Source organism: Pongo pygmaeus, chromosome 1, assembly GCF_028885625.2.
Source record: "Pongo pygmaeus isolate AG05252 chromosome 1, NHGRI_mPonPyg2-v2.0_pri, whole genome shotgun sequence".
NCBI classification, from domain to species: Eukaryota; Metazoa; Chordata; class Mammalia; order Primates; family Hominidae; genus Pongo; species Pongo pygmaeus.
In genome coordinates, this window is record NC_072373.2 from 17,863,307 (window position 1) to 17,930,775 (window position 67,469).

The window sequence follows — 67,469 nt, forward strand, 5'->3', positions numbered from 1 at the left end:
ATTCATTTGTTTGTCAAGGATAGTCTAGCACATGGTATACTCTCAATACATTTGTTGAACAGCCTAATTAGTAATGGCTGCAACAATGACATTTTACTGTATTTAATAAAGCTCTGGGAAAGTAGGATACACATAAGACTGGTCCAGGTCTAAATTCTTTACAGAAACTTGGATTTTTAGTTCGGTTTGAAATTTGAAGATGTGAGTATATTTATCTCAGTTTCCCAAAGGACAAGCTAATTGGAATTATCATCCTCTTTCACTTGATTGGATCCCCAGAATGCCATTTACGCACGCAGCAGAATTTTATAACAGTTTTAAATTCTGTATATTTGATGAAGAGGTTTTATATTTTTGGATTCAAGCCTCTTTTTAAACTTCTACAATGTGGTTTACAATAATTCCTTATATCCTGCTTTTGAAATACATATTGCAGCTTTTTAAGTTTGGAAGGCTATATTTCAAGGACTGAAGTTACAGTATACTCAAGTGATACACAAGCCTAGCACCGCACTTTCCACAGAGTGTTCGATAAAGATTGTTAAACTCTAAATCACAGGCCTTTTAATGCTTAAGACAAATAGCAGCAGAAAGAAACATCTTTGGCTTATTTCTAGTAAAGTTTTTATGCTCTGTAAAACAAAAAATTGTATTCATCCGCGCAGCACAGATTCTATTAAAAATAAATGTGAGAGTCGTTAATGTAGTACTGCTCATTTACCACCAAAATTCACTTTTCAGGAATCATCCCATCAGTTTAAATTGGATATTGGAATGAGCATTGATTACATTTAACTTGGTAGCCCAAAATTTCTTCATGGGGTTTTGAACTCGGCGGGATTTCAAAGGTTTTAAAAATGAGTTTTTGATTTTTTTTAAAACCCTCTAATTTCATTACCTTTAAATTAGGTCGAAACGGGGCGCAAGAGATTGGATTAAGGCCATAGTAATACTTATTTTGTTCTTAACCATTTCAGGGCTTCTTGAAATAGAGGCTGTGTATGGTGTAATGGAGAAAACAGCCTTGGAATCTGGGAGCCTGATTCCTGGATTCAGTCCCAGTTCTGCGTGACCTTGGGCAAGTTACTTTACTTCTCTGAATTTCCGTTTCCTCCTCTGCAAAATGAGGATCGCAATAGCCACCTTGCAACCTTGACTGGAGCGAGCCTCGCACACCCTGCGCCGGCCTGGAGGAAGAGCAGCCATGATTACACCGCCTTCGCTCCGCTACCCGCTTACGGCTGGCGCCCTCCCCCAGCAGGTGTAGGCGCTGCCGCGCTGCCCCACGCTTTTCCGCCGCTCGCGGGCCTGCGCCTCGGCGTCCCCGAGGAGGCCGCTGCGGGCTGAGGTAGCGCACCGGCCTCTCGGCGTCCCAGTCCCGTCCCGGGCGGAGGGAGGGCGGGCGACCCAGCTCCGAGGCCGAGGCCCGGCCCTGCCGAGTGCGGAGGAGCGCCGGCGGCCCCCGCCCCTCGGCCCTCCCCCCGCCCCCTCCGCCCTCCCCCCGGCCCTCCCTCCGCCCCCTCCGCCCTCCCCCCGGCCCTCCCTCCGCCCCCTCCGCCCCCTCCGCCCTCGCGCGCCGCCCGCCCGGGTCGCCGCGGGGCCGTGGTGTACGTGCAGAGCGCGCAGAGAGAGTGGCGCCCGCATGCCCTGCGCTCCTCCACAGCCTGGGCCGGGCCGCCCGGGACGCTGAGGCGGCGGCGGCGGCCGAGGGGGCCGGTCTTGCGCTCCCCAGGCCCGCGCGCCTGAGCCCAGGTTGTCATTCGCCGCACAGGCCGCGTTCTCTCAGCCCTCGGCGGCGATGAGGCGCTGAGGCGGCCGCCGGCGCTGCGCCGGAGCTTAGGACTCGGAAGCTGCCGGGCCGAGGGCGCGGGGTGCCGGCCTCCCTGAGGCGAGGGTAGCGGGTGCATGGCGCAGTAACGGCCCCTATCTCTCTCCCCGCTCCCCAGCCTCGGGCGAGGCCGTCCGACCGCCACCCCTCCTGCTCGGCCGCCTCCGTCGCCGTCGCCGCCGCCATGGCCAATGACAGCGGCGGGCCCGGCGGGCCGAGCCCGAGCGAGCGAGACCGGCAGTACTGCGAGCTGTGCGGGAAGATGGAGAACCTGCTGCGCTGCAGCCGCTGCCGCAGCTCCTTCTACTGCTGCAAGGAGCACCAGCGTCAGGACTGGAAGAAGCACAAGCTCGTGTGTCAGGGCAGCGAGGGCGCCCTCGGCCACGGAGTGGGCCCGCACCAGCACTCCGGCCCCGCGCCGCCGGCTGCAGCGCCGCCGTCCAGGGCCGGGGCCCGGGAGCCCAGGAAGGCAGCGGCGCGCCGGGACAACGCCTCCAGCGACGCGGCCAAGGGAAAAGCAAAGGCCAAGCCCCCGGCCGACCCAGCGGCGGCCGCGTCGCCGTCTCATGCGGCCGCTGGCGGCCAGGGCTCGGCGGTGGCTGCCGAAGCCGAGCCCGGGAAGGAGGAGCCGCCGGCCCGCTCATCGCTGTTCCAGGAGAAGGCGAACCTGTACCCCCCGAGCAACACGCCCGGGGATGCGCTGAGCCCCAGCGGCGGCCTGCGGCCCAATGGGCAGACGAAGCCCCTGCCGGCGCTGAAGCTGGCGCTCGAGTACATCGTGCCGTGCATGAACAAGCACGGCATCTGTGTGGTGGACGACTTCCTCGGCAAGGAGACCGGACAGCAGATCGGCGACGAGGTTCGCGCCCTGCACGACACCGGGAAGTTCACGGACGGGCAGCTGGTCAGCCAGAAGAGTGACTCGTCCAAGGACATCCGAGGCGATAAGATCACCTGGATCGAGGGCAAAGAGCCCGGCTGCGAAACCATTGGGCTGCTCATGAGCAGCATGGACGACCTGATCCGCCACTGTAACGGGAAGCTGGGCAGCTACAAAATCAATGGCCGGACGAAAGTAAGTGTGTGCTGCGGGTTTGTGCTGGACAGGCCCTTCTCGGCGGGCAGCCCTTGCCTGCGACTGTAACTGCCTAGGCTGAGAAGCAGCATTCCTCTGTATAGAAGGGACTCACTCCTTGTGTAGCTCCCCGTAAGGAAGACAGACAGAATTTGTAGTAGCTGTTTATCTAGTTAGCCCCTTTGTATCCACTGTTTTCCACTTACTGCTCGTTCACAAACTTCTCCGGCTAATTGCATGGTTTTTTTTGACTAAACGTAGGCGCTTTAACTTTTCTATTTTCTTTCTTCCATTCCACTATTGGTCACAATTCAAACCTTAATGGCGTTTTAGCCACCCAGTGAAGGGGTGTTAGAGTACCACCCAAAGCAAGTCCTCGTTCTGCATCTGCCTTGTGTATGCATAAGCTCTTAAATTTCCTATGGTGTCTGAACCACTCATCACATTTTGATTGAGAGTCAAACGCTGTGTTCAGTTAAGAATTTGCCGGCTGACCACAAAAAGGTAAATTTAAAATAAGCATTTAGTCGAAAGACTATATTCAGGAAGAGCTTGGCTACTCCCCTCACCCTCTTATAGCTCTTATCCCTCACCCTGTTCCTACTGTTTTGAAACCCATTACAAAAAGGGGAAAGAAGTATTTCCGTTTTCAGACCTCTCAGTGTAGGTAGGCTACATTTTTAGCATAAGTTTCCTTTATTTGCTTTGTTAATGTAATCCTGTTGAAAACTGTTTTGTAACTTCCTGGAAACAACAACAACAACAACAACACGGAATTGGAGCAGGAGGGCTCGTTTTATCCTCCCAATTTGGTGAGATCTTTTTGTTTTCTCTTTACTGTTGCGGTTTTTCCTCCACAGATTCTTCACTTCCTACCTAGTCTATTCCCTCTTTCCTCCCTCATGTTAAACAGTAGACTCTTTCGTCCTTAACCAACTCTCTTGCAGCTCTTTTTCATTTTACTTCTCAGATCTTGATCTTTTCTTTGTGGCTGCTCCCAGGCCACCCTCCTCCACCATCAGTCTCTGATTTTGTGGATTTTGAGAGATTCACCTGGGAGAGCATCACAGTTGCATGTTTGTACACACACGCTGACTCTAACCAGTGGTTCTTCTGTATGTGTGTGTCAGATCATCTACTTTGACAGTCATTACATGTGATTCTCAGGCTGCCCGAAAGACTGAACATAGGCAGTGAGAAAGTTATAAACATGAAAATTTTGTGGGGAAGCATACAATGTGGAGTCTAATTTACGTATTGCCACTTCACTGCTGGATGAAGGCACAAGTCTTAATTTCTTGTAGTCTTAAAAAGGAACAGTTAAATAATATTAAACTGGAAGGAAAAGGGGGATCTGATGAAATCTCAGCCTTGGTCTTTCACTAGATTTTCATTGATATTTTTAAGAAAGTTGTCAGGGATCACATCTGAACATAAAGTCCTGAGCTCCAGAGCAGGAAAGAAATTAGTTTGAGAGAATAGGGCTATGAAGACTGACCAAAGTATATAGTTGGGACATAAGCTTAAATTGGATTCTTGAAGAAGATGATGTCCCAAATCTTTCTTGATCTGCTTTCCTTAGTTAATTTAGCTTTCCAAGTTCAGCTGAGACCTCTTTTCTCTTCTGTCTTCCTGCTTTCACCTGAGAAGGGACAGCAGACAGCCTGGCTCTTAGAGCAAATGCTTCTCATAAGGATGCTATTAGGAAATAGCTACCTCCTTCCTCAAGAGTTCTAGTTGTTGGGGTTTTAAGTCACCTATCAGTACGTATTAGCAGGTAATAAGGAACAGGATGAAGGAGGGATGACCTTTAAACTCTTTGGATTTGATCTGCTTATATTAATTTTAGGGACACAACTTCAGGATCTATAAATGATATTCAGGAATTCCTTTCATTGTACTTCTTGGCTGAAAGAGGTTTTGGTAATCGTGTTTGAACATGTAATTTAAGTATTCCTGAAAAACAAGGGTGTTTGCTTTGTGGAAATGAGAAGGCAATCAAAATAACCACCCACCGTAGATTGAGCAACCACAGTGTGTTAGGCGTCATATTAGGGTCAATACAGATACAATCAGAGTATTTTTTTTTTTTTTTTTTTTTGAGACAGGGTCTTCCTTTGTCGCCCTGGCTGGAGTACAAGGGTGTAAGCATGGCCCACTGCAGCTTTCACCTCCTGGACTCAAGCTATCCTGCCATCTCAGCTTCCGAGTAGCTGAGACTGTAGGCACACACCACCATGCTTGGCCAAATGAAAAAAAAAATTTTTTTTTGTAGAGTCAGGGTCTTGCTGGTCATTTGATCTCGAACTCCTGGGCTCAGGTGATCCTCCTGCCTTGTCCTCCCAAAGTACTGTGGTTACAGACTTGAGCCACCTCACCTGGCCACAATAATCTTAATTCTGTGAAGCAAGTAGTGTTATTCCTAATTTACATTTGAGGGATTTTCAGCTCAGACTTGGCAAAGGTCTACCACTTACTATAACCCTAGCTGGTGTTCAAACTTAAGTCATTCAGATATCAAACCCATGCTCTTTTTTAACTACGCTAGTTATAGGTAGAACATTAAATGAGATGTAGATTATTTAGCACACTGCTGGAACTGCAATTTGATACATGCATTTTGTTGAACGTGGGTGAATAGCACTAGCTTTATATGTGAGTAATCATACTCTATGGTTGGGCTGTGTAAAACTTTTTATTAGGTGACTGTACAGTGTTTATTTCAGATAGTGGCTTAAAAGCCACTTTTGTATTTATCCACCTGAATTATGCGCCTGTCAGTATACTGTTAAGAGATGTCAGAATATGGTTTTTTTTATGTGATTGCAGAGGGAGACTTCAATTCAGAATTTTATCCTTCATAACATTATAGTGATTTTAAAAGTTATATGCAGCAAATGTGTAGTATTTTTCTTATTTCAACTTTCACAGCAGTAGACAGGTGGTTGTATCCCTTTTTTTATAGATTAGAAAAGTGGGACTCAGGAAAAGTTCACTTGTTGGAAATTCTGCAGCATATTAGGACTTAAATTCAGGTTTTCTGACTAAGAATCTGATGTTCTTTTTTATTTACATCATGTATATTGCATGCTTTTTATGTCAGGGCGTGGTAATCAGATGATACATGATTGTCTGTGGCCCATTCAATGTAGGCTTTGTTTTCCCCTGAATTTCTACTTCAAACATGCTTATCTGGCTGCTGTTTATGCAACTACTTTAAAAAAGGAACCACAAGGGAAAAATGAAGTCATACAGGAGAAAAACAGAAATGTAATTGTAGCCACTGATATAACCAAGCTCCTGTTTCCACTTTCTCTGGTCTTTTTAGGATTTTCCCTTTTTTGCCGTTACCCTGCCCTTTGATCCTATATCCTTGCTTATGCTTGTTTTCATCAAGAAGAGTCTCAATGATATCCAGTAGAAAGAAACTATGGTCTGCTGTTTTGTGGAGAGTAGTGTGCCTTGACTTGGGGGTACAGGAGGAAGAGGGAGGATCATGGGAAAATGTTGAACTTTGCTGTTGGAGTTTCTTAGCCACTATGAAGGAAAACATTTTCCCATTAACATAGAAATACTAGAATCATATACATAACATTTTTGGAATTTAATCCAAAACTTCATCTGTTCCGTTAAAATATACATAAAGAAAAGGAGTAATAAAATAGGTTGGGACTAATAAGCAGCAGATTATATTACTAAGATTTTTCACTATTACTGTAGTTAATTAGTTAGGTCTGGCTGATTATGGCTTTTAGAGCAAGAATAGGATGAGGAAAATGCGGCTGTTTTATTGTCACTAACAGAGATGTGGTGACAATCCTCTTAGATGTTAAAAACGAAACTGACCCAGGAAGAGAGCCCTCATCAGTACCAGACCATGCTGGCATTCTGATCTCAGACTTTCAGCTTCTAGAACTGTGAGAAAATAGACTTATGTTATTTAAACCTAAATACATAAGTACACCTTTATCTACTTTTTCCATTCTCTTTATACGCTTGGGATCCAGGATACACAAATTGAAGTTACTTGTTTAATGATTTTATAACTATGTCAGAATTTAAGTTAAAAGTGAGTTACTCTGTATGTAGAAAGGCTGAAAATAGTACAACTGCAGTAATTCTGTCAGCTATAAGGGACATGTGGACTGAGAGGGGTAGTCTTAATAGATTGTGATCAACTATGCGAAAACATTTTGTATAGTGAGTTGATGTGTAGTTTACATGTAAACTAACTCCTTTAGTTCTAAAGGAGTTTTATTTTATGTTAAAAGATTGTTTTAGGCTGGGCTTAGTGGCTCATGCCTATAATCCCAGCATTTTGAGGGGCTGAGGCAGGAGGATCGCTTGAGACTGGCTTGGGCAAATGGTGAGACCTTGTCTCTAAAAAAATTAAAAAATTAGCCAGGCATGGTGGTGCGAGCCTGTGGTCTCAGGTGGGAGGATTGCTTGAGCCTAGGTGATAGAACAAAACCCTGTCTCAAAAAAAAAAAAAATTTTTTTTTTTTGTATTTATGTAACTCTTTACTTATCTATTACCTAATAATCCACAAAAATACCCACAAATCCTTAATTATGTGGAGGAGGAGGAGATGGTAATAGAGATCATTTTAACTTTGAAAGATAATGGATTCCGGGCCAGATGTGGTAACTCACGCCTGTAATTCCCAACACTCTGGGAGGCTGAGGTGGAAAGATAGCTTGAGTCCAGGAATTTAAGACCAGCCTGGGCAACATAGCAAGACCTTATCTCTATTAAAAAAAAAATTATGAAGAAAGAAAGGGGCCAGGTGCGGTGGCTCACGCCTGTTACCCCAGCACTTTGGGAGGCCGAGGTGGGCGGATCACAAGGTCGAGAGATCGAGACCATCCTGGCCAACCAACATGGTGAAACCCTGTCTCTACTAAAAATACAAAAATAAGCTGGGCGTAGCATTGCATGCCTTTAGTCCCAGCTACTTGGGAGGCTGAGGTAGGAGAATCGCTTGAACCCGGGAAGCAGAGGTTACAGTGAGCTGAGGTTGTGCCACTGCACTCCAGCCCGGGCAACAGAGCGAGACTCCATCTCAAAAAAAAAAAAAAAGATAATGGATTTGATTCTGCCATTAGATCTGGGTTGGATCCTGGGTCTGCTATGGTTTCTGTGTCCTTAGTCCAGTTTCTTAATCTCTTGAGTCATCAGTTGCTCCGTTTATAAAATGGTGTCCGGTGATACCTGTCTTTTTAGCTTCTCAGGCTTGTTGTGAGGTGAACATATAATGCTTCATGTAAAGCATCTTTTAGATGGTAAAGCGCTATGCAGAACTGTTCTTAACTATCACTTCTCCCATTTTAAAAATTTGCCGTCTTTCTGATTCTTTCTTTTAAGAGTTCTGTGCTTTCCCTGTCTCATTCCCCTCCCATAAACTGGAGAAAAAAGGGCTTAGAATGATCACCCATTTTTTTTACCTAACCACTTTTCCTGCATTTACACATATTTTTTTTTTAAAGAGTAGAAATAGCATTTTTTTTTAAGAGGAAAATGTCCCAGAGAGATTAACTTGTTCAAGGTCATAGAGCTGGTGACAAAATCAACAGATCTTTGATTCAGTTCATTCATATCTGTAACTTTATGCATATTTCTACTTAACTAATTTTGGCATATTTTATGCTTTTTTTTTTTTTTTAAAGGACAGGGTCTAACTTGCCTAGGCTGGAGTGCAGTGGTGCAATTATGGCTCACTGCAGCCTCCAGCTCCTGGGCTCAAGCAATCCTCCCACTTGAGTCTCCGTAGTAGCTGGGACTACAGGCATGTGCCACCACACCTGGATAATTTCTTAAATTTTTTTGTAGAGACAGGGTCTCGTTATGTTGTCTAGGCTGGTCTAGAACTGTTGGCCTCAAATGATCCTCCTGCCTTGGTTTCCCAAAGTGCTGGCTCATGCCTGTAATCCTAGCACTTTGGGAAGCCAGGGTAGACGGATTTGCTTGAGCCCAGGAGTTCCAGACCAGGGGGCAACTTGGTGAAACCCATGTCTAAAAACAATACAAAAATTAACCAGGCATGGTGGCACATGTCTGTAGTCCCAGCTTCTTGAGGGGCTGAGGTGGGAGGATCACTTGAGCCTGGGAGGTAGAGGTTGCAGTGAGCTGTGATTGCACCACTGCACTTCATCCAGCCTGGGTAACAGCGAGACCCTGTCTCAAAAAAAAAAAGTGCTGGGATTACAGGTATGAGCCATCGCACTAAGCCTCTGCCATTTTTGAGAATATGCTTGAACATTCGAGACTTTCTTCTCCCTTTTGCTTCTATCATTCTACATGTTGGCTTATCTGACATTCTAGTTTAAATTTTTCTCCTACCTAATTTCCTTAAATGTTCTTTATCCATCTGTCTTTCCTCTGATACTCTTTAAAGCCGTTTGCCCTGAAGTAGGCCTACCCTCTCTTGTTTCTTTAGTAGGAGCTGTCTTCCCACTCCGTGTTTCTGATTTACAGTTTACTCCTGTTTTCCTTTCCCTTTTTTCCCCCATCTTTGTTCTTCCATGTTTTCTGAAGCCTGTGCCTTTCTGGTATGCCTTTGGATTGATGTTATCAGCTTAGTTGTTTTTGTTTAATTTTTCACTTTAGTCCTTTAAAGCTACCCCAACTATTTCAGTCTCCCTTTTATTCTAGCACATTCTTGGGCAGTTTCTATTTCTTAGATTTTACTTCTGTGCTTACATTCCACCTTCTTTTCCACTATGCCCTCGTTTCCACACTTGGAACATTGTCTGTGACTACATGATGGCATTCAGATAATTTACTAAACCCATTTTCAGAGCTTGTCTTTGCCTTTTATTTCAGCTAAATCTCTTCTAAAAAAAATTGATATAGATGGTTAACCAAAATCTTCTCTTACAACATTTTGTTTCATGCCTTATTTCCTAGTCAAAACTTGACTTTTCTGCCACTTTTGTACTTCATAATCACATTTTTCCGTAACCAATTCACAATTAGTTTCATTTCTGAAGAGCTTGGACAGTATCTGTTGACTTGAGATCACCATAAAGTTTTCATGAGTTTGGAATTCTCATTTTTCTTATTCAGTGTCCCAGGTCCCATTTCTTTACCAAAGCAAAATACGTGTACTCTTTACCCTTTGTTGTATTTTCTGAGTCCTGTTTTATACTATTTTCACTCATTTGTTCATTCAACAAATGTTGAGTACTCTCCACATACAGGCCCTGTTCTAGGAGCTAGGGTGTCCTGAACAACAACAAAAAGCCCCCCTTCTCATGGACCTTATCTTCTAGTTGGAGGAAGTGAGGGGTGGGGAGGGACAGTCAACAAACAGATGTACAGGTAATACATGGCATGTTAGGTGGTAAATATTGAGATGGAGAATAAGATAAGGACAGAGGGACTAGGGAGTACTCTTTTAGATAAGATTGATAACATAAGGTGACATTTAAATAGTGACTTGAATGAAGTGGGAAATTAGTTATGTGGATATGTGGAAGAGGAGCATTCTGAGGAATGGTATTAAATAGCAAATATAGAGGCCCTAACTTGAAATGTGTTTGGTGTGTTCAGCAAACAGCAAGCACGGCACTTTGGGAGGTCGAGGTGGGCGGATCACTTGAGGTCAGGAGTTCAAGACCAGCCTGGCCAATATGGCGAAACCCCACCTCTACTAAAAATACAAAAATTAGCCAGGTGTGATGGCATCTGCCTGTAGTCCCAGCTACTCTGGAGGCTGAGGCAGGAGAATTACTTGAACCCAGGAGGTGGAGGTTGCAGTGAGCCAAGATCATGCCACCGCACTCCAACCTGGGCAGCAGAAAAACAAAACAAACAGAACAAACAGAAAAACAAACAGAAAACAGCAAAGGAAACAGAAAACAGCAAAGAAACAGAAAACAGCAAGGAAACCACTGTGGTTATAGTGGAAGGAGTAAAGGATATGTGATTGATGTAGTGGGATAGGAAATGAAATCAGTTTGTGTAGGATATATTCTGGATATATTTTGGAAGTAGAATCAAATGAGATTTGCTGATACATTAGATGTGGGGTATGAAAGAAAGGAAGAGTCATGAATGACTTAAAGGGTTTTGGTTTGAGCGATTGGAGGGAAATTATTGTTTTATTCTGACCTAACTCTTCTGCTTTTCTTCTCTTGCCCCCAGTTTTTCAGTGTTGCCATTTGTGATAGCTTGCTGACACTTGTTTCCCAACCAAGCAACAAGAAAAAAGTTATATGCTCTAAATTTTCACATTCCTTCAAATTGGCTGTGCTAGCTACTACTACTGTTGACCTTCTAGCCCCATCCTTTCTTCTCTAGAGGTTTTAAGGTTTCTTTGTGCAGTATGCTCTTATCAGCTCTACCAGTGGAACCGCCTACAGGAATTATTGCAGGAAACCTTGCAACACTTTTAGTGTTGTCCATAAGTATGTCTGTGCTTCCTTGCATGAATCATTCATTCAAGACGGCTTGTGAATCCACGTAAAAAGAAATATACAAAGTTTGAACTTTAGGGAAACATTAGAGAAAATTGAATGGTTCACCATAAGGGAAGCATAGATTTAGATTCAATGTCAAAATGAAGTCAGAAATAAAACATCTTCATTTAAACCTACTGTTGAAAATAAAACATCTTCATTTAAACCTACTGTTGAAAATAAAACTTTACAGAAAATTGGGAAGAATGGAATGACCGTAAAATATCAAAAATAGTTCCACTGACTTATCAATACATGACTGTACGATACACATGACTATATGATAGCTTCCTAAAATAGTGAAGAAGAAGAAAGTTACTAATAGCTTAGGGACTGTATTGGATCATCTGTGAAGATATGAGTGTTGTATGAGCCTTTCATCTCCTTGATGTGGAGCCTGGCATTGGAATTGCAAATAAAAGTACCAAATATAAAATAATACTGATACTATTAAAATTAGAATATACTATCCAGGCCTTTTTGTTTTTTTTTTTTTGAGGTGGAGTCTCACTCTGTCACCCAGGCTGAAGTGCAATGGTGTGGTCTTAGTTCACTGCAACCTCTGCCTTCCGGGTTCAAGTGATTCTCCTCCCTCAGCCTCTTAAGTAGCTGGGACTACAGGTGCCCACCACCACACCTGGCTAATTTTTTTGTATTTTTAGTAAAGACAGGGTTTCACTATGTTGGCCAGGCTGATCTTGAACTCCTGACCTCGTGATCCGCCTGCCTCGGCCTCCCAAAGTGCTGGGATTACAGGCATGAGCCACCATGCCCGGCCTACTATCCAGGACTTTTAAGCATAGGAAGCCTTGCTTTTGATTCTAAAGTGAGAGAGGGTCACAAAAGTATGGGTAAACGTTAGATTGTCAGGTATGAAATAATTTTTAAAAATTAAAACCAGAAACCTGAAACATGAACTCCGGAACCCAGGAACCTGTAATCTCATCTCAATTCAATTTAAGGCTAATTTTTATGTAATAACACCTTAATAGGAAATGTCAAATCTAAGAAGTAAATTGAAAAGGACTAATCATGAGTTTGGGGAATAAAAAGATTGACCATTATATTTGTCTGTTTTCACACTGCCAAAAAGACCTGAGACTGGGTAATTCATAAAGAAAAGCGGTTTAATTGACTCACAGTTCCACATGGCTGGGGAGGACTCAGGAAACTTACAATTATGATGGAAGGCAAAAGGGAAGCAAGGCGTGTCTTACATGGCAGAAGGAGGTGGGGAGAATTGTCAAACACTTTTCACATCAGATCTCATGAGAACTCACTATCATGAGAACAGCATGGGGGAAACTGTCACCATGATCCAGTCACCTCCCACCAGGTCCCTCCCCTGACAGTGGGGATTATAATTCAAGATGAGATTTGGGTGAGGACACAGAGCCAAACCATATTAACCATCTCTCTGAATTTTTTCTTATAAATATTGATATTTCCAATTTTCCTCTATAAATGGTGACTAGGAGCTTGGCTTCTATAGTTTTGTTATATAATTACCTTTTATTCTATCTCAAGGTATATTTTACCTGTGTGATGTCTTCTACCGATTTCTGTTAGGACTACTCTGAAATGGATGCCTTGAAAATTGCTTTTTAGCTAAAAAATTTAGTGATTTCCCACCCGCCACCGCTTAGACCAGGTATTTTTACTGCTTCAATAGCTCTGTTAACCACCCCACCTTTAAAATCTTTGACTACCCATTTACTAGCCTGGGTCTTACCCTTTCGGTTGTTTTTCCTCATATTTTTCAGTTTTCTTTTTTTCCTCAACTTACAATGGTAGTTTTTTTTTCCTAAAGCTCAGTTCACTTTCTGCTCATGACTGTCAGAAGATGTGTGTGTAGAAGGAACTTGAACATCGATATTTCTAGATTTTTCTTTTTAGTTTGTATTAGTCATCTATTGCTACATAACAGATTACTCCAAAGTTTAGCAGCTTGAAACAACACACATTTCTTATGTCATACTTTCTGTAGTCAAGGAATTGGGCACAGTCTAGCTGCATCTTCTGCCTCACTATTTCTTACAGGCTGCAGTCAGGACATTGGTCAGGGTCTGTGGTCTCCTTCTAAGGCTTGAATGGGGAAGGATCTGCTTCTAGCCTCACTCAGTGGTTATTGGCAGCATTAAGTTCTTGACAGGTTGTTGGACTGGGCTTCAGTTTCTTGCCACGTGGGCTTCCCTAACATGGCAGCTTTCTTCAATAAAGTATGCAAGCCAAAAAGGCAATAGTGTCTGCTGGCAAGACTGAAGTCCCAGTCTTGTAATCTGATGATGGAAGTGACATCCCATCACCTGTGCTGTATTCTTTTGCAAGAAGCAAGTCACTAGGTGACTTTCCATTCCATATGTATAAGGAATCATACAAGAGTATAAATACCAGTTCTTACGTCTGTTCTTCCTTGGCAGTGACTGCCCCTTAAATGTTACTATTCTTTATGATCTGTGGTTTGTCGTCTTTTTTTTTTCCCACTAGTCTACACTTTTTTCCCCCTGGGTTATCTTGTGCGCTCAAGGAAGCACAAGTTCTTAAACTAGTTTGCCTGTTTTGAAACTCTTCTTCTGCTACTTAATTGCTCTCTGATTTTAGACACATTTTCTAACAACTATAGCGTTAATTTCCTCATCAGTATGATAGGAGTTAATAATAGTACCTAATCCAGTAGGTCTATTTGAGGACAGATGAGAAAATAAGAAATACTCAACAGATAATCAGTGCTCAATTAGTATTAGCTGTAACTGTAACAAATAACACAATAGTAATAGTAACAATCATGACTTCAGCTATTAGGATTTGTTAAAGATTCCTTGGTCTGTCTCTTACTTTGGCATCTGTAGAGGACTGATAGACATTTCCACCTGAATTTTCTGGAAGTATTGCAAACTCAGTGTGATTGAGACTGAAGTTTCCTCTTGTTGGAAGGAATGAGGATTGGTAAGCATGTCTGATGGGGGAGATGGAGGAACAGATTTAAAATTGATCCTGTGAACTTCATTTAGTTATTCAACAGCTATTTACTGAGTGTCTGTTCTGTGTTAGGCACTGAGGGTACCACAGTGCCCAGGTCAAAGTAATTCTCTCTGCCTTTCTGGAGTCTTAACTGTGTGAGGGAAATACAACGTTGAACCTGTAATTCCCAGTGCTATGTTTATGAGATGGAAGTACAGGATCCTATTGGGATCACACAAGAGGAGACCTAACTTGGTCTGCAGGCCAGGAGAGGTTTTTTTTTGTTGTTGTTGTTGAAGAAATTAGGCTAAGACTTCTAAAGGTTAAGTTGGAGTTAAGTCTATTGAAAGTCTCCAAGTCTGGAAACAGCATGATGTTTTAGAAGAACATACTTTCCTTTATCAGTTTGAAAATTTTGCTTATTTAAAACTAATTTCCTGTTAACTCTTCATCTCTGTCCTGGATTATTACAAAAGCCTGTTTTTTTTTTTTTTTTCTTTCTGTATCTTTCTAGTTCATTCTGTCCATTTCTACTTTTTTATAAAGAACATTTTATTACCATGTACTTTCTGTTCCAGCCACAGGAACCTGTTTGCAGGTCCCTGAACCTACCTTCATTTTCTAGTGCTGTGCATTTCCTCATCTCTTTCATTTGGAAAGTGGTGAGAAGGTTCTCTAACTTGCTTCTTGCCCTCATTTGAAGCAGAGCTACAGCTTTGTCCTGTCTGTTCCTCTGGCACTTCCCATCACCGTGATAGGATACTTCACTGTGGCTGGTTTCCATTCCCATTTCCTCTACTATTGTGAGCCACTTGAGGCAAGAACCCTTGTATTTCCAACATTGGTGTACTCAACATCTTGCATCGAGGACTCAGTAAGAATTATATTTGAATTCCCACTGCACCGCTCTAATTAGAATTTTAAAAATCACTTTCTATCTGGATTGTTACATAATTTTTCCCCCTTAATTCATTTTTCTCCATGTACTACCCATATGCATCCTATATAAATTTACCAACACTCATAAAAATCTTACTGAGAAATCTTCAGAGGTTTGCTAAGGATACAATTTGGTTCTTACACATTTAATGCTCACCAGCTGCTTAGGCCCACACCATTTATCCACCCTGATTAGCTACTGCTCTTTGAAATACAACCACTGTTTCAGCCACACTGTTTTCCTTCTTCTGCTCCCCTTCTCCTCCTCCCAGCACATCTGTGAATTCTTTGACTGGTTTACCACTCCCACACTCCTCCCCAGCAATTCAGATCTTCTGCACCCTTTAGGATCTAAGCTAAGTCCGCTTCCCAGATATCCTCCCGTACTCTGAATGTCCTTTGATCTCTCTTTTCTCAAAAACCTTATATACTTTTTATTCCCAAAATATCTTCTCTAGAAATCTGTAAGGGCAGGGGAAGGAATGGTTTTATACTGTTCTGTCTTATGCAGAGGACTTTTATTATTGCTCGTTATGTACAGTGTTAGTCATGTCTTGCTAACACTCAGTGAATTGCCCTCAGCTGATCCTCTGCCCCGTACCTCACCTCTGCTTTACCACCTTTCCATCCGATTTCTAAAACTGTAGTGAGACACTTTAAAAAGTCTGTGAGAGTTTTAATCCTGTTGTGGTCAACTCGCCTTTCTTTGCTTGGTATGCTGTTTCTAGTCCCTATTTTCCAGATAAAAATAACCCAGGTCAGCATGGCTTAAACTATTTTTAACTCCAAGTACTAGGAGAAAGGTTTGCTCTAAAGGTGAAATGAAGTTTTATGATGTTGCTTAGGCCAAAAGTCAGTTGATCAGGTTATGAACTGCAATAGAACTTTACACATCCATGAATCTAATGGAGAGAAGGCCTGCATATCCTATGTCCCTCACCCCTACCAATGGTGTGTGAATCCTTCAAAACAAAACAGCATAATAGACATAATGTTGAAAGTGACTTCTTTATATACCCTTCTTACAAGACCTAGAAGAAAAAAGCTTGTAGCTAGAAAGCAGATTTAAAGTTCAACATTGATACCACGTTGATGTGCAGAGTAAAATTTTCAAGAGCAAAATTTTAGGCTTCTAAAATTATCATGGATTTGATTTGGTTTTCGAACTGTAATTTACTCAAAATGTCAAATATGTGGAAGGAGGTTTAAGAGTTGTATTTAACAAAAGAGGGCATGAGTTAAACAAGTTGAGAAATATTTCTTTTATGATTAGAAAACCTTTTGGCCTTAACCACATTTCTAGATTCAAGGATTTAATCAACGTGGGAGAAGCAGTTGCTTTAACTAGATTAAAAGAGGGCCATGGTGGAGTGTAGATAATAGAAATCTGGCAGTGTAAAGGTCATTTGAATCTGGTTTTCTCACACATTCAAACATTTTTATCCTTAAAACAAAAATGACAGTTTGACCTGCCAGTTTTGCTTAGTTTTGATGCTTAAAGTGTGTTTTTATTCTCTGATTACAGAGTTGGTAAGGAAAGTAGCCTAAGAAATATTTACCACATATGATTTATGTGCAAAGAGTGGTTGTAGTTTTGGGTGGTTACAACCCAAAGTATTTTGGAATAAAATGTCTTGAATAAAGAAATTTTGGGCTAAAAGTCATGTGTGATAATAAAATAACACCCTTTTCCAATAGCTTACAAGTTTTTTCCAAGGCAGTCATATAAGCTAGCGTCTCACAACTTTGTTTTGCTGGTGGAACCCTTTCAGAATCTAGTGGGAGCTGTGCACTTTCTCACACTCAAAATGAACATACTACACACAATGTTCTGCTTGTAATAAAGCCCATCCATAGACCCTATGTTAAAAACCCAGTTAGATTCCAAAAAACCAAACCCAAACAAAACATTTTTAAGCATTTCATATCACGTTATGGTAGAATAAGGTTTCTGTGTGTGTTCAGTTCTTGCTTCCTCCCTGCCTTTAGAACTATAGTTTGAGTTTCTTTTCCCCCATAAATAATGGTATGTATATCCTATGGACTTGTGGAAGATATATGCCTTATACAGTCTGGCTATAGAACAAAACAAAGTTAACCTGTATATATCAGGATGGAAACTACAATATAGTGATAATGTCTTCTCTGGAGGGCATACCTCTCCAGACACATTTGCTATGTTAATTCTTGCTTTAGAATTCTAGATGTGCAGTTGTACCATAAAGGACTGAGAGTCTTTATCACTAATAATTAACACTGGCTTATGATTCTCTTTTTCCTCTTGTCCTTTTACGCTGTCCTGTCCCCTGCTCCCACTGCCTATGTGCATGTTTGTTTTGCATTTTTGTTTTTCCTTGTAACTGGCATTTCAGTAATATTAACCTGAATTTTTTTTTTTTTTTTTGAGACGGAGTCTGGCTCTGTCGCCCAGGCTGGAGTGCAGTGGCGCAATCTCGGCTCACTGCAAGCTCCGCCTCCCGGGTTCCTGCCATTCTCCTGCCTCAGCCTATCTGAATTAAAAAAAAAAAAAAAAAGCCTTAGTAATAGTAGTGCTCCGCAGCTGGGGAGTTGGGCGGGGGCGGGGGTTGGGGGGTGCTTACTAACTAAAATGAAACTGGAATTCATACTAGTTTTTTTATATTAAAATAGTTTCTATAATGGTTAGATCTGAAACATCTCTGGATAGTTTTGGTAGAAAGTATCTGCAAAATATGGAAGAATAATTTGTTCATATTGACAATTTTCAGGAACTATGCTTTGATGTTGCATAGTAACTGTAAGCTTTTTCTTTAATGTGTGCCTACTCTAGAGATTCTTGGTGTTTCTTCCTCTTAGAATTGTCTGGGGAAAGGGAGAACAGTAGTGTGGGGTGGGGAAGATGTTCGTGGACTAATGGGAATAGGACCTGCTAGTATTGCCTGGGATTCTTGTCATCTGGCCCTCCACTACTGAGCAAGGCACTCAACAACTCTGCCAGTCTCTCCATCTATGAAATGGGAATAATGCTGACCTAATTAACAGAAGAGTTGTTGAATAGATGATTATTTGTAAAAGACTTTTTTAAAAAGTAGTTATATTGGCTGGGTGTGGTGGGTCACACCTGTAATCCCAGCACTTTGGGAGGCAGAGGCGGGCGGATCACGAGGTCAGGAGATCGAGACCATCCTGGCTAACATGGTAAAACCCTGTCTCTACTAAAAATACAAAAAAAGTTAGCCGGGCATGGTGGCGGGCACCTGTAGCCTGTAGTCCCAGCTACTTGAGAGACTGAGGCAGGAGAATGGCGTGAACCCGGGAGGCGGAGCTTGCAGTGAGCCTAGATAGCGCCACTGCACTCCAGCCTGGGTGACAGAACAAGACTCCATCTCAAAAAATAATAATTATAAATAAAATAAAAAGTAGTTATATTTCTCAGCAGTGCCTTTTCAGATTAGGACTTGGTCTTGGTTGCCCTTAACTCTGTTCTTGGTGTGGGTTAACACTGTCATCAGAAGTTCAGATTCAATTTTAGATTCAGAATTCTTGACTTGCTTTTATTGGGATGTCAGAACCTTATTTTTAATTAAAACAAATCTATTGTTGCTTAGGCAGCTGGCACATAGATTTGGTACTGTGAGAAAGGAAATAGTGTTCAGTTGATAAGGGCATCTTGAACTGAATTTCAGATAGTTGTGTTACTTAATGGGTAATGAAATAACTCCAGCTGAGGAACACCTTGATTAAAAAATCTTTCTCTCCTCATGCCTTCTCCGTTAGCAGAATGAAGTCAAGTGGCAATGAATATTTTATTTATAATCATGAATTTAATTATTTAAGCTGTATTTTAAAAATTGAAACCCTTAGATGTTAATTAATTTTAAAAGCTAGTGATGGATGCAGGTAAGCTAGAATGATTGGATCAAATCTCACACACAAATGAGTTTATTCTTTAAAAAAAAATTTTTTTTTTTTTAGAGACAGGGTCTTGCTATGTTGCCCAGGATGGTCTTGAACTCATGGCTTCAAGCAATCCTCCTGCCTCAGCCTCCTGAATAGCTGGGATTACAGGCATGAGCCACTATGCCTGGCCTTATTTCACAGGTCTTACTGACGTAAGCCCATATTTGATTTGTTTTACAGTTTGTTGATATTGCTTAGTATTTCTTTTATTTACTGTATAGTCTATAACTTAATAGCAGTAAAAACAAAATAATAAAAGTTATTTATATTCCTCCTAAAATAATGGGGGGTCTTTGGCCTCTTGCCTATTTTTCAGTCATGCTTTATGGCTTATTTACCCTTAATAATGTCTTTTAAGTGGCCATTATAAAATATGTAGAATTACTTTGGAGTCTGTGCTGTCAAATTTGGCTCATGTAGTAATTGTGCTCGTAGTAAAAAGTGTATTTTAAGCAGCCTGTGTTGCCCTTAAGAAATTTCATGTAGGTTCCACACTTTTTTCTAAAATTAATTATTCTTAACATTTTTAACAGTCAAAACATGAAACCATTAAGATGTGACCTGCTGTATGTATTATAATAGGGAGTAGCTTTTTTAGTGTTGACATTGTATAAAATTAGTTATTTACAAAGATAGTAAAGCTTATTTGAAAATAAGGAATTGAGGAAATGAAGTTAAACAACATGTGTTCATACCTATGTTTTTCTTACAGAAATATATACTATCTAGGTATATAGAAATGTAAACACTTTGAATTATACAATACTTTGAATAATTTAATAACAATATAGCTTTAAATACTTGTAATTGTAGTGTTATCTTTTCAGTTTGGGAATTGCATATATATTTTAACTGTAAAAATCTTTTTTTTTTTTTTTTTGAGACGGAGTCTGGCTCTGTTGACCAGGCTGGAGTGCAGTGGCTCACTGCAACCTCCACCTCCTCCCAGGTTCAAGCGATTCTCCTGCGTCAGCCTCCCAAGTAGCTGAGACTACAGGCACACACCACTGGGCCCGGCTAATTTTTGTATTTTTAGTAGAGACGAGGTTTCGCCATGTTAGCCAGGCTGGTCTCGAACTCCCAACCTCAGGTGATCCACTTCCCTTGGCCTCTGAATGTTCTGGGATAACAAGCTTCAGCCACTGCACCCAGCCTGTAAAAATCTTACATGTCATGGGAAAGAGGTTGCTGCTTTATGACTTTATATATTTTCTGATTATAAAAATAATACAGTGCTCCCAAGTAGATGAAGCAAAATCTGATAGAAATGAAAGGCACAATCAACAAATTACAATTATAGCTGGAAATTTCAATACTTCTTTCTCAGTAATTCTTAAATAGGAAATCAACAAGGATATAAAAGATTCTAACATTATCAACCAATTTGACCTGATTGACATCCGTAGAATATTCCTTGCATTAACAGCATAAAATACGTTATTTGCAAGTACATATGAGACATTTACCAGAGTACAACAGGTGCTAGGCCATAAAGCAGGTCTTAATAACTTAAGGATTGAAATCATACAGAGTATATTCTCTAATCACTGTGGAATTAAATTAGAAATCAGTAATAGAATGAAATTTTGAAAATCTCGTATGTGGAAATTAAACGACGAATTTCTAAATAACCTATGGGTCAAAGAAGAAATAGATATAGAGCAATGGTACAGGATAAAGAGTTCAGAAATAGACCTACACTAACAATATTAATTGATTTTTTTTTTTTTTTTAATAAAGATACTAAGGAAATTCAGTACTGGCTAGGTTTTTGTTCTTTTTTTTTTTTCTATAAATTATTTTGGAATACATGGATATCTATGTGGAAAAAATAAACCTTGACCCTTATATCCCACCATTTATAAAAATTAATTCAAAATGGATCACTGACCTAAATGTAAGACCTAGGCTATGTGCAGTGGCTCATGCTTGTTATCCCAGAACTTTGGGCGGCCGAGGCAGGCAGATCACTTGAGGTCAGGAGTTCGAGACCAGCCTGGCCAACATGGTGAAACCCTGTCTCTACTAAAAATACAAAAATTAGTTGGACATGGTGGCGTGCACCTGTAATCCCAGCTACTTGGGAGGGTGAAGCAGGAGAATGGCTTGAACCTGGGAGGCGGAGGTTGCAATGAGCTGAGATCGCACCACTGCACTCCAGTCTCAGTGACAGAGTGAGACTCCATCTCAAAAAAAAAAAAAAAAAAGTAAGACCTAAATCCATAAAACTTTAAAAGAAAACATAAGAGAAAAATCTTTGTGACCTCAAGATAAGTAAGTATTTTTTAGGACATAAAAAAGATGAACCATAAAAGAAAAACACTGATAAATTAGACCGTGTCAACATTAAAACGTTTTGCTTATCCAAAGACATCATTAAGAAAATGAAAAGACAAACCCTTTTGAGAGAAAATATTTACAAGCATATTCAACAAAAGACTTGTATCAGAATGTCTAAAGAATGTATTAATAATAAGAAGAGAAAGAACCCAAAAGAAGAATAGGCAGAAAAATTGAACAGCTTTTTCACAAAAGAAGATACAGGAATGGCCAAGTGCATGAAAAGAGTCTCAGCATCACTGGTTACCAGAAAAATAAAAATTAAAACCACAATGAGATGCCACTATACATACACTAGAATGGCTAAAATTAAATATATTGATAATACCAAGTTTTGGCAAGGACATGGAACATGTGGAATCCTCATACATTCATTACTTGTGGAAATACAAAATGGTATAGCCACTTTGGAAAACAGGTTAGCCATTTCTCATAAAGTTAAGTGTAAATTTATCATATGACCCAGGAATTCCACTCCTAAGTATCTATCAAGAGAAGTGAAAACACGTTCATACAAAGACTTGAATATTTTTATTCATTATCACCAAAAATAGGAAACAACCCAAATGTCCATCATCTGGTGAATAAACAGAATGTGCTTCATCATACAATGAGATACTATTTCGCAGTAAAATGAAGTGAACTAGTCTTTTATGCAGCAACTTTGGATGAATCTCAGAAACATCATGCTGAGTTAAAAATTGTATCATAAATTATTTAATTAGCTCTTCATGGTTGAAGTTTGTACTATTTGTAATTTTTTTCTGTCACAAATAATCTAATGCCAACAATGAATTAGATATTCTTGAAGATATATCTCTGTACATTTTAACAAGGTTTTTGTAAGAAAAATTTCTAGATTATAATTGCTGGGCTAGTGAACATTTTTATATGCTTATATTACCAGCATTTATTGAATGCTTATTGTGTACCAAGCACTATTAGGTGCTCTTTCTACCCAGATTACCTCATTTAATTCTCATAGCAACCATATGAGGTGCAGGTCATTACTATTTTCCTCATTCTATAATTGAGGTAACTGAGGCACAGAGAGATTTAAAAACTTGTTCCAAATCACACAGCTAGAAAGTTATGTAAACCAGGATAGTTCGATTCTAGAGCTTAACTTCCTAGCTAAGACATGTGAAGTTAAGTTTCTATGCATCTTTTGAGGGGTGTTGTATTTATTTTCAGGTCTCCTACTTGATCTCGCTGTATGCATTACAGAAATTTCTTATTTATTTATTTGTTTATTTTGAGATAGGGTCTCACTCTGTTGCCCAGGCTGGAGTGCAGAGGCTCGATCTCTTAGCTCATTGCAACTTCCGCCTTCTGGGCTGAAATGATCCTCCCATCTCAGCTCCTGAGTAGCTGTGAATCCAGATGTGCACCAGCATGCCTGGCTAATATTGTGTATTATTTGTAGAGACGGGGTTTCACCATGTTGCCCAGGCTGATCTTGAACTCCTGACCTCAAGCAGTCCACCCACCTCAGCCTCCCAAAGTGCTGGGATTACAGGCGTGAGCCACCACACATGGCCTCTCAATTTTAAAAGGTTAGGATGAGCCAAATATTTATTAAATGAGTCTTTCCCTTATTGAAGTAATTTCAGAAATACACCATTGGAATGTTGTTTAATTTCAACAGGTACAAACTCACACTCAAGGAAGAACCCAGCCATTCATTCAAAGGAACATTATTTTGGTAGTATTCAGATATCGTATACAAATCTTTGAGCAGGTTAGTTTTTTCATGTAAATCATAACATATGGTATTGGTGAAGTAGTAAAGTTCATATTAACCTTAAACATTTACTAAGATACTGTTTTCAAGTAACTCAGGCAGTGTATGCAGAGGGTGTCATAGTTTCTGTAAGTATATAAGTTTTGCATCAAGATCACATTAATGCCAGGGCCCCACTACAGATCTTCTGAATCAGAGATTCTAAATCTGAGATGAAGACTCACAGCTCCTTAAAATTCGATGGAGAAAATAGATATACCTACTATTTTCCCACAAAAATAAAAAATTTAAAGACAATTTCATGGAGGTTCTAATTCACATTTGGGTCTGAGAATTCTTGTGTAGGGCATATTCTTCATTGTTAAAGGATGTTAAAAAGTTACATCCTATATCTCAGATACCCAGAGGACATTTATTAAGTCTTCTAAACACCTCTTACAACCAATAAGCTTGCAAAGCAAAAAGGCCTTCTAATACCCCAAATAATTGGTTTATATTTTCTTGATTGTTTTAACCCTATAAATTAATATTCTCTTACCTTTTTCCCCAAGGCTTCTAAAAGTAGATGATACTATCTGTCTTTATGTGATAGTTGCTTGCTTGTTAACTTCTTTATGACATGTGCCTTCAAGTGATGTTCTAAAACAACTTTCGAAAGTTGTTATTCCTCTTATAAAAGTGTCTGCCCTTTTCCCTCTCCTGTCTTTTTCTCCTTAACCATTTTGTAGTGCCCACAGGTAGCGTGTATATATTGGTCAAGAATGTAGGATTCAAAGGGGGGTTGCCTAGATTCAAAACCCAGCTCTGCCATTGGCTGGTTGTATGATGCTAGCAAGTTATCTGCCTTATCATATTTATTTCATGGGATAGTAGTAGTACTTATGTCATGATTATTGAGAGGACTAAATGAGCTAATATATGTAAAGCACTGTACCTGGCACATAGCCGTTAAAATTACCACCTGCTTCTACTCGCCTCTCCCCTGTTGGCTTTATTCTCCTCTGTTAGCTTACATGATACTGTACTGCCATGGCTTTCTGTGATCTCTTGAACCATTCCTTCTTTGCTGGTTTCCTTTCTTCTCACTAACTATAAATAGTATTTTAGTATTTCTCTCTGGTTTTGGTGTCAACATTCTTCTCTTTTTATGTAATAAGGATTATAGGCCTGTCAGGTAGACTAGGGTTTGAATTCTACCCCTGCCATATATTAGCTGTATGACCTTGGAATTTTAAATTTCCTCAATCCTTTCCAAACTTAGATTTCTAATCTGTAAAATAGGGGTAATTCCTTTATAGCAGGATTGTTGGGAGGATTAGAGATAATATAAAGTGCCCAGTATAGGGTCTGACACACTGTAGTTGCTGAGTAATGGGATCTACTGTTCCCGCTGTCTTTTCTAGCTTATTGATCTCATCCACTTCTGTATCTTCAGATACCGTCACTGAACTGTTGATGCCTAACTCTGTTTCTCTAGTTAGATTTCCTTCTTGCACTGTTAAGGTGTATTTCAAACTGCCATTAAATGTTTTCTGTATGTCTTATTGGCATTTTAGAGTTTTCACACCTAATATCAGACTAATCCTATCCTATTATCTTCCTTCTGAAACCTGCTGTTTATCATGTGTTCCATATTTTTACTCATGTTCTTGATCTCCTTTTAGGCATGGTACCTTAGCATTGAATGATTCATTCATTGTCTTTGAGTCTGTCTCTGGTTCCTCTCTGTGTTCTCATACCGAGGCTGAAATATCCATCTTTTGCTTCAGTTCTCACTACTATAGTTAGACCCGCCTTACTTTATCGTGTGTGTATTTTTTCCTGAGTAGCCATGAATGTCATCTCCCTGCCTCCATTATTCTTTGTTTTCCCTAATCTGTTCTTTACATTCATCTTTCTCTCTTAATCAGATCCATGTTCCCAGAGTGGAGATCAGCAGATTCTTTATCCCAAAGAGTCAAATAGTAAATAGTTTGGGCTCTGTGAGCCTTGCCGTCCTTGTTGCCACTGTTTAACTCTGCTGTTGTAACAGGAAAGCAGCCATAGAAATACGTGACCACGTAAGTGTGACTGTGTTCCAATAACACTTCATTTACAAAAATGGGTGGTGGTCTGGGCATGGTGGCATGCACCTGTAGTCCCAGCTACTTGGGAGGCTGAGGCAGAAGAATTGCTTTATCCCAGGAGCTCAAGGCCACCCTGGACAACATAATGTGACCCCCATCTCTTTAAAAAAAAAAAAAAAAAGAAAAAGGTGTTGGACTAGATTTGGCCCACAGGCCATAGTTTGCTGACCCTTCCCTTCCTACCTTTCTTCCTTTCCTTTTAAATTACCGTTCCTTATAGTAGCTCTTGAAATAATTACCTTTTGAAATATTGACTGCAAGGTAGGATGAACTTTTAGCTCCCTATTTTCCTACTGCCATCTAAAATATTCGGTTTTAAGTGTTTTGGTTCTCATCATTTGGAGAAGTACAAATTATGCAATTACAAAGATTCCAGAAATAATTCTCATAGCATTTTCCCTGAATAGTAGTTCCTGACTCTTTCTTAGATGCTACTAGGTGCATGTGTTATCAATACAGTCCTATATAGTGTGGTTCTTTGGGGAGGTAGCTTTAGGTCTGATGGGCTTATCAGTTTCTTCAGAACCTGCTTTGACCTCTGTGTAGTAGTATTCCATTTCATCTATCTTATCTCAGCCTTTCAGATTTCACTGACTGATGAAGGAACATTTCTATTTGGCACCCATATATTTCTCCTTAGGGTTTAGGTGCATTCTGTATCAGCTTTGTGGACACTTTCCTTATGTGCCCTTGGAGATCTTCCTGCAACATTCTGATTTATTAAGTTAAATATTTTTGAATACCTTCTCTAGAACTGTGCTGAAGACAGAAAGACAAAACACAGTTCTAGCCTTAACAATCCTCATGTTTTGATGCAGGGGGTCAGGTGACTCCCAAAGGGCCAGATCATAAATATTTTAGGCTGTGGGCTACATGGTCTCTGTTGCAACTACTCAACTCTGCTATTGTAATTTGAAAGTAGCCATAGACAGTAGATTGAGCTTGACTGTGTTCCAGTAAAATTTTATTTACAAAAATCAGTGGTAGGCCAGATTTGGCCTAAAGGCTATAGTTTGTCAGTCCCCGGTCTAGTGGCATTGTGCCAAGGGATATTTGAAGCCACAAGGTAACCAGTGTGTCTTCCTTGAACATAATTTTACTCAGTTATTGTGGAGAAAAAGTTAAGTAGTTTGATTTATATTGATTTAAAACATTCTTTTAATAACATAAGTGGCCATCCAAGGAATAGAATATAAAATCAAGATGACTATTTAAAATGAAACAGCCTTGCAAGAAATGTCTTGTTTGTAGCGAACCTCTTAGATCTGTAACTACAAACTCTTCTGCCATTTATTTGTTGGATAAGTTTGAGAAGCACTGCTAGGCATTGGGAGCTATGGAAGGATTTAGAGGAGGGCAGTGACATCAGATTTTAATTTTAGAAAACTAACTTGAATGGAGTGTGGAGAATAGTTTGGAGAAGGGCATGGCAATTCTGGAGGGAGGGAGATAGATAAGAAGACTGTTAACAGGATTCGAAGCAAAAGATAAGAGCTTCTTTTAAGATGTAGGTAATGGAGGTAGAGAGATTTATACAGATTAGAGACATAGCAAGAAGGTTTGATTTGACTGATTGTGTAGGGCAAGGGAAATGGAGAAGGATGAGTCAAGGATGATAGTTCTGAGTTTCCCTAGGGAGACTGGTTGAACAAGGATGCCACTCAGTAAAGGAAATAATACATGAAGAAGAGCAATGTGAAGGCCAGGGAAGACAGACAAATAAATTGCTTTGGAACTATAGGTTTGCTTTGCTTGTGGACATCCAGATGGAAATTGGTTTTATATGACTTAAGGCTCTGGAGAGCAACCTGGACTTATTGGGGTGGGCATGAGATTGAATGTAATCCTCTGGAGGAAAAGTTGTCTATAGCAAGGGTATTGCTCATGACAGAAGCCAATGAGGGGCCGGGCTCAGTGGCTCACACCTGTAATCCCAGCACTTTGGGAGGCTGAGGCAGGCGGATCTCAAGGCCAGGAGATCAAGACCATCCTGACCAACATGGTGAAACCCCGTCTCTACTAAAAGTACAAAACTTAGCTGGGCTTGGTGGCGCGTGCCTGTGGTCCCAGCTACTTGGGAGGCTGAGGCAGGAGAATCGCTTGAACCCGGGAGGCAGAGGTTGCAGTGAGCCGAGATCCTGCCACTGCATTCCAGCCTGGCAACAGAGCGAGACTCCATCTCAAAAAAAAAAAAAAAAAAAGCCAGTGAGGAAAAAACAAAAACCGCCTGGGCCAGTAGAGGAAGGGGGTGGGGATGTGTATTGAAAGAAAAGGAAGAAAACCAGAAGACGGGTGTTTTAGAGACCAGGAAATAATAGAGGTTCAAGAAGATGAATAGTACCAAACACTATAGAGAGGGTTAATTAGGATTGGAACTAAAAGACATTTATTGGGTTTTTTTTTTTTAAGGAGTGGGGTAATTTGGGACTTTTCCTGGGGTAATTTCCCTGGAGTTGTGGGAGCAAAGTCAGAAAGCGGTGTGTTGAGTGTGAATGGTATGTGAGAAAACGTAAGCAGGGACCTTAGACCAGCACTTCTGGTCTACGTTAATGTGTCTGTGAGTCACTGGGAGATCACTTGGAGATCTTGTTAAAGTGGAGATTCTGAATCAGTAAGTCTGGCATGGATGCCCAGATTCTACATTTCCAACAACCTCCCAAGCAATGGGGATGCTGCTGTTCTGACAACCACCTGAACTCAGTATCCCAAATTGTTCATCGATGTATCCCAGAGCACTGTAGCTAACTTGCAAGGATGCCATGGAATATTTTAAAATTTCAAGGGAAATACACCGGCATCATTAGATTGCTATATTAGATCACTGCATTCCTTTCAGTGATGTCATACCTTTGGGAACCTGGATTTTCAGTGCTCTTGCTCTGATAAAAAGCAAGTACTGCCTGAAAATCAGTGTGGAACAGGAAATGAGGCTGTCAGTGTTCAATCTGAGTCCAAGGTTTGAAAAGTATGCAGTGCCCAACAGGCATTCAGTTTTTAGAACTTAAAATACTTACTAAGTGGTTTGACTCTTACTGCTTAACAAAGGCAACTACAGATGTTAGATACTTCTTTTGGCCGAGGTTTACCCTGCAAGATCACTGAGACACTAAAGATTCTTTGAGCCAAGAAAATCTGGAACCGTTGACATAGGACTTCTTCATAGAAACTTGTCTGTGGAGCCAAAGAGAGCCGAGATGATTGGGCGGTAGCTAAAAGAGGAACAAAGGAGCATTTATTTTAAAATAAAAGAGACAGATATGTTATATGTTGGGGGAGGGAGCAGCTGATAAAGAAGCAACAAATGTTGACTTAGAGTAAAAGATCTCTGAGGAGGTGAGAAAGGATGGAATCTGTTTTTTCTAAATATTGCTCCCAAACCAACATTGGTTTGTTGGAAGACATAAAGAACCTTATTCCCCACTCCAGACCTCCTGAATCAGAATATGCATTTTTACACTATCCCCAGGTGATTTGTAGGCATATTACACAGGCACTATAGGAGGCAGGATTGGCCTTATATAGGAGAAAGAATGTCTCTTCCTTTTATTTATTCCATCACTGTATTGTGTACTTTCCTGCATTCTAGCCATTCTGATTGAGGGAAATGAGATGACAAGGGTTATTTATTTAGATAAATTTAGAAATCTGGGGATGAAAAGTTGAGGAAGTTTTTGCTTGTTTGCCTTAATTATCTCAGGTAAGTAAATAGAAAATATCTCCATCTAGTGAATAAGAAAATTGGGACTGGCTGGGCGTGGTGACTTACGCATGTAATCCCAGCACTTCGGGAGGCCAAGGCAGGTGGATCATGAGGTCAGGAAATCGAGACCATCCTGGCTAACACGGTGAAACCCCGTCTCTACTAAAAATACAAAAAAAAAAAAAATTAGTCGGGCGTGGTGGCAGGCGCCTGTAGTCCCAGCTACTCGGGAGGCTGAGGCAGGAGAATGGCATGAACCCGGGAGGTGGAGCTTGCAGTGAGCCGAGATCGTGCCACTGCACTCCAGCCTGGGTGACAGAGCGAGACTCCGTCTCAAAAAAAAAAAAAAAAAGAAAAGAAAATTGGGACTAAAATAATGGCTGAGAGAGGTGAGCAATGGAGATTTGAAATAACCATTTTGAGGAACATCAACAAACCTGACCAGAAATACAGAAATTGCCAAGGAGTTCTGAAGGTCCAGGTGAGGTCAGAGACAACTTTTAGTGGTGTCAATCTGCATAATTATAACTTTTTCCAGTGGTGCTAGTAGCTTGGGTGTAGGAACTGCAATCAATTGGGTTAGTCTGCGTTTGTTTATTTGCAGCTTGAGGTTAATGAAAAAATAAGCTAGCAAAAATCTATCCTAAATATGAAGAGAAATGAAGCCACAAGGAAGATGAGATGAGAAAAAGGAGTAGAAGGATTGGAGTTCTCCTTGCAAGCCAATGAAAAGGCTACATATCCTGAAGTTGGAAGAATCCTGCCTTTGTTTTTATCCACAGGGAGAGGAAAATTCTTTCCTGTCAGGCTGCAGATATTTAACAGGGCTTTGTGACTGATTAGATAACAGGAAAGAAGTTTCAGTCTAGGATGACTCCTACTGTTCTGATATTAAAAACTACTGGGAACATAGTTAATAATTGATGAGAAATTGACCTCCAGTGAGCATTTTTTTTTTTGTGAAAGGGAAAGGCAGAGGGTGTGATGGGGAAGCACGGAGGCAGGATGAGATTTGGAAATGTTGAATTTGAGATTGGATAGGAGAGTATGTAGGTAAAGATGGCTGTTTAGACCACTGGAAACAGGGACATGGAACATAAGAGGTCAGATACAAAGATCAGCTTGGGATTCAGTGATATAATAATAGCTTCTATTGATTGTTCATTGTTATGAAGAAGACTGAGCAGTTTATATTGTCATTTATCCTCTGATCAACCCTTTGAGGCAGGTATTAAACCATTTTACAGATGAAGAAGTAGTATTAGACACATGCCCACGGCCACACAGCTAGTAATTGTTAGAACCAAGATTAGGAACTAGATCTCTCCGATTCCAAATCCATGCCCTTCTCAGCTCTACTATATTTTAGGTCACCAGCTTCTGGGTCTTGATTGATACCTGCCGTGTTATAGAGCTTCTCAGATGCAAGTAACCGAAACAAAACAAAAATCTTTCAAATGAGCTTAAGCAAACCAGAACGAAATGTATTGGTCCTCATATCTATGGGTCTGCTGATTGACTGGCAGAGTTGGAACCAAGGGCTCAAACAATATTATTGAAACTTGATCATTTCAGCTTTTCTGTTCTATATTAGTTATTCTCTTGTAAGTTCCCTGATATGACAACAAGTTAGCTCTAATAGTTTCAGCATTACATCATGGAGATACATACAGAAAGAGAGCTGCTCTTTACCAAGGGCTTTGACAAAAATCCTGGAGTTGCCTCTGATTGGCTTAGGCCCTTTGCCCATTTCTGAACCAACTTCTGGCCAGGCTTGAGCCACATGTCCACCCTGGAGGGTAGAGAGTGAACCTCTCCCAGGGGTGAGAACTGAGGACTACAGTTGATAATAAAAGCCTTCAAAACACACTATTAGCTTTTTATAAAAAAGCATTTATAGAAATACTAGGCTTTCCCAAGTAAATGAGGTCAGGCTTTCCCAAGTAAATGAGGCACCTGGAAAGAGAAGAAGGGGAATGGATGCCAGGCAAACAAGCTGCTTGTCCACACGTGGACAGGGATGAAAATCTCACCTGTGACTGCTTAAGGATGAAGATAAAGATTATGAGACTGTCAGTAATGATGAAAATAAGTGACATTTGTTAGATGCTTACTAGGTACCAGGTGCTATGCTAGTCTTTTACATGTATTCTATTTTTTATCCTCACCATAGGTTTTTGAAGTGTATACTGTCATTATTTCCAAATACAGCTAGGAAGTAGTAGAGCTGAGATTTGAATTCAGGCTGGACAGCTCCATACCTCACCCTCTCTGTTACCACCATAACATTTTACTTGTAATTTTCTCATTGTAGTTTTCACATTTTGTCTAGTTACACTGGTTGACAGCATATAGTGAATCAGACAGACCTGGGCCACCAATTTTTCTACATAGTATGCTTAATAAATAATTGTTAATATGACTTAAATAGCATTTACTTTAAGTATTATAGTGGAAAATTTTTAAAATTAAGTTCTTAGTTTTTCTCTTAAAATGTTTTGTGCTTTATTTATTTTTTATTTTATTTTATTTTATTTTTTGAGACAGAGTTTCGCTGTGTCGCCCAGGCTGGAGTGCAGTGGCACAATCTCGGCTCACTGCAAGCTCCACCTCCCGGGTTCATGCCATTCTCCTGCCTCAGCCTCCCAAGTAGCTGGGACTACAGGCACCCACCACCATGTCCAACTAATTTTTTGTATTTTTAGTAGAGACGGGGTTTCACTATGTTAGCCAGGATGGTCTCGATCTCCTGACCTCGTGATCCGCCCGCCTCGGCCTCCCAAAGTGCTGGAATTACAGGTGTGAGCCACCGCGCCCAGCCTGTGCTTTATATTTTAATCTTATAAGTGGCTTTTTATGTTTAGCCACTCTGGTCCTAGAACTCTTTTGTTTTTTTAAACTTCTTATACCATACTTGAATATGTAAAATTCTAGTTGGATTATTTCATTTTTAGTATATCTGTAGAGATTATGGAAATGTTTTTGTTAGTCTTTGTTTAGTCTTTGTAATAATAGTTTCAAAATCTTATCTGGTATTTCTATAAATGCTTTTTTATAAAAAGCTAATAGTGTGTTTTGAAGGCTTTTATTATCAAAATAATTTATTCTGAGGTTGTCCTGTTTACTTATTCAAATTGGTTATTCACAAAAATAAAGATAGTAGTCTCATGTGCTCTTATTTTTAAGATGCGTATTTTAAGCATTAAAACTATATGTTTTGTAATAGAGTTTGAGTTTTTAGACTGATAAAAGTTACCAAGTACCATTTAATTTTGGTTTTCATGATTTTGGGCTATGCGGTGCCAATTATATTTCTTTAATCCTGTCTGAAATGTCTGATCTGTGTCATTTTAAAGGAAGCAATGCAGGATTGGAAATCAGGAGACCCCTTTTTGTCCTTTGGGATTCCCCTCTCTAAAGAGTTTGGGCCAGACCTTTATGATCTTTTCCAGTTTTAAAATTCTAGTGTTTTTATTTTAAATCTCTGCTAGATCAGAAGTGCTGCCTTATGGATGTATAGTCTTAGAGCTAGATTGGAAGATAGCATAGTCCAGGTTCCTTATTTTAAAGATATACCAGCTGGGCATGGTGGCTCACGCCTGTAATCCCAGGACTTGGGGAGGCCAAGATGGGAGGATCACTTGAGCCCATGAGTGTAGACCAGCCTGGGCAACAGAATGAGTTCCTTGTCTACACACACGCACGCACGCACGCACGCACGCTAGTTGGGCGTGGTGAATCAGTTCCTGTCTACACACACACTAGCTGGGCATGGTGTCTTGCGTCTGTAGTCCTAGCTACTCGGAAGACGGGGGCAGGAGTATTGCTTGAGCTCAGGAGTTTGACGTTGCGGTGAGCTATGATCACGCCACTGGTCTCCAGCCTGGGGGACAGAGACCTTGTCTCTAAAAAAAAAAAAAAAAAATTTAATAATAGTAAAGATAACCCAGGCTCAAATGATAGAGTCCAAGATCTCACCATCACTTAGAGGTAGTGGAGCAAGGACAGGCATTTTTGCCTGTGCTGCCTTACGCTGTTCTTTCCTCAAAACGGTATTAGCAAGTTGAAGACAGATAACATTCATTTATTTGATTAAAGGAACATTTATTGAATCGCTTCAACCTATCAGGCATTTTACTAGGCATGTGGTTAGCTGCAAAGATGTGTAAATGAGGGAATGTGCATATATGGAGGCCCAAAACTGGAATATAGAGTCCAACAACCTTGGGTTCACAGTCTATCTGACCACTTAGCAGCATGACCTCAGTTAAGTTAGCCATTCCAAGCCACATTTCTTTGTCTACAAAATGAGAATAATAGTAGTAGACATTTACACAGTTGTGGTGAGGATTGAGATTATAAAGATTAAACTTAGCATAGTACGTGACACATAGTAGACTCTCTTAGATGTTTATGAAAGAAGGAAGGAATTAAGACTTATGGAACATTTTCCTGTATTGTCTTATTTGATTCATACCCCTGTGAAGTAGATAGTGATATCCTAATTTTTCAAGTGAGGAAACAGCTCTGAAGGCTTGGGACTTCTCCAAGGTCCATAGCTATTAGTCATACCTACCATACACATTATTTTTAAAAAGTGCACCAGACACTATTTTAAGCATTTTTTATGTACTAGTTTATTAGCTTTGCACATGGTATACTATTGTTATTTTCACTTAACAGACAAGGGAAGTTAGGTACAGAGAAGCTGAATAATTTGCCCAAAGTAACACAGTCAGTAACTGGCAGAGTCTTGTGCTTCATGTGCAGGAAATCTGGCTTCAGAGTCCCACTGTTCTTTTGTTGTTGTTGTTTGTTTTGTTTTGTTTTTTCAGAGAGAGTCTTGCTGTATTGCCAGACTGGAGTACAGTGGTGCTATCTCAGTTCACTGCAACCTCTGCCTCCCGGGTTCAAGTGATCCTCCTGCCTCAGCCTCCCAAGTAGCTGGGGCTACAGGCGCTTGCCACCACACCCAGCTAATTTTTTTGTATTTGTAGTAGAGACAGGGTTTCACCATGTTGGCCAGGATGGTCTCGATCTCTTGACCTTGTGACCTGCCTACCTCGGCCTCCCAAAGTGCTGGGATTACAGGCGTGAGCCACCGCACCCGGTCAGAGCCCCACTGTTTTTAATCTTTGTGTTCTTCCTTTTACTTTATGCTCTCTTTTGTGAAGGCGAAAAGCAGTTTTACAAACTGGAAGGTGCTATGTAAGATGTGGTATATTTATCTGACTTGGTTCCTGTACTCCAGAGATTACAGTCCATCAGGAATGTGTCTTCTCCAGGCTAAACCTACTCATTTATTGCCACTGTTACTCACTGGATATTGCTGTCACTATTTTGGCCACTTTTCTTTAAAAAAAAAAAAATCATTTTGTCAACATTCACCCTCTAATGTGTCCCCAGAAATGGATACAGGTTTCAAAGATCTCTATTCTGCCAAGCTGTCTTACCCTCATTTTATAGTTTACTCTGCAAGATGAGAATAAAACCTGCCTTCCAGGGGTTGTAAAGATTAAATGAAAGAATAAATGTAAAGTTATTAACACAGTGCAGGCACATAGTAATTTGTCAGTAAATGGTGGTGGTTATTACTTCCGTATAGTATGGTTGATTTTTGCCATTTTGAAAGTAGGATTTATTTTTAACTTTATTAGAATTCATCGTGTTGGTTCAATTGAGATCACATTGAATCATCTTTCTTTTATTTGTGTTATTGGCTACTTTTTCCAGCTTTGTATGAGCTGTATATTTTCTATTCAGAAAGTTTACATTAATAAAATTCCTTTATTTGTGTGACTCAAAATCATTGATAAAAATGTAGACTAGCTAGGCCGGGCGCGGTGGCTCACGCCTTGTAATCCCAGCATTTTGGGAGGCTGAGGTGGGCAGATCACCTGAGGTTGGGAGTTCGAGACCAGTTTGGCCAACATGGTGAAACCCCGTCTCTATTAAAAATATAAAAATTAACTGGGCATGGTGGCGGGTGCCTGTAGTCCCAGCTGCTTGGTAGGCTGAGGCAGGAGAATCGCTTGAATCCAGGAGGCGGAAGTTGCAGTGAGCTGAGATCATGCCATTGCATTTCAGCCTGGGCGACAGAGACGCCATCTCAAAACAACAACAACAACAACAACAAAATTAGCCAGGCATGGTGGTGCACACCTGTAATCCCAGCTACTCGGGAGGCTGAGGCAGGGGAATTGCTTGAACCAGAGAGGTAGAGGTTGCAGTAGCCAAGATCACGCCACTGCCCTCCAGCCTGGGCGACAGAGCAAGACTAAGACAGACAGAGAGAGACAGAGACAGATACTAGCTAGAGGCTAGAGATAGAATCTCCTGGCAGGCTGGCAGAGAGGCCTGGATGTAGGATTTATAGAGAAACTAACTATTAATATTAGTTTGCCCAGCTCACATTTCACCATCTTATCAACCACATGTGAGAATATTTTTCAAGATTTTAAAAAATGTATCTAGTTGGTTCTTCCCTCTTAATTAATTTTCTTACAGTTCTCTCAATTTAATTACAAATGTGAGGCCTCCATCCTCTGTCCTTAGACTTCTTGCAACATTCTCTTTAAATTAGTCATATCCTTTAGCAGTGGTACTCAATTTTTGTTTTATGGCCCATCAGTCACTTTGCTTAGAGTCACTGGGTCCTAACACCCTCTACAACCAAAATAAACTTCCTCTTTTGTCAACAGGACATTTAGATGTAATAGTGTATAGCAGTCTGTAAAGATCTGCCTACAGTAGATTTACATATAATGATATTGATCAGATGAGCAGGGTAGATCAGTTAACAGGTTCAGCAAACATTGTGACATAAAGACTAAGCCTGGGCCACCAGAAAACTGTGGATCAAAGAAACAGGTGACTCTGAAGAACAGGCGAGAGGCAGAAGAGTGGTATAGATGGATGTTCTGGTGGGTGGTGGTGACAAGCATTTGAGAGACATATTGGATATTGGTAGTTACTGACAGTATGCCTGACAGATATTGATGGGATGTAAGGATATAGAGAACTTGACTTCTTAATAGTTGTTATGAAAATCTTATACTCAGTCTGTTTTTCTAAACCACTCACTAGGTATACTTAAACATTCTTAAAAATTAAGTTGCGGCCGGGCGCGGTGGCTCACGCCTGTAATCCCAGCACTTTGGGAGGCCGAGGAGGGTGGATCACGAGGTCAGGAGATGGAGACCATCCTGGCTAACACGGTGAAACCACATCTCTACTAAAAATACAAAAAATTAGCTGGGCGTGGTGGCGGGTGCCTGTAGTCCCAGCTACTCAGGAGGCTGAGGCAGGAGAATGGCATGAACCCGGGAGGTGGAGCTTGCAGTGAGCTGAGATCGTGCCACTGCACTCCAGCCTGGGCGACAGAGCGAGACTCTGTCGCAAAAAAAATTAAAAAAATAGGTTGCATCTAGGGCCAAAATAAAATCACATGGTACTGAATGAAAACCATCTGTAGGCATAATTTAGTATTCTGTCTTTATTTAATTAGGGGTGTGTATGTGTGTGTGTGTATACATATATAGCATGCCTGGGTTATTTTGACATCTCATGCAAATGGCAAGTTGTCAAACTTCAATTTTTTTTTTTTTTGACTAGCCACAGGGGCTCACACCTGTAGTCTCAGTGCTTTGGGAGGCTGAGGCAGGAGGATTGCATGAGGCCAGGAGTTTGAGACCACCCTGGGCAACATAGTGAGACCTCATCTGTACAAAACATTTTTAAAAATTAGCTGGGTGTGGTGGTGCACACCTGTAGAGCTGTTCAGGAGGCTGAGGCAGGAGGATCACTCCCACTCAGGAGTTTGAGGTTGTAGTGAGCTATGATCCAAGCCACTGCACCCTAGCCTAAGTGACAGAATGAGACCTTGTGTCTAAAATATATGTATATATATTTTTACAAGCTAGCAGTACTTCTATCAATCTTTAGCAATGGATGGTAAAACCCACCTTGTTTTAAAATTGTATTAATGAGGTTTATGTTACTCTTCTTTATCTGTCTAATCTATCATCTCTGTTCTCTCAAGGTAAATCATTAATTGATTTATTCAGTAGATATTTGAGTGCCTGTGTTTGGCACTAGGAGTACAAGAATAAATAAGAGCTAGTTCATGCTCTGTTGGAGTCTACAGTCTGGTTGGGGAAACCCAGAAAAAAATATGAGTGTGTTTAGGTGTGGCAATATATAAATAAGTAACTTTTCTAAGAATGATGTGAAAAAACAAATAACATTAAACTAATTCAAAGTGATAAAAGTAGAATGAGGTTAATGTTACATGAAACAGACTCATCATTATTTTCTAAGACTGGATCTTGTCCTTACATTAACCACACTCTCCTGCAGTGGTATGGATGTAAAGATTAAACACTTCAGCTCTTAAAACAAGACTAGATAGAATTATTTGTAAAATGGAGATAGTAATTTCTCTGAATACCTCATGGAGTTGTTGCAGAATTGAAATGAGATAATTATTTGTAAATGCTGTGAACTAGAGTTCTGTACAAATAGAACTTGTACTCTTATGAAAGTTGTGACTTGAATCTTTGTCCATCATGCCACAAAAAAACTTTTCAGAAGTGTTTGGTCATCTGCCTACAAAGGGAGTTACACTATTATTGAAAAAAAACCAGCCGGGCATGGTGGTTCATGCCTGTAATTCCAGCACTTTGGGAGGCCAAGGCAGGCAGATCACTTAAGTCCAGAAGTCCGAGACCAGCTGGGCAACATAGTAAGACCCTGTCTCTATAAAAAAATTAAAAATTAGCTAGTCTACTCAGGAGGCTGAGGCAGGAGCCCAGGAGGCTGAGGCTGCATTGAGCCGTGATCACACCACTGCACTCCAGCAACAGAGCAAGACTGTGTCTCAGGGAAACAAAAATAGAAAAAGAAAAAAATCAGCTCCTTTTTTATTGCAGTTACTGAATTCTCAGGAGCCTGATTTACATGTTTTCTGGCCAGTCTTAGCAACTTATTGCTTTATAGCTGTACTACAAAAATGGTGCCACTCAATCACCTACCGAAGTGAATGAAAACCTCTAGATCTGAATGTGTCACTTCTTTGTTTAAAACTCTTCAGTGGCTCCCTGTTACCCACTAAAATCCAAGTTCATTATTGGGGCTTACTAAGCTTTTGGGAAGGGGCCAGAGCTATGTCCAGCCTTACCTGTCACATTCCTTGCCTCACACGTCAGGTTCACCCTTGTTTGCAGTTTACACAGCATGTGTCTACACACACACCATGACCTTTTCTCTTCCTGGAATATTCCCCCTCTCCTTCCTTACCTGGCTAATTCATACTCTTTCAAAACTCATTTTTCAGATAGTTCTTCCTGATCCCAACCTTCTCCCCAGTGACATAGTCAGCGCATGGACTGGTCATTTTAATTGTCATCTGTGTTGGAATGATCAGTTTTCCTCTCTGTTCTACTCACACTTCCTAGCACTATGCCTTACACATACCCTAACTGAACATGTTCAAAACTGAACTCCTGATCTCTCCCATTGTCCAGACTCAGGCTGCACCATATGCTGTCTTCATCTGTTTATGGTAATTACATTTTCCCTGTTGCTTAAACCAAAACCTTAGAGTCATCTTCTTTTATATCTCATACCAATCTTTCTGGACATCTTGCTTTATTCTGCCTTTAAGATAGTATGAGTATCCCACCACTTCTTACCACCTCCATTGCTAGCACTGTGGTCCAAGTGATCATTGTACCACACCTGATTTATGCGGTAGCCTTCTAACTACTCTTCTGCCTCCACTCTTGCCAGCCTTCAGTCTGTTTTGCACATCAGGACTTGGCAGACTTCTTATGTCAAGGGCCAGATGGTAAAAAATTTAGGTTTTGTGGACTGCACGGTGTCTGTCATAGCTGCTAGACCGGAGTTGGGGCACAAATGCAGCCATAGAGAATATGTAATTGAATGCGTGTGGCTGCATTCCAGTACAACTTTACTTATAAAAACAGGCAGTGGACCGTGGTTTGCCAGCCCCTGCTCTACATGGCAACCAGACTACCCAGTGCCTTCCGGTGACTTAATCTTTATAGTGTTCTCTAAAGCCCTCCATGATTTGTGTCCCCAACGCCTTACCTGTCTGACTTCTTCTTATGCTGTTGTCTGCTTTGCTCCCTCCTCTTCAGTCACACTGACCCTCCTTTTCCTCAGATATGCCAGGCCCATTGCCACCTGATTCTTTGCGCTGGTTATTCCTTCTCCCTGGAACATTCATTTCTTCTTAAGTGTCAACTTCTCAGTCAGGCCTACCTGACCAACCACCCTATAAATAATTACATTCTAGGATTGTATTCCCTATTCCGTGTTTTTTTTCTTTGTAATGCTTACCTTCTGCCATATGTTTGTTATATTATGCTATATATTGACTTAATTTTTTCTCTTTCTTTTCCTGCTAGAATAAATGTTCCCTGAAGGCAGTAACTTTGTGTCTTTTCTATTAAGTATTGTATCCCCAAGATCTGGAACAGTGCCTGACGTATAGTAGGTGCTCAGAAAATATTTGTTGAATGAACACATGGTGTATATTTTTAGGGTTTAATTTTTTTTAAATAAGTTATTTCTCTCTTGCCAGCACCACATCCTTTCTGTTTCACACTCTTACTGTTGCGCTAAGCTGCCATGTCCTCTCCATTCTCACTCCCTTTTATTCTGGCTGTCATCTATCAACAGTGTGTCCATAACCTTTTATTCCATGTTGTCTGGGCCATCCTCTACAAGTAGATTGAGTGATATTTGTAAAATGGAAAAATGATTTTATTATTCAAAACGCTTTATTTTTGGCTTTTTCCCAATTACAGTGAAGTGCTTGTTTAAAGTACAGGATCTCTTATGAAGGAATAATTGTCAAGAAAAAAAAGTACAGGATCTCAGGCCTCATGCCATACCTGATAAGTCATAATTTCAAGCAGAGGGGATAAGAATCATTATAGTTTAGGAAGTAACCCAAGTGATTCTTACTGAACACAGTTGGCCAACACTGGCCTATAAGGTAAAGTTCCTCAGTGAGTCAGTGAGAGCCTTTTTGAGCTGCTGCTGCCTGTCTGTCCTGCCCCATCCCTATTGCTCCACACTGCACTTCATCTTCCAACAGTTTTTCTTCTTGCATTTCTCTCAGGGCGCCATATTGATTCTGTTTTCACAAATATTCTTTTCCCTGTACAGAACAGAATCTTCTACTCTGGAAAACTTCTGTTTTTATCTTTCAAAATTCTGCACATTTGTCACTTTTTCTGTAAAGTCTTTTCTGATCCCCATTCCCATGACAAAGTTAATTATGTCTTTGCTGTCTGGGTACCTTGTGTAAGTAAGACTCTGTTCTGGTGTTTATTACACTGTACTGTGTGCCTTTGCATAACTGTTTGCCTGTTTGACCTGACCTGAGCCAGTAGTTGTTTACGGGTATTAGGTTTTTATTGAGAGGTACTGCTGTCATTTGGAGGCTACAGTTAAATGAGTGTTACAAATATCTTCCCCCAGAACCGAGCTTCTAAATGGCATGTTACTGTGAAAGCAAAACTCACACTGAGTTCTGCCACACATAAAAAAATTTATTAGCAAGCAAGCACGAAAGTACTGTTTTATTAGGTGGATAAAATTCCTACTCTCTATCCTTTTAGAACATCTGACAAGCACCTTTTTTTTTTTTTTTTTTGAGACAGAGTCTCGCTCTGTTGCCCAGGCTGAAATGCAGTGAGGCTGAAATGCAGTGGTGCAATGTCGGGTCACTGCACCCTCCGCCTCCCAGGTTCAAGTGATTCTCCTGCCTCAGCCTCCTGAGTAGCTGGGATTACAGGTGTGTGCCACCACTCCTGGGTGATTTTTGTATTTTTAGTAAAGATGGGGTTTCACCATGTTGGCCAGGCTGGTCTCAAACTTCTGACCTCAGATGATCCACCTGCCTCGGCCTCCCAAGGTGCTGGGATTACAGGCATGAGCCACCGTGCCCGGCCTGCCAAGCACCTTTTATGAAAGGTTTATTTAAGGCAAAAATGCTAGTGTGCTTTTAGGATTCAGCTGAACCTAATAGGAATCAAATAACAGAATTCCTTTATGGGGAACTAACAGAACCAGCAGGAGTCATAAGGCTCAGGCTACAGTCCCTGAGAGTAGGCCATTAGATTAACTAGATTCATGTATATGTTCATGTAAGAGCAGTGGTCCCTATACAGTATGTGTAGCCATAACACTTTCTTGAGCACCATTCTTTTCTAATACTGTCGTAATTTCTAATATCCACTATGTTAATTACTAAATTCTCTGGCTTTGAGGTGAGGTAAGGCTTCTTGAGTTGTCTCACTGGAGTAAGGTTTTTGATTACAAGCTTTCCTCATTTACTGATGATTATTTATATCCAGTCTTGGGCTTGCATGTTAACTAAGTGCTCCAGGATGAATGTCAGGAACCTCTCACTCATGTCCTCTAGTCCATTAAAACAAATAATAATTACACTGTTTTTGCCAAAATAACTTAAGGAATTTAAATTGTAACTCTTCTAGACCCTGGAATTGAAACAGATGTTTAACTTTTAATCTCTGTATCCTCATGCCTAGTGCAGTACCTGCTCAGTGAGCCTCAAGAAGTGCCAGAATGTATGTTTGTAATGTCAAGCAGATAAGTGTTTTGTTCTGTTTGTATTTTTGTTTTTAATGCCGAATTGCAGACTCTCCCAAGGAATTATATTAATAATATAACAAGTTTGCCATGGCTGTCAGAATATCTGTCTTAACGATGATGCTTCCTTCCATGGGCTAGAATGAGGTCGTATAATTCCCTGGGTGGGGATCAAGCTGAGACCTGCTCAGGATCCCCAGTCTCCTTGTGGAGAGAGGTTGCTCTGTCTTCCTCATGAAGTTTGCAGTGGGAGTGGTGTGTGTGATATAAGTACAGAGCCCTGCTTGGGAATCTAAGAAAGAGTTGTGCGGTGCTGGTGAGATTATAGCTGAGGTTAACAAATTGTAGATCTCTGTTCTGACAGCAGAGCTAGACAGCTCAAAATATAATGTGTTTCACCAGATGAATTTCTTATTTGTAAAGTATAACTTTATCAATTCTTCACTAAAAGGGAAATGAAAGCTCAGAGAGTACTAAGGCATCATGACATATCTCTAGATTATACTGTCGGGAGCATCATACTAGTTGATTTTTAAGTGTATATTTAAGTTTTTTTTGTCATGGGCTAGAATTAGAGCCCAGTAAGGAAAGTAGTTTGGTGTTAGATTATTAAACAATTCATAATTCTTGGGCCATTTGGAAAGTGATTTGGATCAATGCTGTTTCTTCTTCAATAATCTTTCATTGTTTTTCTGTATTTTTCATATTTCTATGAACATGGGAAGAATCTTGGATTTTTAAAAACTTTACATTGATAATTAATATAATTATATTCTGCCTTCCTGTACCGATAATAAAAACTTTGTGTGAACATACTCTTCTACACAAGCTGAGTAAAAAGGTTGAAGTTATTGTTGTGTCATATGACAGCGATTAACAACCAAAGAGCTCTTAAAAATCAGTAGGGGGCCAGGTGTGGTGGCTCACACCTGTAATCCCAGTACTTTGTGAGGCCAGAGTGGGAGGATTCTGGTCTTGAGACCAGAAGTTCAAGACCAGCCTGAACAACATAGTGAGAGCCCATCTCTAGAAAACATTAAAAAATTAGCCAGGTGTGGTAGCGTGTACCTGTAGTCCCAGCTACTTGGGAGGATTGCTTGACCTCACTCAGGTGTTCAAAGTTGCAGTGAACCACGATCACGCCACTGCACTCCAGCCTGGGTGACAGAGTGAGACCCTGTCTCTAAAATAATAATAATAACTCAGTAGGGAAAAGATTAGTCCAGTAGAAAAGTGGATAAAGGATATGAGCAAGCAGTTGAAGAATTAAATGGCCAATAAAAATATGAAAAATGCTGACTTAAAAATATAAGATGGAATTAAAACATTAGTAAGATAAATGTTACCTATCAAATTGAGCTATTTTCAAAGATTAAAACTTACTATGCCGGGCTGGCAAATGGTTAAAAAGATGTGTGCACTCATGCAAAGCCAGTAGGAATATAAGCTCATGCAATAATTCTGGAGAACATTTCAGCAATCAGAAAGCTTTAAGACCTAATAATTTCACTTATAGTAATTTAATTTTAGGAAAATATCAAGGATTTACAAAGATTAAGCTCCAAAACTATTGTTGATCACAATATTATTATAATAGCATTTTTCTAATTTTTAAGGAAGCAATCTATATGCCCTTATACGTCTTTTTTATACTTATCATTTACACTTAGAAAGGAATTAGTCAAAAAATTAGTCAGAAATCATTTAGAATAAGTCAGCTTTTGACCACTGAGTTGTTTACTGTGATCAAGAAAGCAGCAAGGCTTAAGGAGTTCTTATTCTAAATGACTTTATTTCATAACAATCTGTTCTCTGTTCTCTTCTCTCTATACTCCCTTGGCAATCTGTGGCAGGCACACGGCTTCAACTATCCCATGCGAAGATGGCTCCTAAATTTTCATTTCCAGTCATGACTTTTTTTTGGAGTTCCACACTCAAGTTTCCAACTGCCATTTGAACATCCCCACCTGGATGGCCTTCCAGCATGACCTGTTTTCTTCTGTATTTGAACTAGATTTTTGTAGACCCCCAAGGTAGTGATAGTGATGTGTATGTGTGCTTTGGAAGTGGGCAGGGAAGAGACTTAAAAAAGGTTTAACTGTAGAACTGAAAAATACCATGTGCAGTACAGCAGGTTCTTGAATAACATTATTTTATTCAGTGTTGTTTTGTTATAATGTTGATGAGGGATAAAGAATCAATTCCTGGCCGAGGCCAATGTCTGTGTAGAGCATGCAAGTTCTCCCCATGTCTGCGAGAGTTTTCTTCAGGTACTCCAGTTTCCTCCCACATCCCAATGTGTGCATCTTTGGGATGTGGACTGGCGTATCTGTTATCTTAGTGTGAGTGAATATGGTGTGTGTGAGTGCACCTTGCAGTAGAATGGCGTCCTGCCCAAGGCTGGCTCCCATCTCGTGCTTTGAGCTCCCAGGATAGGCCCCAGCCACCTGCAACCCTAAAACTGGACTAATGGCATAAATAATTACCTTGTTTTTATTAATCTTTCTTAAATGTGTCTATAGCTCACATTTCAGGGTTTTGGTCTTTATTTAGAAGTTCGGCAATGTTTTGTGACCACAAATATGCTATAGAAACTTAAGTAGGTTTCATTATACATTGTTTCACATAAAGTTTCCAAGAACCTATCAAGGCTGTTAGTGAGGACTTACTGTACATATTGACATGGGAGAATTGGGCATTAGGCACGAGCTTGTGCCACTGCAGCAGGTGGTGGGCCACTTAGGAGTCTGGATTACCAATTTCATCTGAACTCTTGGGCAGACTATATACATGCCTTACTGGAGCAAGGAATTGAAGAAGAATACAGAAGGAAGTTGTTTTTCTCTGCCTCAGTTCATATCCTGCCTCTGCCATTTAGAGTCTCTGACCTTTGGCAATTTTTTTCTTTTCACTCTGGTTTAGTTTTCTGGTCTCTAAAATGGGGGGACAAATTGTGCCTACCTAAGGTTTGCTGTAAAGAATGACCGAGGTAATCCATGCCTGGCCTATAAGTGATTAGCAAATGTTAGCTGTCAGCCTCTACAAAAGGCATAGTGCTATGTCAAAGCATAGTGCTTTGATAGTATAGTTTAATAGGATAAATTTTCAGATAGTAAGCCTTTTCCCTTAATTCAGGGTAAAAATAGTAGTTCTATAACCCATCAAAGTTTAGTTCTCTAAGCTTTGTATCCCTGTTTTAAAATAATTCAGCTCAAAAAAGAAAAATAAGTTTCCTGGTTCAACTTCATATTGAAGCCTTCTAATGCTACAAATAAATGTCTCTAGATTCCTCAGAGGCATTGCGGACCTCTTCCTTCCTTTTATTCTCAGAGTGAAAAACAAATTTATGCTGTTTCCTATCTTAAGAACATTCTCAATCAGCCAGGCACGGTGTTTCACGCCTGTGTAGTCCTAGCACTTTGGGAGGCCGAGGCAGACAGATTGCTTGAGCCCAGGAGGGGAAGACCAGCGTGGGCAACATCGTGAGACCTTGTCTCTGAAAACATAAAAAAATCCTTAATCATATATATTTTCATACCAGAAAAGAAAAAAAATAGTATTGTTTTGTTTTGTTTATGTATAAATAGGTTTTTCTTGATGGGAAATTGAAACATTTAAAGTTGGTGTCTCTATAAGGTGGCAAATTAGGAATTTACCTCGGAATTATATAGTGGTGGATTGCATTGTTTCTTTTTCAGGCTCTCTGGTTTATAGGGTTATGTTGGTGTTTTTCGTGTTATCCTTTTTACAATTATAATCATGAACTGCTGCCTTTCCTGGGGCTGGTATTGGCAAGTTAATTGAGTTGGCAGATCCATGCAGGCCCTGTGAAGCACTCATCCCCTCTTCCTTCTTCCTTTCTCCTCATTTTTCAGTATTCCTGTCACCAGAGCAGAGCACAAGGGACCTAGGGAATGCCAGATAAGACTAAAGTGGTAATGGCCACTTTTAAATAATACATTTAGATGGTGATAATTGAGCTATACTGGGGATTGTAGAACTTAACACAATTACATTAAATTTATTAAAACTTTTCTTCAAAACGTGAGATTTAAAACTTTTCTTTACTTTGCCTTTTTTTTTTTTTTCGAAGAATCCTCACTTGGAATTCAAATACTGTATAGGAAACAGCTAAGCACTGCCTCTAGTTTAAGGTTGGGGTTAAAACCTGCTTGTTTGGCCTCTTCTCATATCACTTCATTCCCCATTAGTCCCCTACCCCTAGATACCTCCCTAGGGCTCCAGGCTTCTAAGGAAAGAGTTTAGAAGTGACTAATACAAACAGATCGCCTGTTGGGGGATAATCCTGGTGCCCTCAAGTTTTGTTCTATTCTGGGATGTCTGGCTTATTTTGACAGTTATTGATAAACTCCTCTCCTACCTGATGCTTGTAATTAAAACGCTCTTTCACCTAGTGTTTCCATTTTCATGTACAGTGACACCATTCATTTACTTACCTAGGCTGAAAACTCCATAGTCATTCTTGACTCTTCTTGACTCCACCCATTAGCAAATCATGTTGGTTTTCTGCCTTCACAATACACCCCACTTTGCTACTCTGGGCTCAGCCTTTTTCGTTTCTTGCCCGGAAACTTTAATAGCTAACTTAGTCTTCTCTTTTCACTCTTTCCTTCCTGCAGTCTAGTACAGTGGTTAATTCCATGGGTTCTGGAACCAGATTCCCTGTCAGGTGACTTTGCAAATACTAATTAGCCTTTCTAAACCTCAGTTTAGAGGAATAAGGATGAGAACAGTGATACTGTTTACCTCACATGGTTGTGTCAGACAACTTGTTACGCACAAATTACTTAGATAGGACATGACAAACAGTAAATGTCCAATAAATGTTAGGTGGTAAGCGATATTGAGGTTGTTGTGGTTGTTTTTATTCATACAGACTTGAAACTGATATTCTTAAAACATTAGTCAGATACATTCTCTGTTGTCTTCCTGTCACTTCTTAGCACAATATCCAAAGGCCTTCCTGTGGCTTACCAGGCCCTGCAGCTCTAGGTTACCTGGTTCCTCTCTGATCACATTGGCCCATGTTCGCTGTGTTCCAGCCACACTGGCCTGCTGCTCTTTCCTGCCTTGTTCAGCCTTTGAGCACTCATTTTCCCTCTGCCACGTTGCTCTCCCTTCAGAGATTTGCCCAACTTGCCGCTCCCTTCATTTAAGTCTAAACCCAAATGTCAACCACTGTTCAAGAATATCATGTCATCTTTCTCTATATACCTAATTTTTTTCATATCTTAAGAAAATACAACTTTTCACTACCTAACATTACATTATATATCTGTTTGTTGGCTAATTATGCTGTTAGATCAGATTTCATAGTATAGTAGTCCCCTCTTATCTGAGGGCAATACCTTCCGAGACCAAAGTGGATGCCTGAAACTGTGGATAGTACCAAATCCTAATATACTGTATTTTTTCCTGTACATACATACCTATAATAAAGCTTAATTTATAAAGTAAGAGATTAACAACAACAGTAAAATAGAACAATTATAACAGTATGCCAGCATCGCTACTCTTGCACTTTGGGGCTGTTATTAAATAAAATAAGGTTTCCTTGAACACAAGTACCACGACGATTGCTCTGATAACCTAGAAGGCTACTAAATGACTAATGGGTGGATAGCATATACAGTGTGGATATGCTGGACAAAGGGATAATTCATCCCAGGCAAAACGGGGCAGGACTGCAAGGTATTTCAGTGCACTACTCAGAATGGTGTGCAGTTTATAAACTGTTTATTCCTGGAATTTTCTATTTAATTTTTTGGACTAAGTTGACCAAAGGTAACTGAAATCACAGAAAGCAAAACTTCTTATAAGGAGGGACTACTGTAAATGAGTGCAAGGGACCTATTCTCTTTGATTCATCATTTTAGCCCCAGTGCCTTTCACATACATAGTAGATGCTCAAGAGGTATTTGTTAAATGGATATATGGGATGCGATGGGGTGAGTGACTGACAAATATTTTCCCCTTCCTTCTTTGCACAAGAGATGCTGAAGTTACCAGATAGTTGGAAAGGCCCAAATTAACTTTTTTGAGATGTAGAGTTCAGGTTTCCCCCTTTCCCATGAATAACAATATATTGTGTAATTCATCATAATTACCTCAGTTAACCACAAATGGAGTAATTGCGTTGTTAAATTAGTACACACTTAGTTACTATTCAAGGTAAACTTCTTCCCTTGGTAGCTAGTGACAAGAAAATCATTTGGGCTCATCATTTATTGAGCACTTAAACCCACTAAGCCCATGCCACACTCCTGGTTGTTACCACCTGCAGTGCTGAAAGAAGGAACTTGTTAAGTCTGTCTGGAGTCAGGAAAAACAGAGACATATATATAATGTTCTCCAAAAATTCTGCGTCTCATAAAGAGCAGTGAATTCAGAGTGTCTAGGAAAACAGGATTTTTGAATAAGGATTTAGGTTTAAGATGCCTCTTAGTTTCTTAGGGATGGGAAGTGAATTTTAAAAATTAGCATTTTTCTTCAATATGATAGTAGAACAGTTCGGTTACTGTTTGATAACTTTATACTAATTCATTGACTTTAATATATGAATAAATAAAGGACTTCAAGAATAGCTCATAACAAACTGGGTGGCGTGGTGGCTCATGCCTGTAATTCCAGCACTTTGGGAGGCTGAGGCGGGAGGATCACTTGAGGTCAGGAGTTCAAGACCAGCCTGGCCAACATGGTAAAACCCCGTATCCACTAAAAATACAAAAATTAGCCAGGCATGGCAGCATGCATCTATAATCCCAGCTACTCTGGAGGCCGAGGCAGGAGAATTGCTTGAACCTGGGAGGCAGAGGCAGTGAGCTGAGATCGTGCCACTGCACTCCAGCCTGGGCGACAGAGCAAGACTCCGTTAAAAAAAAACAAAAACAAGAATAGCTCATAACCTTGAACATCTTTGTCTGTTCATAATTCCTGAGAGTTTTTTTAAAAAATGCCCTTACCAATTTCAGTTGATTATCATGTACACCTAGAATATGAAAGTTATTTTGTGCTTTTTATTTTGGGCCACTTTTCTACCTTTAAGCTTAACATCCAGCAATCTTCTGAACCATATCTTGTTATAATCTGAGCAAATAATTTTCTTTCTGATTCAAAGAGGGTAAACATAAGCTAATTTGTTTAGTCCTTTTTAAAAAAAAAATCACTGACGTTAATTAAATGAGTTAATGTTTGGAGTTGAGTTGACCTCCTAAATTATCCCTATTACAACATAGTAAGACACCATCTCTACAAAAAATACAAAAATTAACTAGCCTGGTGACACGCACTTATAGTCCTAGCTACTTAGGAGGCTGAGGTGGGAGAATCACCTGAACCCAGGAGGTTGAGGCCGCAGTGAGCCATGATTGCACCACTGCGCTCCAACCTGAGCAACAGAGCCAGACCCTGTCTCAAAAAAAAAAAAAAAATTGGTACCATTCAGAGACAGTGTCAGATGGGGTGTTTGACTGGGTTGGTTCACCTATCAGATGGTAAAGTAGGTGTTCTGAGGTGAGCTCAAGGAAGAGAGAAATCTCCCATGGAGCAGGACAAAAACTTACTTGATCTTGATTATCTGTATTTATAAAGATTGTCAAAGTAGGACCATGAAATTTTTCTGATCCTTGGAGTTATCACTGTGAAGCAGAATTCACCAGTCCTTGAATTGTTCATCAACCTCTCTTGTGTTCCCTATAAATATTAATGTAGAATAGCCTTATCTTATCTACAAAATATTATTTTTATTAGAAGAATCTAAGTGTAAATCAGTAGCCAAAAATCAAAGATCTGATTTATTAGCTGTTCTTTTTATTTATACATGGACTTTAATAATCATTATTATCATTATTACAGGCCATGGTTGCTTGTTATCCGGGCAATGGAACGGGTTATGTACGTCATGTTGATAATCCAAATGGAGATGGAAGATGTGTGACATGTATATATTATCTTAATAAAGACTGGGATGCCAAGGTATGCAACTTAATTGAGCATTTATTTTTTTCTTACAGATGTCTTTCTCAAAAGCATTAAGTTTCATACTTCTGATAGATGAGATTGTCACAGTCACAGTTAAAAATTTTCCTCTTAAATTTGTTTCAGTCTTAGGTATTAGGAGTGGATTTTTGTAAAATGAAACAAATACTACTCTATGTTATACAACATAATACCTGTAGTTAGCAGTGTAGTGTTGTGCACTTAAAAATTTAACAGTGTAGTGTTGTGCACCTAAAAATTTAAGAGGGTAGACTCCATGTTCAATGTTCTAAACACACACACACACACACACACACACACACACACACACACACGAGGTCAAGGGAAGGGAAACGGAACTTTGAGAGGTGATGGATATGTTTATTACCTTGGTTGTGGTGTGTCATGAGGGTGTGCGTATATATCCAAACTCATCAAATTGTAAATGTTAAAGATATGCATTTTTGTATATCAGTTATACCTCAATAAAACCATATAAAAAAGTACTGATATATCTTAAAAAGGGGATTCATTTATTTTCAGATGTTAGAGCATTTATCTAAAATCTAACTTTTTAGAAATGTGACCTTTATTAAAATATTTTCCTTTTAATAGTTTTTAGGAAAAACATTTCTGAGAACAGTTGTTTTATAATGGCTTTTGGGGGAGATTATCTATAGATAATTGTTAAGGATTATTTGCTATGTTATTCTTTGCATTTTTGTAAAAATATTATATGGCATTGAGTTGTTTAATTGAATATTGGAGGCAGGATTCAGTCTTTCCCTGATTATTAAAAAACTGGAAGTTTACCAGTACTGACAAGCCCTGTAAAACCAACTAGAATGTACAATATATTTAATCTTTCTTGTTTTAAATATATATTTCCTTAATATTTGCCTGAGTCTCATTAAATTTAAATGATTTTAAAAAAATATGTCATATATTACTACACTAGAGACTGTACAGACTAATTTTTTGGTTGATTTTTTTTTAAAATCTTAAGTATAACATTCAAATAGAAAAATGGCTTGTATAGTTCAGTGGATTTTCACAAAGTGAACATACCTGTGTAGCCAGGGTGCCTTTTTTTGTTGTTTTTAAGTCAAATAACCTTTAAAAAACCTCTTTCTCTGCATCCCCCAAAAGACACAAATGGAAACTGCCTGAGTCTTAAATGTGCAAAAACCTAATCCTACCCTAAAAAGTGTTTTAAGTTTAGAATATGCTCACAGTGCTCCAGTAATCTTTCTAAAACACACTGATTTAAAGAGTTTTCTCTGCCCTAGTCCAGGTTCACAATGGAGCTAACCTTTCTGCTGAGTATATATTGAGGCATTATGTCAACAAGCATGGTTTTTCTGTTACAGCTTTCAAAGTTTGAAGTAGAGAAATAAATTTTGTAATTGAATTTGAGCCCAAGGCACAAAACAGATTGGTGTAACTTTAGTTAAAATTTAAAAATTGACTTTTTTTCAGATTTTGCGAATAGCTAGAAAGCTAGAACTGTGTTTCATCAGCTTCTGACTTCTAGATTTTGTTAGGCTTTTTCTAGGCTGATCTTATAATTTCTATAAGACTTAGTCAGGGTCATTAATGTGTAGGTTTTAAATTAGGACATAGGCAGAGAAACGTCCCTAGTGTTTTTATGTGTAGAATAGAAATTTTCCATGCAAGATTGCACTGAATATGTAGTGTGTCAGATGTTCTGGATGCTAGGGATATAGCAGAAATGGAATTGGCCCTGGCAGGGCTTAGGATCTATTGGAGGATACAGATCAGAAAGATTGACAGTTACAGATAGTTATGCAAAGTGTCAAGACAGATTGCTATGGAGCACACAGGAAGGCCACCTAATTCAGAGGAGGAAGAGTGGAAGTGTCAAGTAGCCATTTCACTTAAAACATTTTCAGCAGGTCACCTGTGGTACTCCCAGTGACTTGAGTCAAAGGGAAGGGAGCAGGAAAAAAGGAAAGAAGACATATTCTCAGTTTGGAGGTTCTTTAGATGTTTGCATAGTAGCCTGGGGAAACACTCTGAACAACACTGGAACCTGAGGAAGGTTGGCAAGGGTATCAAAGTAGCTAGAATTTAACTTACCTGACGGTGAGCCTGATAAACCTTTTCTTTAACTATAGATTCTAGGTTTAGGCTCAAACTCCATGCTGTCCTGACCAGGTATTAGAATTTCTTTAAATTTTAAGAGTCTACCTGCTTAGGAGTGTAGTTATTCAAGAGTAAGGAGCTACTTGGTTGGTTGGGTTTTGCCTGTCCCCACATCGTAAACCCCGCAAGGACAAAGTCTGTCTGCATTATTCCCTACTCTGCACCCAGAGCCTACCACAGTTCCCAGTGCGATTTGATGCCTAGTTGGTGTTTAGGTAAATAATAATCCTTTATGGATAGAATCAAGTTTCACAAGCAGGTAGTCATCTGTGCATCAAGCCCAGTCTGGAAAGGGAGAGCCACAGGTTCTAATGAACTGTATGCTGATGGTGATGGTGATGGTGATGACGACAATAATGATGGTCATAATAAATGATGACACTTTCTACGATATACTGAATTATTTAAGTAAGAGGTATTTGTGACTATCCTATTGTTTATTGAACTTTATGGTAAACTATTTGACATAATTTATTTCTAATAATAATTTTGTCAAAATTTCTTGAAATCTATCTATTTGAAGGGTGGGTTAAGCAAATCATTAGCATACAAAAATAAATGTTTAGTAGTTTTAAAAACTTTCAAGCATCATTTTAACAATTTTAAATTCAGATAACATTCTTGTGTTTCATCAGATATTTATAAAAATCCCTAAAATGGCTGGGCACGGTGGCTCACACCTGTAATCCCAGCACTTTGGGAGGCCGAGGTGGGCAGATCACCTGAGGTCAGGAGTTCGAGTCCAACCTGGCCAACATGGTGAAAACCCATCTCTACTAAAAATGCAAAAATTAGCCGGACATGGTGGCGCATGCCTGTAATCCCAGCTACTCGGGATGCTGAGGCAGGAGAGTTGCTTGAATCTAGGAGGCGGAGGTTGCAGTGAGCTGAGATTGTGCCACTGCACTCCAGCCTGGGTGACAGCGAGACTCCATCTCAATAGATAAATAAATATCCCTAAAATAAGAACTAAATTTGTCCTTGCATCAGTGCATATACTTTTAAAATTGCAGCTCATCTTCATACTTTATTGAGATGTATTTGTGAATAATCCAATTAAGACATTGAAATTGTCTCTTTTTTTCCCCCTAAATTTAATCTTGTAGCATTTTTGGTTACTCCTACTTACATATTTGGCTCTTTTCCTAGGTAAGTGGAGGTATACTTCGAATTTTTCCAGAAGGCAAAGCCCAGTTTGCTGACATTGAACCCAAATTTGATAGACTGCTGTTTTTCTGGTCTGACCGTCGCAACCCTCATGAAGTACAACCAGCATATGCTACAAGGTAGTATTCCTTTTCAGAAAAAATTGGTTTAGAGTATGGTAGGACAGGAGGGAATCTGTAGAGTAAACATGAAAGCTTTCTAATGAGTAATTTCCTGCCAGGTACTTTTCACAGTCATTTTAATTTGAATAATTGTATAAGATTTATGTTGCACAGTCATCTGAATTCAAATAATTGTATAACACTCATTAACAGTTAGTACTAAATATGTCTTTCTTTGCACAGCCACTCTGAAGAAAGGGAAGCACAGGCCCTCCCATCTTTCTAGCACTCTCTCCTTGCTTTGTGCATCTCTTAACTACTATCCATGCTTTGATTTTTATAAGAGTATTTTACTTGGGAGAGAGAAAGATCAAGAAGGAAAAGGGTTTTTTAAAAGGTGGTGAGGGACAACATAGGAAAATGGATACAGAGTAGAAAAATCAGAGGTAACCAGAGAGTAGAAGTGAAGAGAAAAACAGAAGAAAGAAAAGTAGGGAACCAGGTTACCATGTGTGGGAGTTAATGTTAGAAAAATGATCCTATTAGCTTTACAAATAATGAGCATCTGTTCATTATACTTTTTCTACAAGGTATTTGCAACCTATTATGTTTAGTGCTTTATTTTAAATGTTTTTTTTAAAACCATTTATCCCGACTCAATTAAAATGCCCTGGCTGTCAAAACAAGATATTGTAGACATTATCATGAAAGTAAATATTTGTAGAAAAATAGCACATTTAAAAAAAATACTTATTTTTTATTATGGAAAGGTCTTGGAACATTCTGATAGTGAGCTCCTGGCATTCATTTGCTGTATCTGGCCTAGGAGATGCTAGGGTGGCGAGAAGAGGCGCAGGCTTAGATGTACTGGGTGGAGAGTTGGCTTTAGTAATGATGGTTGACTCTAATGACTTGATTATCAGCTGTGCCTTTTTCCTTCCTGCCTTCTGAGGTGTGTTGCCTGCATCCTAATTCACGTAGTGAGTAGCAAGCTAAGCAGGTTGTAGCTGGAGATTGTAAGAAATCCTGAATGGAAACCAAAGAAAGACTGCCATATCACATAATGTGCCCTTTTCAATCCCATGTCTCTTCCCAGTGGCATCCCAGTGCTGTCTCTACCCCCTGCTGCTTCTGCAAAGATTTTCTGACTCAGTAACTGCCTCATAGATCTTCCTTTTTATGAAATCTTGAGATTGGTTTGGTTATGTCCTTTTAGATGAATGAATAACAGATATTTGGGAGTTTATAGTAAATAAATGCCAGATGGCATGGAGGCTAAGTGCTACAGGAGTTGAGAGGAACGAACGTGGTGCTACATTGGAGAGACAGGCAAGTGTGCTTTGAAGGGAGAGGCTCAGCTGGCCTAGCTGAGGAGAGGCAAGGGGTGCAGTCGTGTTAGTAAAGTTCTAGGGGAAAAGGCGTAGTTGTTCAAGTTAAGGCACAGAAAATCATGCGAGGAAAAGGATTCTTGAAGTAGAATCCTATTCTGATCTTATCTAGAATGGGTGATAAGGCTGGAAAGTTAGAATGACATAAGGTAAGTTGTTGATCCACGTATTAGAATTCTGATTGCTAAGTGACTAAAAGTTTAGGGCATGGGCAAAAGATACATAAAATTATGTATCTGAGCCCTTTCCTATTTCCAAGGCCACCCAAAAGTAGAAGAAGCCACATGGTAAGAAAGGTAGTGGAACTCTGGAAAGAGCAGAGTCTGGTCTGGAAGTCAGGAGGCCTCCTTAGACCTCAGCTCTGTGATTCACCAGCGGTGGGGTCTGTACACCTCAGGCTCCCAGTTGTCCAAACTCCCAGACTCTTTACTTCAAAATATATTATGTGATTTTTCATTCTGTCATATTTACTGGCTCTATATCTGATAAATATTGCTTTTTCCCCTGTGTCCACTGGCCATAATCCACAATTTATTTGAACTAATTGCTATATTCTGCCCAGGAACTGGTGATCTGTAGCATACTTTCACTTCCTATAGCATTTGTACATTTTCCCCATGATTTGTATCAGAAAGTATAACTGTTTTTTGTAGTATTTAATAAACTAGAGATGCCTCACTTATTGGTGAAATGAAATATTCTAAGTAAGTCAGATTTTCAGAAAAATGAAGTTTAGACAAAGTTTAAACACAAAACACAGTAAAATTGCTTTGATTAAAATCCTTAAAAATTCTTAGCATAATTTAACTGTCAAGGTTATAATTGTAAACATCCATCATTATTCTTTGCTATAATGTAGTGATGTCCTCAGAGACTGTTGAAACTGTTAGCCTGCAATGCCCTGAGTCCTTTTATCTGTTTCTTTTCTGTTCTTTTAGTACTTATGCTATTGATAATGTGCTTTTTCTGTAACAGCCATTCTTTTACCCTTTTATTGTCTTTTTTTTTTTTTTTTTTTTTTTAGAGGGAGGCTTACTCTGTCACCTAGGCTGGAGTGCAGTGGCATGATCTCAGCTCACTGCAACCTCCGCCTCCCGGGTTCAAGTGATTCTCCTGCCTCAGCCTCCTGAGTAGCTGGGGCTACAGGCACGTGCCACCATGTATGGCTTTTTTTTTTTTTTTTTTAGTAGAGATGGGGTTTCACCCTATTGGCCAGGTTGGTCTCAAAGTCCTGACCTCATGATCCACCCACTTCGGCTTCCTGAAGTGCTGGGATTACAGGCGTGAGCCACCGTGCCCGGCCTATTGTCTCTTTCTGATCTGCAGTTCCCTTGCAAAAAAATAAGTAGTTGAAATAAGTGTTAAGAAAGTCACAAAAACTCATCAACTTCAGACATCAATTTTAGCCTCCCCTGGTTCTCAGCTATATTCTTTAGCACCGAGGTTACTGTATTAATAAGCTGTTAAATTTATCCTTTTGATATCATTCCAGTTTAGGCATAATTTTGGCATTACAAGTTTTAATATACCATTGCAGCAAAATACCACTTTTTCCCCGCAGTGTGATCATTCTTATCCTATTCTAAATTTTCTTTTAGGTACGCAATAACTGTTTGGTATTTTGATGCAGATGAGAGAGCACGAGCTAAAGTAAAATATCTAACAGGTAAACGTCATTTGGGGCCAGGATACATTGGTACAGAAATACCCTGCAATCAGGTGATGCTTTCAGGAAACTCAAGCGTAGTCTTTGTTAACACCATGAATACTTACTTTTTGTTTTTTATCAGATTTCTTATTTGCCTTATTTTTTAAGAAGACATAAGTCATCTTCATTGTTACCTTTAACCAAAAAAATTGTCAAAGGATGCGGAAAATTTGAGGCAAAGAAGTCTGAGTAAATTATTCAAATACAAACTGAGTTTTCTGTGATTATCCTTTTCAGTCAAAGGCCACTTAACTCTAGGTAACGGCCATATGGTTTCCTCTCATTCACTCCTTAAATTAATACGCTTTCCTTTTCAAATGGATGTGCTCTAAACAGTACTCTAGGTCTTCCATGTTAAATGTAGACATGAAGAAAATTAATACAAAGAATTATGAATTAAAATGCCAAATCAGTAAATGACACAGACATGTAGATTCCATATCTGCTAATGGTGTACATAGGTCAGCACTCTTGTACTGAACCTGAAGATCCTTCAATTATGCCAGTTCCCCTTCTCTTCCACTTACGGACTGCCTCTCCAAGAGCAGGGGGTCTGTTTCCCATCTGATGGACCACTTACCTTCTTTTCTTTAACTCTGCTTTCTATCTCCAGAAATCCACTGAGTATTCACATTACTGATTAGCTGTATTTTCCAGAGCCATTGCTAATCGCACGTCGACCTTACATAAAAATGGAATATTCATGCATTTTCTATGTATTTTTAAAGCCATTATTTGTGGCAGAAGCTCAGTGTGCTTTCAGAGACACTGAACAAACACTCTTGAAGAAATTCAAATGGCTTTTAAAATAAAAAGACAAAATCATTATCTCTGTGTAGAGGATGGTTTTATCCTTGAGGGTTTACTATTTGAAACCTCATCACAATAGAATGCTGAGGGAAGTTTTTGGAAGTACAAGTGTGATAGTTCTCAGATGATGTTTGCAAACTTGAAATATCGTCCATACTCTTAGGAATTCAGTGGAAAGCAGTAGCAGAAGCTCTCTGGTGCTTAGTGAATTAATGAATTTTTTTTTTTTTTTTACCTTGCAGGTGAAAAAGGTGTGAGGGTTGAACTCAATAAACCTTCAGATTCAGTCAGTAAAGATGTCTTCTAGAGCCTTTGATCCAGCAATACCCCACTTCACCTACAATAATTGTTAACTATTTGTTAACTTGTGAATACGAATAAATGGGATAAAGAAAAATAGACAAGCAGTTCGCATTTTAATAAGGAAACAGAAACAACTTTTTGTGTTGCATCAAACAGAAGATTTTGACTGCTGTGACTTTGTACTGCATGATCCACTTCGAATCTGTGATTGCTTACAGGAGGAAGATAAGCTACTAATTGAAAATGGTTTTTACATCTGGATATGAAATAAGTGCCCTGTGTCGAATTTTTTTCATTCTTACATTTTGCCAGATCTGTTATCTAGCTGAGTTCATTTCATCTCTCCCTTTTTTATATCAAGTTTGAATTTGGGATAATTTTTCTATATTAGGTACAATTTATCTAAACTGAATTGAGAAAAAATTACAGTATTATTCCTCAAAATAACATCAATCTATTTTTGTAAACCTCTTCATACTATTAAATTTTGCCCTAAAAGATCTCTTAATAATGATTGTTGCCAGTGACTGATGATTAATTTTATTTTACTTAAAATAAGAAAAGGAGCACTTTAATTACAACTGAAAAATCAGATTGTTTTGTAGTCCTTCCTACCTTACACTAATTTGAACTCTTAAAGATTGCTGCTTTTTTTTGACATTGTCAATAACGAAACCTAATTGTAAAACAGTCACCATTTACTACCAATAACTTTTAGTTAATGTTTTACAAGGAAAAAGACACAATAAGAAGAGTTTAAATTTTTTTGTTTTGTTTTGTTTTTTTGAGACAGTCTTGCTCTGTTACCCAGGCTGGAGTGGAGTGGTGCATTCTCGGCTCACTGCAACCTCCGCCTCCCAGGTTCAAGCGATCCTCCCACCTCAGCCTCCCAACTAGCTGGGACTACAGGCACACACCACCATGCCTGACTAATTTTTGTATTTTTAGTAGAGACGGGGTTTTGCCATGTTGCCTAGGCTGGGGTTTAAGTTAAATTTTTTAAAAAACTAAAGTGACTGGCACTAAGTGAACTTGAGATTATCCTCAGCTTCAAGTTCCTAAGATAAGGGCTTTCTTAAGCTTTCAGGTATATGTATCCTCTAGATGTAGACAATAATGTCCCATTTCTAAGTCTTTTCCTTTTGCTTCTCCTTAAATTGATTGTACTTCCAAATTTGCTGTTATGTTTTTTTCCTAATACTGTGATCTGTCTGATCTGCAGACAAGAACGTTGTCTCTGTTGAAGAGCATCAAGGGGAGATTATGTACACATTGAAACTGAAGTGTGGTGTTACTGACTTAATGTGCAGTAACTCCTCAGATATCTGTTAAGGCATTTCCCAGATGTGATGCCAGCCTTCTTACCTGTACTGAAAGATGTTTAGCTTAGAAAAAACAGGTGCAAAATCAGATAATTTTATTTTGTTTCTTGGGTTTTCTTATTTACTTTTTAAACAAGGAAGGAATATTACAAAATCACACAAGGCCTCACATACTTGTTATTTAAAGAATGAATTGGGACGGATGTCTTAGACTTCACTTTCCTAGGCTTTTTAGCAAAACCTAAAGGGTGGTATCCATATTTTGCATGAATTATGGGTGTAAGACCTTGCCCACTTAGGTTTTCTATCTCTGTCCTTGATCTTCTTTGCCAAAATGTGAGTATACAGAAATTTTCTGTATATTTCAACTTAAGACATTTTTAGCATCTGTATAGTTTGTATTCAATTAGAGACCTTTTCTATGGGAAGCTCAGTAATTTTTATTAAAAGATTGCCATTGCTATTCATGTAAAACATGAAAAAAAAATGTGTAGTGAAGCGAACAGTGTGGACTTAGGATGGGATTGAATGTTCAGTATAGTGATCTCACTGAGGAGAATTTGCAGGAGAAAATGATAGTTTCTTGTTGTTTTTTCCTCGCCCATATTCAGTTTTGTTCTACTTCCTCCCCTTCCTTCCAGATGATAACATCACATCTCTACAGTAAGTGCCTCTGCCAGCCCAACCCAGGAGCGCAAGTTGTCTTTGCCATCTGGTCTATAGTACAGTGCACGGCGTTAGGCCACAACTCAAAAGCATTATCTTTTTTAGGGTTAGTAGAAATTGTTTTATGTTGATGGGAGGTTTGTTTGATTGTCAAGATGTACAGCCACAGCCGTTTAATTTGGGAGCCCCTGTTGTCATTCAAATGTGTACCTCTACAGTTGTAAAAGTATCAGATTCTACTATCTGTGGGTTGTGCTTGCCAGACAGGTCTTAAATTGTATATTTTTTGGAAAAGTTTATATACTCTCTTAGAAATCATTGTGAAAAGATCAAGAAATCAGGATGGCCATTTATTTAACATCCATTCATTTCATGTTAGTGGGACTGTTAACTTGTCACCAAGCAGGACTCTATTTCAAACAAAATTTAAAACTGTTTGTGGCCTATATGTGTTTAATCCTGGTTAAAGATAAAGCTTCATAATGCTGTTTTTATTCAACACATTAACCAGCTGTAAAACACAGACCTTTATCAATAGTAGGCAAAGATTTTCAGGATTCATATACAGATAGACTATAAAGTCATGTAATTTGAAAAGCAGTGTTTCATTATGAAAGAGCTCTCAAGTTGCTTGTAAAGCTAATCTAATTAAAAAGATGTATAAATGTTCTTGAAAACATTATGGTGGTTATTTCCAGCTGTCTTTTTTGTTTTTTAATCCTTTATCATACATTGGCTTTCTGAATGATCCCTTTCATCAGATAAAGCTTTTCTGGCTTAGTCTAGGACATTTGGTATAACTTTTTGTAAATGATAATGAAGGAAAGAGAACAGTAAACATAGGAGTTCAACAATTGTAGAAACATCCCTGGGGTCATTGGACTGTCTGTGGGATCCATGAAGTCTGTTTGGATTCTCAGCACTTGAATTCTTGCCCTTTTAGTAGGATTTTTAAAATTATTTTAACATTCATAGCTGTTGACAGATCTGTATCACCCCTCTGCTGCAAAAGGAAGTGGGGTTAGGCATTTATCTCTAATTGTCATAGATGTACCATTGTGTATATGCAAGAAAGTTTAATTTGTGTGGTCATAACTAAAATATGAGAGCTCTTATTAAGGTGAGATCAAAATACCTGTTTATATATCTGTTATTTAAAAAAAAAAAATTTACCACGGTGTTTTGTTATTTTCCAGCATTTCTTAGAACATTTGGGAATTACACTAAAATATAGCTGGGTGGATTGAAGTAAAGGGCAAATGAGTTTGAGATGAAGTTTGAGATGTGCTTTGTTATATACAAAAAGCACATCTTCCACCTTAAACAGTTGTATGAGACCTAAATGAAATACAGTGTGCAAAGTACCTTACAATGCATGGAACAAAGTAGGCCTTCAGCGAGGATTATTCCCCTTTCCTTTAACAATATGATAGCATAATTGCAGAGAGAGAAAATTGGGGTAATGAGCTTTGAATAGCTAATGGTTTTATCAGTTGTAAATGTGAATCATTTGGAAGCAGGAGTGTTGTTTGTCTTATTAATGACAGGTCTTATTTTATAGCTTAGATGTAAATTAAATCACTGGTGCAAGGCACTTCAGCAGATTATTTTCCCAAAGTGCATGTGATCCAAGAAAGAGAGCTGTATTTGGGTATGAACTGCAATGATACATATTTATGTCATATCTAATAACATAATTGTATGTTGGATTTTTTCAATTAGTTTATAAATATTCAGAAGTAACTATCTAGTCTCCATTGCTTCAAAGATAATTGTTTAGAGTTCTCAGGTCATGAATTTATCCCCCAGATTATGTTTTTGGTTTGAATTTTATCTGAACCATGGCGATGCTCAAGTATGTACCATGGGACCAATGAGATGTGTGAAGGGCATGGCCTCATGAGCTGGAAATAGTTTCATAAGTAGAACACACTAAATGTAAGCCACTTCACAAGATGGGGAGAGCCTAAACAGCTGCAAGTAGCTAAAGCTGTTTTTATTGAATAATTACTAAACAATTGTCAAAAATTATTGTTAATTTTTGCTCTGAACAAGATGTCATTGGGGTCAGAAAGTTACTGGATAAGGTCTTCATTGAGATTAGGATGTTTTCTGCCAAAATTATTCCAAATGTCTTCTACAAAATACCTTTACACTTTTTTTTCCTAGTACATGCAAAGTGTAGGCAAAGCAAATTTTGTCTCCATTTGTAATTAAAACAGGATCAGAGAAGTGACTTGCTCACAGTCACAAAGCTTGTAAGTGGTAGAGAGCCAGGAATTGAGCGTGGGCTTTTTCCTTGTTTAATTTTGTTCGAGTGGCTAGATCAACTTGTCTATGGTTGTTAAGAAAAACAGTAGTCCCAGCTGGTCACGGTGGCTCAGCCTGTAATCCCAGCACTTTGGGAGGCCAAGGCGGGCAGATCACTTGAGGCAGGAGTTCGAGACCAGCCTGGCCAACATGGTGAAACATCGTCTCTACCAAAAATACAAAAATTAGCCAGGTGTGGTGACACACACCTGTAGTCCCAGCTACTCAGGAGACTGAGGCAGGAGAATCACTTGAACCTGGGAGGCAGAGGTTGCGGTGAGTCTTCGCCACTGCACTCCAGCCTGCGCAACAGAATGAGACTGTGTCTCAAAAAAAAAAAAAAAAAAAAAAAATTATTGCCTTTAAAAATTCTTAATTAAAAAAAAAAAAAAAAAGTAGTCCCTCACATTCTTCCCCTGAGAAAACAAGTGTCAACTGTTTTAAATGATTCTTTGGATATCTCCCCGCCCATTAGTTTAAATACTATAATTGGATTGCTACCTCTTATTTTTTTCAGTGTTAGGCATTTTCTCCTAACTTCTCCACATGGCAGCTCTCTCTCCAAGGTTCCTCCACCATCTCTACCACACATAGGCAAGCAGACATGCATCTCCCCGGTCTTCCTTCTGTTCCTATGCTGTAACCGAGATCAGGTTCGTGTTCTGTTACGGCTGTGCTAGTCAAAGCTGAGACATACAGTAAATACGTTGACTTTCCTTTTCTTCCACAACTTACTTTTTCCCTTAATGTCTTGATTTTCCGTTTGTTCCCTGTGGCTTCTAACTTGCACCAATCTGGACTGGTTGCCCTTAATGCCTGGGGCACAGCTGTCTTTCTTGGGTCTCCCTTTACCTATGTTCTAGAGATACCCTTCACCACTCTTCTGTCAGCTGTTCTGTTTCCTGGATCCCATGTCTTCATCTTCCTTGGTTTACTGAATGAAGCATGCCCTCTAATACTTCCTGTAGAAATGTATGGATGATAAATTTTCTGAGACCACTATCTTTGTTTTACCACCACATTTCATTGGTAACTTTGGAAATCGTGTTCCGGAATTTTGAAAGCATTGCCTCACTGGTTCTAGGTTCCAGTGTGTAGATACTGAGAAATCTGAAGCCATTCTTAATTCTGATTCTTTATGTGTAATCTTTTTCTTTGTGGAAGCTCATAGAATATTCTTATCCCCAGGGCTCCATAGTTTTATAGTGTGCTTTAATGTGTGCCACTTGTCAACCTCTGTGCTAGGAATGCAGACTGTAAAATCACCCCACCATTTTGGGACATTTAAAAAATTTTCTCCATCCATTCTCTGTTCTTTCTGGCATTCCTTTGTCCAGGCAGGACCTCTACTGGTTTGAACCTATTATTTTCTTCTCTAGTTACTGTGTATCTTTGTCTTGACTGGGGACATCTGTTTTCCCATTCTTCTGATGAGTATATAGTGTCTGTTATCAGGTTTCTAAGTTTCAGGAGCTCTTTTTTGTTCTCTAATTTAAGAAAATATATGTAATAATCTCTTAATTGATACAGTGTTTAACATTTTTTTCTGTTTCAATTTTTTTTCTTTCATGCTAGAAGTTTTCCTTAAATGTCTGGTACCTCTTGCTTGTTTGTTTACATTTAAGAGGAAGGTACTTGAGTTTCTGGTTTTCCAAGGCATATTGGCTGCTTCCTAAATCTAAAGCTCTATCGTAGTCTTCCAAAAACCATAAAGACAAAAGACAGCAGTCACCCATAATCTGTACCTGCAGCATTATCAATGAGACAGAAAAAAAATTCAACTTTGTCTTTCTTTCTTTTTTTTTTTTGAGACAGGGTCTTGCTCTGTCACCCAGGCTGGAGTGCAGTGGCATGATCGGCACTGCAGCCTCGACTTCCCAGACTCAAGCGATCTTCCCACCTCAGCCTCCCGAGGAGCTGGGACTACAGGCACGTGTCACCATGCCTGGGTACTTTTTAAAATTTTTTGTAGAGATGAGGTCTCCCTATGTTGCCCAGGCTGGTCTTGAACTCCTGGGCTTAAACGATCCTGCCCCCCTCGGTCTCCCAAAGTTGCTAGGATTACAGGATTGAGCCAGCACGCTTGGCCAAAAGACTTCAACTTATGTGGAGGCAGAGAAAAGCACATCTGACACCAGAGCGAACGTCAGAACCCTCGTGAGGGCCGAGAGTCAGGTGGAAACTAGAGGATGAAGACATGGGGCAGCAGGGTCCTAGAGTGGCAGTAGAAAGGAAAAGACAGGCCAGGTGTGGCTCGCACCTATACTGCCAGCACTTAACTGGTACCATTAAACTCTATCAACAGAACATTCTTGAATCAAGGAACTCGGCCACACAAACCCCTTGCACCTGCCTACAGAGAACCAACTGGTTTTGCAAGACAAGGAAAATAAAACCTTTTAATATGAGCAGAAAAATGAAGATAACATCCATAAAAACTACTAGAAGAAAAAAATGAGAATCAATTACAGCTGATGAAAATTCTCAACCACAGGCAGAAGAAAACTACCAATATCTAGTCTGAATTAAATAGGCCTTTGCAGAAATAAAAATCAATGTGAAATTAGAAATTTAAATCTCAAAACAAAAATGGACCAAAGGGGGAAAAAAACACTGAGGAAGCTGAGAAAAGTGGAAGTAACTCAGCAAAGAAATTGAAAAAGATGAATTAACTCAATTTAAGCTACAAGGTGACCAACTGGAAATATAATGAAAGGCACTGCAAAAAAGGTAGGGAAGCAGCTGAGAACAGAACAGTTAGGAAGGGTTAGAAAGTAGGACACACACACATGCTCCCTTGTGGTATAGTTGCACAATGAAATCCCGTACATCAGTGAGACCAAACAACCTACAAACCCAACAATTCGGGTGACTCATGTCGTGGAGAAGCTGGACTCCAGCCTCTGCACATGGATCCCATGAAGGTGGCTGTTTGGTGTTAACAAACTTATGTGGGTCCGTATAAAAATAAAGCCACTTAGACGTGTGTAGGTATGCATATGTATACACACAAATTATATATATATATAATTTTTTTTTTTTGAGACAGAGTCTTGCTCTGTCGCCCAGGCTGGAGTGCAGTGACGTGATCTCGGCTCACTGCAACCTCCACCTCCTAGGTTCAAACAATTCTCGTGCGTTTGCCACCCGAGTACCTGGGATTACAGGTGCCCACCACCACACCCGGCTAATTTTTGTATTTTTAGTAGAGACAGGATTTCATCATGTTGCCCAGGCTGGTCTCAAACTCCTGGCCTCAAGGGACCCATCCACTTCGGCCTTCCGAAGACCTGGGATTACAGGTGTGAGCCACCGTGCCCAGCCAATATTTACCTATTGAATTATTTTAAAGGCGTACAAATACATATATGAGTACTATGAGGAATCTTTTGTTTAAAAAAAAAATACCCTCCCAGCTTTCATGCAAATCCAGGTTATCATATATTTAGTTTACCAGGAATGCTTACAACCTGGAAATGATTTGGGTCTCAAGAGTATTCTAGCTTGAAAATATGCCTATAACTTTGTTCAGAAGTATAGAGAAGAGTCAGTGTTCATTAAGGTGTTTTTTTTTTTTTTTTTTTTTTGCAAAGGTGTATAACCATGGAACATGAGAATACCCAGCCCTAACATTCACTTAACACCAAGAATCCAAAAGCTGCCTGTTTGCTCTTTCAGACCTCTCAGGTAGAGGCAAAGACATAGTTTAGAGTACTATAAGAAACAGTACAAAAGTACAGGTCTTGCCTTGTCTAGAAGATACGCGGTTGAGCATGATCTTGTTTTGCCATATCTGGGTATGGGTTTCTTTCTTGCAGGAGACTACTATGTTACATGTTTAGAGTGAAAGGTGAAATGCTTGAAAACAGGTTCAGGGAGACTAAAGTGTTCTGCAGATCAGTCTTTGTTTGAACAAGCACACATTCTTGGCCTGCTGTGTCCCCTCACAGAACTTGAGATCATAACCTGTTCTTTCCTATCTATGAATCAACCGGTAATTAGTGTTCCAGTTGTAGGCAAGTTTCTTTTATCCACGTGGCTTGGCTCAGCCAGAAGTTTGGCTTACCAAGAGCACCACCTAGTGTTCACTAAGCAAGATGGTAAATCTTGGTAAATTTAGCACCAGTACTGAAGAAAGCAAATGGCACCTTGCTTGTGTACTACAGTCCAGAGTCATTTAAGATTCTACTCTTCATTTCGAAAGATATGTGGTGATGAAATATGTAATCATATAACTTCTAACATTCTAATGGGATACTAGGAGAAAGCCAGAGCTAATCTGCACATTGCATTCTGTTCTAATTTCAACTCCTTTGTCACTTTAATTTATAATTGTCATATGAAGAGTTTCACTTATTTTGGTGAATATGCTGATAGTCAACAACTACAACAAATTGCTAAAAAGTCCACAGTAGCCTCAAGGACAAAAAAAAAAATTGAGACAAAGAATAAAAGGAAACCATTGGATCACGATTAATGCAATACCAGGATAAAAAACTTAAAACACAACATAAAGAGCTGACACTGCACGCACCCAGAAAGGGTCCCAGCTAGGTGCTAGTTTTGCAGGAAGGTACATCAGTTGTTGCACTTTGACGTTTGTATTTTAAAGTCCTGTAAGTTTTAAAAGTATGATCTCAGAGCTATGAGACAATGGGACAGTATGAAGTTTTGTCATAGTATTTTCCTTTCCACTTGAGAATTTCCAGTTAGGATATGCATATGCATATCCATGGTCTACAAAAAGCAAAACGAAATAAAATTTTCTTTTTTTTTTTTTGAGACGGAGTCTTGCGCTGTCACCAGGCTGGAGTGCAGTGGCACAATCTCGGCTCACTGCAACCTCCACCTCCTGGGTTCAAGCAATTCTCCTGCCTCAGCCTCCTGAGTAGCTAATTTTTTTATTTTTAGTAGAGATGGGGTTTCACCATGTGAGCCAGGATGGTCTCGATCTCTTGATCTCGTGATCTGCCCGCCTCGGCCTCCCGAAGTGCTGGGATTACAGGCGTGAGCCACCGTGCCCAGCTTTTTGTTGTTGTTGTTTGAGACAGAGTCTCACTCTGTCACCCAGGTTGGAGTGCAGTGATGCAGTCTCAGCTCACTGCAACCGCCGCCTCCTGGGTTCAAACGATTCTCCTGCCTCAGCCTCCTAAGTAGCTGGGATTACAGGTGCATGCCACCACACCTGGCTAATTTTTGTATTTTTAGTAAAGACGGGGTTTCACCATGTTGGCCAGGCTGGTCTCGAACTTCTGATCTCACGTCATCCACCTACCTCAGCCTCCCAAAGTACTGGGATTACAGGCGTGAGCCACCATGCCCAGCGCAATTTTTTTTTTCCCTTTTTTTTTTTTTGACACAGTTTCGCTCTTTTTGCCCAGGCTGGAGTGCAATGGCATGATCTCGGCTCACTGCAACCTCCGCTACCCAGGTTCAAGCAATTCTCCTGCCTCAGCCTCCCGAGTAGCTGGAATTACAGGCACCTGCCACCACGCCCGGCTAATTTTTTATATTTTTAGTAGAGACAGGGTTTCACCATGTTGGCCAGGATGGTCTCGATCTCTTGACCTCGTGATCTGCCCACCTCGGCCTCCCAAAGTGCTGGGATTACAGGCGTGAGCCACCGCGCCCAGGTGCCCAGCACAATTTTCTAAAGTAAAAATTAAGGCTAGGTAACATACAACACTGACTTTAAAATAAACTGTTTTGGCAGGGCACGGTGTCTCACGCCTGTAATCCCAGCACTTTGGGAGGCCGAGGGGGGACAGATCAC

At 39.8% G+C, this 67,469-nt stretch overlaps 1 protein-coding gene across 3 annotated transcripts; it reads left to right on the plus strand.

Moving 5' to 3' along the window:
* The first annotated feature begins 1,560 nt into the window (after positions 1–1,560).
* On the plus strand, positions 1,561–60,063 carry EGLN1 (egl-9 family hypoxia inducible factor 1). Of its 3 annotated transcripts, XM_054446091.2 has the most exons (5): positions 1,570–2,903; positions 49,633–49,752; positions 53,071–53,207; positions 56,176–56,243; positions 57,338–60,063. In XM_054446091.2, the coding sequence occupies exons 1-5, from the start codon at positions 2,013–2,015 to the stop codon at positions 57,400–57,402; spliced, it is 1,281 nt and encodes a 426-aa protein (XP_054302066.1). In that variant the 5' UTR covers positions 1,570–2,012; the 3' UTR covers positions 57,403–60,063. The 3 variants fall into 3 exon arrangements, with proteins under 3 accessions (XP_063527258.1, XP_054302076.1, XP_054302066.1); XM_054446101.2 differs by lacking the exon at positions 56,176–56,243 and having other exon boundaries at positions 1,568–2,903; XM_063671188.1 differs by lacking the exons at positions 53,071–53,207; positions 57,338–60,063 and having other exon boundaries at positions 1,561–2,903; positions 56,176–56,248.
* The last annotated feature ends 7,406 nt before the right edge of the window (positions 60,064–67,469 follow it).

What these genes read in the sequence shown, in the direction of transcription:
- EGLN1 (XM_054446091.2), top strand. Translation starts at nt 2,013, where the DNA reads ATGGCCAATGACAGCGGCGGGCCCGGCGGGCCGAGCCCGAGCGAGCGA. An exon ending in AAATCAATGGCCGGACGAAA is followed by an intron (nt 2,904 to 49,632) that starts GTAAGTGTGTGC and finishes TCATTATTACAG; the next exon opens with GCCATGGTTGCTTGTTATCC. An exon ending in TAAAGTAAAATATCTAACAG is followed by an intron (nt 56,244 to 57,337) that starts GTAAACGTCATT and finishes TTTACCTTGCAG; the next exon opens with GTGAAAAAGGTGTGAGGGTT.